The sequence below is a fragment of the Procambarus clarkii genome, chromosome 85, assembly GCF_040958095.1.
Source record: "Procambarus clarkii isolate CNS0578487 chromosome 85, FALCON_Pclarkii_2.0, whole genome shotgun sequence".
NCBI classification, from domain to species: domain Eukaryota; kingdom Metazoa; phylum Arthropoda; class Malacostraca; order Decapoda; family Cambaridae; genus Procambarus; species Procambarus clarkii.
In genome coordinates, this window is record NC_091234.1 from 15,767,787 (window position 1) to 15,839,875 (window position 72,089).

The window sequence follows — 72,089 nt, forward strand, 5'->3', positions numbered from 1 at the left end:
GGAAGAAATATAACAACAGTATTCAAGATGCAAAGTTCAATTGATCAAGTAAATATAGAAATGACTGACAAACTCTGAAAAACAACAGAATGTGTTGGCTTATTTTAGGAAAAAAGATAAACACGATGGAATCAATTAGATCTCAGAAGTTCTTCAGCGGGTCAAATATATTTAATCGATCATGTGAAGTTATCGAGGCGCAGTTAACACACAGTTTTCAGTGTAAATGTGAGATGAAAAGTGAGTACAAATTGAGTCAATGCATAGTTTCATATGTTGCAGCGATGGTCCCTTAGCGCAAGACCCAGACCACCTACTATAAGACCTAGGACACTTTCTAGACCAGGCCGCCCACCACTAGACCTAGGACACTTCCTAAACCAGGCCAGCCAGTACAAGACCTAGGACACTTCCTAGACCAGGCCACCTAGTACAAGACCTAGGACACTTCCTAGACCAGGCCACCTACCACAACACCCCAGGACACTCCCTAGACCCCACCACCTACCACAACACCCCAGGACACTCCCTAGACCACACCACCTACCACAACACCCCAGGACACTCCCCTAGACCACACCACCTACCACAACACCCCAGGACACTCCCTAGACCACACCACCTACCACAACACCCCAGGACACTCCCCTAGACCACACCACCTACCACAACACCCCAGGACACTCCCCTAGACCACACCACCTACCACAACACCCCAGGACACTCCCTAGACCCCACCACTCACCAACAAGAACCTCACACACCCCCAGGGACCGGCTGGTCAAACCTTTTACCAGGTTTTCAGAAAGCTGATCACGCAGAACGATGGAGGTCGTGACTTTTGCTTGTTGAATGTGACAGGTCTGGCCTCCTCCCACTCCAGCGACCTGAACATTTCGCTTGCCACAGTTTCCAGTCTTCTACACGTCTTCCAGGCAAGGATCCAGTTACTTACTGATGTGTAAACTATTGTCGGAAAATCCGACACCATTTAATAATCATACAGATAATAGCTGTGTTGTATAAACAAGTTACCCATAGAAAACGTAACTTGTAGTGGAATTACCGTCTAAAGAAAACGGGATATCATCACCACATACTATTATAATTCACCAGCTATTCTGCTGGGAATTATTCTTAAATACATTAGTCTTTGGACTTTACCATCATAAAAACATCTTATATAAATTAACTTAATTATCAATATTAAAGTAGAGTAAATGTGACCCTTCTATCACTTTCTGAAATCTGGACAAAGTAGGCCAGGCGAGAGTGGAGGAAGGAGGGAGCCATTGTTGTGTCACCTCCGAGACGTGTGGAGCAAATTCGGCTCCTATCATTCTGGACAATGTCGGCCAGTAACGTCAATAGTATGGAGTGTTAAACAGCCATTGTTTATATTGAGACCAGAGGCTCACACAGGAGCAAATTCGGCTCCTGTTAATTTTACTTGGACGTAGTGTTATGGAAACCAGAAGTGTACCATTGTCAACACGCTGTCTACAAATTCAAGTTAAGTGTCTATCCGAAACCCGTTTATCATTCATTTATGGCCATTAATGTCAGGATATAGGGTGACCCGGTTAGATCACGTGGAAGCCTCAAACTAAAGGTAATTAAGCCAGGTCTTTATTGTTCCATGTACTGTATAGTGTTTTCTCTGATATAGCTTGTCATATATAGGATTCTGGCTTCACAGCTAGCGCACTTTTGACAGGTCAAGACGAGGATGCAAGATTTTGTGCACCAGTTACTGGGTGATATGGAAGCTACCTCAAAGAGGATAATTTGGTGTCTACACCCTAGTTATACCTCGTGGACTAACCTGCTGTACTATAAGATAAGGAACCTCTTCAATGTATGTAGTTAATTCTGTAGTTTGATTGGCTGCATATATATATACTAATAAACCCCCCCTAATGTGTAGAGGATCGATTTGTGAGATTATGAGATTATTGCAGAAATACAGTCCACTTATCATTATACAAATTGCTATCGAAGTATATAAATTAACGTAAATATAAATTCATATAAATTAAATAAATATAAATCTCACAGGTCGGTTCCCACATTATTTGGTCATCTTCGAACCGGATGACGGATTATTTGATCCTTTGAACCCACATTTGGTCATCTTAGTACCGGATGAACCAGTTAACCAGTGGATTCATTAAATATACTAGTGCAGTGTTATTTAAACAAAGGCCAGCCAGTCAAAGACGGCAGCGTAGCCTCGAGGGAGCTCAGGAGCCTCCCTCAGTTCAGTTCAGCCTCATCAGCGGTTTCATACACACCCACAGACATTTGGTGGCGTGTTATTCTGTGAAATGACAGCGCTAATATAGAAGCCAGCCAAATTAGTGGCTGGGGTCTTCGTGAGATTGTTCACGGATTTCGTGGTGTTACATTTCGCGAGAGATTATCTACGAATTTTGTGGACTTTATTTCGCGAGGTCACTAATAATATTTAATACTTCTTGATAATATTAGAAGTTTCATAGAGGCTAATTAAGAGGCTATTATCAATAATTGTGTATATTATTTCTCCAAAATAGAGAATTATTTAATATATATTGCACTAGTGATCACAGTATAATATTTACTAATTGCCAACCCACAACAGGGTAGGATATTACCATTGACTAGTTGAACTATTATCGTTCATCCTAGTCCCATTATTACCATAGTCAGTTGTACTATATTAAACAACCTAACACCATTAATGAATGGTCCAGACCCTATTTTGGGTGTAATTTTTATCAACTCGAATTGAGTTGTATATATAATAATTTACTTATGATCATTACACCTTTGAGTGATTAATTAGTGTCTCTACCATCCTAGGGTGATATAGAAGAGCTAACCTAAAGGTACTTCCAGTGACACTGGTTTATCACTCAAATCATTAGTGTGGATGATTGTATATATATAATGTGTATTAATTTTAAGTGCTAACCTCTAGTAGAGGTAGGATTATTGCCTAGTGAGTGCAGCATTTACCCTAGGCTACCATTAGTGTTTGTTCAGTATTATGAGCAGCCCAAGTACAAGTCCCACAAGGCTTCACCAACGAGCCAGTATGGATAATGCAGGGAGAATGAAAAGAACCCTTGCAGGTCTTAAAGGCCACTTAACAAGACAGATCAAGAAATGTGAAGATTTGTCACAACAATCTCAAGTTGATTATTCTGACCTGGAAAGCTATTATCAAGCAGCTGCAGGTAAATTTGAGCAAATCAAATGCCAAATGGCTGTCCTTGTGGGGGCAGACTACTACCATCGATTCATCGGTAGCCCTACTAAATATCAGGGCATAACCATGTTAAACTCTGCAGGAGGTAAATTACTCTCAGGCCCAGTATCAAGCCTGAGGAGACCTATGCCTGCAGATAAACAATACCAGTAGAAACCTAAATTTGTCAGCTGATTATATTTCTCCAGTAGCATTATACTAAGGAGATTACAGCTGACTATAGTAACAGAGGTTGATGTTAGTATCATCATTTGAAGCTGAAGATGAGTTCATGAGGCCTCAGTGGCAAATCAGTGAACAGTAGCCTAAACCAGCTACAAGTCACTGCGACCAATGTCACTGAACCCACTGCAGTCTCAGAACCATACTTTACTTTAATGATGAGCTATTCAGTCTTCTGAATCAATTAACTAAATTAAACCCCAATAAATCTGATGACTGATATGATACATTTATTATTTAATCAAGATGTATTCCATGGGCCTCAGTGTTTATATATCAGTGTCCAGTTACCTGAAGAAACTTCAAGTTATATCTAATGTCACTGATCTCACTGCAGTCCCTGAATCATACTTGACTGTAGTACTTGATCACATTCAGTCTTGTGGGTTAAATAATATGTAATAAGGCTTGAATATTAGCCTTTCAAGAGTTGACAGGGAAATGAAATCGCATTAGACTTCTAACCCCTGCAACTCTAGTACGGGACATCCGTCCTGTACGAACAGACACACAAATGTGTGATTACTAACTACTAACATCAAATTAATGTAATAATTCGAAGGAGGAGTATCGGTGTTCGTCTGTTCTAAAGAGGACTTCGACCCGTGAGCAGCCCCCTGGGGAATTATGTCGGAAAATCCGACACCATTTAATAATCATACAGATAATAGCTGTGTTGTATAAACAAGTTACCCATAGAAAACGTAACTTGTAGTGGAATTACCGTCTAAAGAAAACGGGATATCATCACCACATACTATTATAATTCACCAGCTATTCTGCTGGGAATTATTCTTAAATACATTAGTCTTTGGACTTTACCATCATAAAAACATCTTATATAAATTAACTTAATTATCAATATTAAAGTAGAGTAAATGTGACCCTTCTATCACTTTCTGAAATCTGGACAAAGTAGGCCAGGCGAGAGTGGAGGAAGGAGGGAGCCATTGTTGTGTCACCTCCGAGACGTGTGGAGCAAATTCGGCTCCTATCATTCTGGACAATGTCGGCCAGTAACGTCAATAGTATGGAGTGTTAAACAGCCATTGTTTATATTGAGACCAGAGGCTCACACAGGAGCAAATTCGGCTCCTGTTAATTTTACTTGGACGTAGTGTTATGGAAACCAGAAGTGTACCATTGTCAACACGCTGTCTACAAATTCAAGTTAAGTGTCTATCCGAAACCCGTTTATCATTCATTTATGGCCATTAATGTCAGGATATAGGGTGACCCGGTTAGATCACGTGGAAGCCTCAAACTAAAGGTAATTAAGCCAGGTCTTTATTGTTCCATGTACTGTATAGTGTTTTCTCTGATATAGCTTGTCATATATAGGATTCTGGCTTCACAGCTAGCGCACTTTTGACAGGTCAAGACGAGGATGCAAGATTTTGTGCACCAGTTACTGGGTGATATGGAAGCTACCTCAAAGAGGATAATTTGGTGTCTACACCCTAGTTATACCTCGTGGACTAACCTGCTGTACTATAAGATAAGGAACCTCTTCAATGTATGTAGTTAATTCTGTAGTTTGATTGGCTGCATATATATATACTAATAAACCCCCCCTAATGTGTAGAGGATCGATTTGTGAGATTATGAGATTATTGCAGAAATACAGTCCACTTATCATTATACAAATTGCTATCGAAGTATATAAATTAACGTAAATATAAATTCATATAAATTAAATAAATATAAATCTCACAGGTCGGTTCCCACAACTATTTTTTCCTTTCATAGAAGCAGGTATATATGTATATATGTATTTAAGACTAGAGTTACATGGCCTTAATTACATAAATTTCAGCACATGTTGTTTTACATATTTTTGATTTGAGAGTAATGTGTGTGTTTGATTGAAGTACGAGAATCATAAATCATCCAATATAGGTGTGTAGCACTTTAACGGGATACGGCGATGAGGAATTGAGATATGAGGACAGGGTGAATAAACAGTGCCCATCTACTCGGACCATCGGGAATCGAGGTCTGGCTTTGCAAGACACAAGGCCGTCGCTTTCTGTCTCGACTGAGTAGATGAACACATATATACATCCACTGACAGTGAGAAACATCCAATACGGAGTTATGAATGTGTGTTGACCAGACCACACACTTGAAAGTGAAGGGACGATGACGTTTCGGTCCGTCCTGGACCATTCTCAAGTCGATTGTGTCCAACAAGGCCTGGACCATTCTTACAATCGACTTGAGAATGGTCCAGGACGAACCGAAATGTCGTCGTCCCTTCAATTTCTAGTGTGTGGTCTGGTCAACATATTTCAGCCACGTTATTGTGACTCATCGCCTGCATATCATCTCAAGATAACCTCAAGATTCAAAAGAGCTGCCAAGCTTCTACCCGCCAAACACACACCGAAACTACGACGTTGGTACAACGTTCGAACAAGTTTTAACACCTAACCAGTTATAACAACCAATATATCAAGTTGTAACAACGTTCTAATACGTCATAAACACGTTAAGCCAAGATGTAACAACTTTATTACAAGTTGTAACAAGCGGAAAATAGAGACAGTTTCGGTTTGCGTTTCCAGGGTATGTCCTTCTCTGATATCTTCAGAGCAGGTATACCTTAAACATACTATTAAACAAATTGAGTATATGCTCATTGACTTTCTAGCTGACGAACACGTCTAACTTTCAATTTGCATATAAAACATTGTAGTAATTTCGTAATGGCGGAAACTATTGAACACTACAACATAGCGTAACTCTGTTTTGTGTCTGTTCCATAATGTTACAAAAGTTTTGACAATTATAACACAAAACCATTTAATTACATAACAGAGAGAGATGTCCTCTCATCATAAGATATTTATATATATAGTCCTTATCAGATATGCAAATTAGCTGCGAAATTGAGTAATGTTTTTTCTGAAAATTTCTGTCTAATAAATGTCAAGCAAGGGGCTGTTATTAGCGGTATATTATTTTGATATCTTGATCAAGTGTTGAAACAGTCATTAGCCGCTAAAGCTGGCTGTTGCATAGACAGTACAAAGGTCAATGTTTTGCTGATTATCTAGTTCTGTTATCACTGATCTAACAAAGTCATATAGCTATATAATATCATATAACTGATATATGAACTGTTTGTTTGCAATTATTTTGATACGGGATTGACTCAGAATCTGTCGATATTGACTCCTATCTTGAGATTATCTTGAGGTTATCTTGAGGTTATCTTGAGGTTATCTTGAGATGATTTCGGGGCTTTAGTGTCCCCGCGGCCCGGTCCTCGACCAGGCCTCCACCCCCAGGAAGCAGCCCGTGACAGCTGACTAACACCCAGGTACCTATTTTACTGCTAGGTAACAGGGGCATAGGGTGAAAGAACCTCTACCCACTGTTTCTCGCCGGCGCCTGGGATCGAACCCTGGACCACAGGATCACAAGTCCAGCGTGCTGTCCGCTCGGCCGACCGGCTCCCGTTGGCTAAGAAAATAAAGAAAAGGAGTAAGGAATCCTTCAGAATGTAATATATCAAATATGTCAGACATATCCCCCTAATCTACGGCACCAACATGGAGTCTTTATCTAGTCAAACACAAAATAAAGTTGGAAAATTGTTCAGAGATATACAGTTCCTCGACTAGTGCCAGAACTTGGGTTTGAGTTACGAGGGGAAAAGATTTCAAGAATTAAACTTCACGCTCCTGGGAGACGGAAGAGTTACATGGAGACACTACTAGCATCAAATATATCACCAGAGAAATTTGTGGCATAGAACTGGCTGCTTGAATATGGGTGCTAATGGAATAAGGGTTATCTTGAGGTTATCTTGAGATGATTTCGGGGCTTTAGTGTCCCCGTGGGCCGGTCCTCGACCAGGCCTCCACCCCCAGGAAGCAGCCCGTGACAGCTGACTAACACCCAGGTACCTATTTTACTGCTAGGGTACACAGACAGAATCTGTAACAGTTTCCTAAGTGTCTTCTTCTTCCTATTCACAAACTATGGTCAAAGTGTTTCTCTAACTTTGCTTTGCTCCACTAGTCTATACACTCATTAACTACATTCCAGGTCCACTTTGAACCCTATCTGGTCCAAACTTTAAGCTCTATCCGGTCCGCACACTGAATCCAATCTGGTTGATTGATACCTGGTTGATGGGGTTCTGGGAGTTCTTCTACTCCCCAAGCCCGGCCCGAGGCCAGGCTCGACATATCCGGTCCATATTTTGGACGCTTCCCAATCCCCTACTAGACCTAATCGTTTCCACATATTATGACCATCCTAACCCCTATTATAGAACCCTTTAAGTACATTGCCCTGGGATGGACTATAAAAGCCACCTTAAACTCATACACAAAGTTCGACTCAAAATAATGTATGGAACTGGGCATTCCAGCTATCAGGGTGTGTGCAGGCGAGGAGTCACAATAACGTGGCTGAAGTATGTTGACCAGACCACACACTAGAAAGTTTCGGTCCGTCCTGGACCATTCTCAAGTCGATTGTGACTTGAGACTGATCCAGGACGGACCGAAACGTCGTCGTCCCTTCACTTTCTAGTGTGTGGTCTGGTCAACATTAGGACGTGTTCGTACCGTCCCTTTAATCAAGGACGTGCTGGTCCTTATTTCTCTAAATGACTACTGAACTTATCTGTTCCTCCTTGTCATTCGGGCATGACATTCTCAGGCTGACAATTTCAGTTGGCCTTAAGTCTAGAATCACGTTATCATCTTATGCCTGTGACACACCTTGAGTGACGTAGATGACATGGTAACTAGTCAAGGGTTGATCTAAGACGCTGATCAATCTCCACCAGGCGTGGTAGTGTGACCTCTCACACGAAAGCCATGGCCTCAGCTAATCCCTTTGAAGGAGCTGTTTGCTGAAATAAATATATAAAGCTTACGAGAGGAATGATAGAGATAAAAACCTTGGTAACCAGTATATTAGAGAACGGAAAGTTAGCAAGACGGGTCCAAGAGCTAACAGCCCAGTAACGAGCTAACAACAAGGCTAGTTACTCAAAGGTTCAGGAACCTGTACACCAGTTGATTGACAGTTGAGAGGCGGGACCAAAAAGCCAGAGCTCAACCCCCGCAAGCACAACTAAGTGAGTTCACACACACACACACACACACACACACACACACACACGCACACACACACACATACACACACACACACACACACACACATTCAGTAAATCAGAAGCGAGTGACTAGGCACTTTACTGCATCAATAACATTACTCTTTACCTTCTAAGAGCGCTCAGAATTTCCTCTCCTGAGTTTCGCTAAAATGCATATCATTTTCAGGCACGGTTGGGCCTTATTGTTAAGATGCAAATTAGTTTAATTTCTTGCCGTCAGTGGCTGAGGAGCTCAAGACTCGACCCCAGTCCTGAGATTCCTCGTTCATAATGAATGCTTTTTCATAACTCTCTCTCCGTGTAATTAATTTTTTTTCCTCAGCGGCGTATTTTAAAGAAACTAATTATTTTTAGCTTTTCATGTTACCTAACTCGGAATTTGATTAGTTGAATTGTATTAAAGTAATAAAGTTTATTTATCTTTGATAGCTATGTAAGCTAATGTCCTTGTATTGAGTCTTTAGAGAAGTTAAATAAACAAATCCACAAGGGCCGTGACGAGGATTCGAACCTACGTCCGAGAGCATCCCAGACGCTGCCTTAATTCTTAGAGCTGCCATAACTGTTAGACAAGTTACTTTGCAGTTAAGCTCTTCTCTGATAGCTCCAGCTGGGAACATAATAGATACAGAAGTGGCTAAAATTGGCAGCTTTCAGCATAGTCTGAGATCAGCAATAAGGAATCTAATCTGCGAAACAGCTTATTCCTTGTTGGCATCAGTACTCGAATGTATATATATATATTTTGGGGTTATACTGTTCCGAGGCGAGGCTCGGGTCAGTATCTGAAGGGAAGGGGAAATCTCCAAGCCATTACGACTATATAGCACTTGGATAGGGTCAGGATAAGGATTTGGGATGGGACGGAGGGAAGGAATAGTGCCCAACCACTTGGACGGTCGCGGATTGAACGCCGACCTGCATGAAGCGATCCGTCGCTCTACCGTCCATCCCAAGTGGTTGAGTACACACACACAAAAAACTTGGGTTCTTTATGGCTTGTGTGTGTGTGTCTTAATTGATTATTCAGAATGTTATACATTTGTTTAGACAGCAATGAAATGATTTCTATGAGTTATCATTTAATAATGATAACTATCAAAGTGTTATCAAACTTGATAAATATCTGTATTTGCATTGTAATGTGAAATAGAGTAATTTACCGTAAAGTATCTTTTCAGAAAGATACTTTACTATGATGCTACTAATGAATATGCATCTTATAATTATCTTATAGTGATATAGATACTATGAATCACAGTAACACAAAGTGTATTAAAATGAAGAGAAAGATAACGAGCGGAGTACCTCAAAGGGCGGTACTATGACCTATCCTGTTTCTAATATACATAAAGAATTTAACCGTAGAAGCGATTAACAACATTCGATAGCATATCCCGCCAAACACACACCGAAACTACGACGTTGGTACAACGTTCGAACAAGTTTTAACACTTCCTAACCAGTTATAACAACCAATATAGCAAGTTGTAACAACGTTCTAATACGTCATAAACACGTTAAGTCAAGATGTAACAACTTTATTACAAGTTGTAACAAGCGGAAAATAGAGACAGTTTCGGTTTGTGTTTCCAGTGATTGGCTATGATAAGCAACTGATTCTCTTTATCACAGATATGAAATCGTGCATATTGGTGTTAGCAGGGAGCCGGTCGGCCGAGCGGACAGCACGCTGGACTTGTGATCCTGTGGATCTGGGTTCGATCCCAGGCGCCGGCGAGAAACAATGGGCAGAGTTTCTTTCACTCTATGCCCCTGTTACCTAGCAGTAAAATAGGTACCTGGGTGTTAGTCAGCTGTCACGGGCTGCTTCCTGGGGGGTGGAGGCCTGGTCGAGGACCGGGCCGCGGGGACACTAAAAGCCCCGAAATCATCTCAAGATAACCTCAAGATAGTTTAAAACTAGAGATGAAGAGTGTATAATATTTCATAAAGATCTAATCAGGCAATATAATTTTTACGTGAAATGGCTACTTGTATCTACCCGGAAATGTGTAATGCGATGAAACTGAGATATCAACACAATGTGAACCACCTAACTCAAACAAATAATAAAAAAACTAAGACATATATCATCAAGTCTAACCCATGTGGAACACATTAACATAATTACATCAGCGGCATATGCAAGCTTGACAAACAACAGAACAGCCTTCAGCAATCACATTTATGAAACACTGAGAAAACTACACTTACACGAAACCAGACGTAGAATGCTCAGCCCAGACGTGAAGATTCTATATAAAAAAACTATCATAAAAATGAATTTAATTTCTTTATTTTAGTTTCTTTAATTTCTTTGATTTTAGTGTCTTTAATTTGCAACGAAGTTCATCCCAAAATGCCGTGAAAAGCTTGAGAGACGAGTCATATCAGAAACATATTAGCTTTGAATAACGATATAAAATCAACCATTCCTTATATCTATAAATAACATTAGTGAGTCTGGTAAATCCGGACCCAAGAGCTTAAGCTCGACAACGCAGACACAAACAGGCGAGCACAATCACTTCACTCACTCCCCTAGTTTCCAACATTTTAATAATTCTCTCCCCCAACACATGAAGCCAATTACTTAATGTATATGACATCAATTTTATCCTTTCGAAAAGTAATTGTGATTGGCCTCTTTGTTGTTGGAGTTGCGCCTAAAGCCCCGAGGCTGTGAAGGGGTCGCTGAGGACGGCCCAACCGGCTAAGCCCTGAGGCTGTGAAGGGATGATAGGGACGATAGGGGCGCTCTAGCTTCAGCCAGTCCCTCAAAGGGTGGTAACGACCCCCCAACTAGCCTTCGGGCAGACAGTATTGGATGGAAGGTGCTTCTCCTACCAGCTTTATCAGCTAGTTATCTCAAACAACTGATATCTCACCTAAAGGTGAACACCCTGCTAGTTTCCTGTCGTTGATATCAATGCACATCCCACTCTGCATATCAATGCACATCCCACTCTGTATATCAATGCACATTCCACTTTGCATATGAATGCACATCCCCCTCTGCATATCAATGCACATTCCCCCTCTGAATGTCAATGCACATCCCACTCTACATATCAATGCACATCCCACTCTACATATCAATGCACATCCCACTCTGCATATGAATGCACATCCCCCTCTGCATATCAATGCACATCCCACTCTGCATATCAATGCACAGTCCCCTCTGCATGTCAATGCACATCCCACTCTACATATCAATGCACATCCCACTCTGCATATCAATGCACATCCCACTCTGCATATCAATGCACATCCCACTCTGCATATCAATGCACATCCCACTCTGCATATCAATGCACATTCCACTCTGTATTTCAATGCACATTCCACTTTGCATATGAATGCACATCCCCCTTTGCATATGAATGCACATCCCCCTCTGCATATGAATGCACATCCCCCTCTGCATATGAATGCACATCCCCCTCTGCATATCAATGCACATCCCCCTCTGCATATCAATGCACATCCCCCTCTGCATATGAATGCACATCCCCCTCTGCATATGAATGCACATCCCCCTCTGCATATCAATGCACATCCCCCTCTGCATATCAATGCACATCCCCCTCTGCATATGAATGCACATCCCCCTCTACATATCAATGCACATCCCCCTCTGCATATCAATGCACATCCCACTCTGCATATCAATGCACATCCCCCTCTGCATACCAATACATCCCACTACATAGTCTATTGCACAATGTACTTCGCATCACACAGCATAGACTTCAGAAAATTTTATAATTGGAAAATAAAATATCTATCACCATATACTAAGGATAGGAAATAAATACATTAATTATAAAATAAGTAAAGCATATCACAGAAATAAAATACACGTGAAAAAATTAACTAAAGTATTTGATTTTCACAGAATATTTCCAATTTATGGTTAATTAATATATTATTGCAATTCAACTTCCTAAGGGCTGGAGTCGTACATTTCACATGTGTATGTAATTATATAATATGAAAAATTATTATAGGTTGAAAATATGTGGATTTTTACACATAAGTCGAATGTTAACTGTAAATCTCTCCTCAGATTTTTCAATGTATTTAGCTCGTACATAATTTTTTAATGTATACAAAGTACATATTAAATAACATATTAAATATGTAATGAGATCACTATTTTTTTAGGTATAAAATATGCTTATTGTATTTCATTGTTGTATTATGGATAAAATATGCTTATTGTATTTCCACACTTCACCCTGAAAACTTGCATGAAACTACCCATAATAATGTACCATCCAACCTTGAACTCAAACACTAATAGATGCAACTATAGTGTAGTAATTGGCTATGAGAAACTACCGAAAAAGTTGACTAGACGACACACTAGTAGGTGAAGGGACGACGACGTTTCGGTCCGTCCTGGACCATTCTCAAGTCGATTGTGAGAATTGTCCAGGACGGAGCGAAACGTCGTCGTCCCTTCACCTTCTAGTGTGTGGTCTGGTCAACATACTTCAGCCGCGTTATTGTGCCTACCTACCGGAAAAACTTGAAAGAAAATTGACCTGAAAGTAAATCAAATTAAAGAATTCTGTCCAGACAAAATACATTATCAAGATCATGGCCTCGGATCAAAACAAATAAAGTATGGATAACAGGAAAAGTCAGAGAACATAAAATGTGATAGGGTTAAGTTTCCCGTCGTGGTAACTCAGTGCCTAGAAAGCATAATAGAGGCAGCGAGGGGTCTGCTTCCCCAGACCTAACACGTTCTCACCCGGGGAGTTGGAAACGACCCATAAGTCTTCCCGATAATTTCCCCATCACCTCTGAGGGAACCCACGGTGTCACGGCCTTCCTGGCTCACCAGACTGGCGTCCTCCCGCCAAACACACACCGAAACTACGACGTTGGTACAACGTTCGAACCAATTTTAACACTTCCTAACCAGTTATAACAACCAATATAGCAAGTTGTAACAACGTTCTAATACGTCATAAACACGTTAAGCCAAGATGTAACAACTTTATTACAAGTTGTAACAAGCGGAAAATAGAGACAGTTTCGGTTTGTGTTTCCAAAGCTGTGCCTCTTCACTTTTGGGGGGGCTCCAGGTGGAAAATTATTTTGTTTGTATTTTATATGGAGGATGAGTTTATTGAGCAGTGTCAAAGAGCTTTGCTGCAAGGCATCTTGTTCAACATTCACTAGCTGGAAGCTCCTTAAAGAGGGTCTATGTCTAAGAGTTCAGTGGCAAGACTGAACTCTCAGTGTTTGAGAGTTCTTGGAGAGTTTACTTGGAGAACCCAAGTAAAAAACTTGGGTTCTTTATGGCTTGTGTGTGTGTGTCTTAATTGATTATTCAGATTGCTATATATTTCTTTAGACAGCAATGAAATGATTTCTATGAGTTATCATTTAATATACTGATTCTGATCAGGACAAGGTATAATACCATGTCTCTTATCGTGACTTGTAATTAATGTACTATACTTTTCATTCAAACTTTACCAATCATAAATGTGCTGTCAGTAATGAATAAAGTTATTGATTGATTGATTATAGGTCATACGAGGGAAGGGGGGGCGGGGACTTAGTAAGGTTTGAGAAGGATTATACGAGGATTATCACATCATAAGTCTTCACAAGAAAATATTATAATAAAGGGAGGAAATATGAGATATGGAGAGGTAAGGTGTGTGAGAAGATAAAGAAACAGAGAACCAGAGAAAACACCCCAATAGAACATCTCTGCCGACCTACAAAGATGTTTCAAGTAGCAGAAGGAACTTCGAAAGATCACAAACAACTCCTCCACCACTGTGAGATTTCTCTCTCACAAGTAAGACGAAGGCCAATGAGACCCCATTTCCCCTCTGTGGCGACAGCTTCAGCAGTCAGACGACGCAGAGACCCCCATCTCCCTCTCAACCTCTGGCGTCAGCACTGGCAAGAGGACAATATGTTCCAAAGGTGCCACGCTCGTCAGATTTACTGAGGCACAGAGGAAAAATAGTTTTCCTCAACGAGGCTTGGTGTCCTTGAAGTCATCACCTCTCTTGGGTCCGGGTATAAGTGATAAGAGCTATGAGGAGCTCTCGTCGCATCAATGAATACCCCATTGGAGGGGTTTGGGTGTCGAAATATTCATTTGGGTTTTCACCGAGATGTCTAGTGTTTGGGTGTCGTGGGTGAGAAGTTAGTGGTATTATGATGTCTAGATTCAGCGAGGGGTGTTGATTAATCGGACTCAAGTGGTTAATACTGCAACCGGGGTTCACTGATTTGACCTAGGGTCACCTCCTGAGGCTTAGGGTCCCAATCACATGGGTTTAGGGTCCCTATAACCTGGGTTTAAGGTCCCAATCACATGGGTTTAGGGTCCCTATCACCTGGGTTTAGGGTCCCTATAACCTGGGTTTAGGGGTCCCTATAACCTGGGTTTAGGGTCCCTAATCACATGGGTTTAGGGTCCCTATCACCTGGGTTTAGGGTCCCTATAACCTGGGTTTAGGGGTCCCTATAACCTGGGTTTAGGGTCCCTATCACCTGGGTTTAGGGTTCCCTATCACCTGGGTTTAAGGTCCCTATCACCTGGGTTTAAGGTCCCTATCATCTGGGTTTTGGGTTCCCCATCTCCTGCGGCAAACTTCACACTTGAAGTTTCAGTTTATATTTTGAGGGAAGTTGGTCGTGAGAGCTGTGGAGGTTCACCTTGAGAGGAGGAGGAGGGACGGGGCTACCCAGACCAAGGTATACATTAGCCTGGTGTCTGCTGAGGGCCAAACTTTAGCCTTTCGGCGTAAGTTGCGTCCCGAAAGCACCGCAGTTAATCGCACAGGTGAGGTTATTGCGACAGTCAGGTGCCACGGAGGCTCCTCTGAATGCCCTGTGCCAGTGTCCTGATAGTTCAATCCATATCTCACAGCTGCCTAACCGCCTGACGAACTCACTTCAACGGGTTCGTGAAATATCAGTAATTACCTCTCCAGGACTCAGTCATTATCGCGTCTCGGTGGGTCTGTATAATTAGCAGTTAGGGTGATTTAGGTGCAGTTTCTACACGCACCCTCCTAGGGATTATTTGTCTTTCCCCCTCACAGGAACAGCGAAGGCAGAGTAATTATGGAGGGGAACCTCCTACTCGCCGATTCCTGTGGCTGGATTTAGTCTCTTTGGACGTGTACATGGAAGAGAATAATTGAGCTGAGGTCGGGTCTCAGGTGGTGATGGAGATCCCTGGAAAAAAACTTTCTTTATATCGAATTCGTTTTGAAGGTGCTGATCTAATTTAGAAAATACGTAGTGGAGCAAATGTGAAATTGGTGTGTATCGTAGCTAATGGGGTACCCAGTAGTGCCCGGGTCTATCCTTTACACACACATCTCCATATCTTTCTCTCTTCACACACTACCATTCCATCTCTCCCTGTGTCCCCCAATGTTATAATAGTCTTCACTATACACTGTTTTCGTCGCTGTTAACGTCTTAATACCATCTACGATCCACCCCAATACCCCTAAACATACCTCACTCGCATACCCTCCTCATGTCGACCCACACATACTCCACATATCCCATCCACATACCCTCATATTTTACCACATGCATTTCCTAATCTCCTTCCACCAAACATATGCCCTTACCCCGGGAGCCGGTCGGCCGAGCGGACAGCACGCTGGACTTGTGATCCTGTGGTCCTGGGTTCGATCCCGGGCGCCGGCGAGAAACAATGGGCAGAGTTTCTTTCACCCTATGCCCCTGTTACCTAGCAGTAAATAGGTACCTGGGTGTTAGTCAGCTGTCACGGGCTGCTTCCTGGGGGTGGAGGCCTGGTCGAGGACCGGGCCGCGGGGACACTAAAAAAGCCCCGAAAGCATCTCAAGATAACCTCAAGATAACCCCATCTCCTCCCTCCTGGCACACACACACTCTTCCTCCTCTCATCTCTCTCATCTGCTCACGTACGACCTTCCTGTCTCTGTAACCAAAAAGGTGAATCCAGAATGGAAATCTGTCTTCTGAACATACGTCTTGTAAGTAAATATCTTTAATTCACAATTATATAAACTTATGCTGAAATCTGCATATTCAGGGATGGCCATTTCACATCCAGAGACTCACTATTCCCACTCCAGATAAAATCACCATTAATGCTGCAAATTTTAGTGAAGCTATCCACTAGCGTCTGGCTCTTCAAGCTCATAGTTGTCTGTTTGACATATATAGATCAGAACTATACTGTGGTGGCCTTATAAACCCTTCAGAGAATTAATAGGTATTAGACTCAATCCCAAACTGTTAGAATTGGGATTATAATTAAAGCATTATTCGTAGCATCGAACATACATCGTGATACATATTGCTATCTTGAGAGGTTATCTTGAGATGATTTCGGGGCTTATCGTCCCCGCGGCCCGGTCCTCGACCAGGCCTCCTTTTTGTTACACATCCCTAGGAAGCAGCCCGTAGCAGCTGTCTAACTCCCAGGTACCTATTTACTGCTAGGTGAACTGCTGGAATACACAGCTGGAATACACAGTTGCACAACAGTCTAAATCAAATTTATATTTCGGCATAAATTCAAAAACATTTTGGTTCCAAACTGAAACGTTATATATATTCAGTAGGCATCCATCAGTCTCAGGAGACTATGGAGTTGTGCTCTGGTTATCGGTCTGGAGTGGCCTCTCCAGGGCGCAAAGCCAGGGTAGGTTGATACGGAGGAGAAGCTGTTACCCAGGCAGCAGATTCCCCCTCTCCACGGCGCTAAAAGTCTCCATTGGAAAGGCATTATATATATATATATACATTGGTAAAACAATGGTTTTTTTAACATTAGAATTTTACCACACTCAGCATTCTACATAAGCAGATTCTGGGGCAATCCCGGATCAAAATCACTCCAAATACACAGCTCAAAATCACTCCAAATGCACAGCTCAAAATCACTCCAAATACACAGCTCATGCAACAAAGATCTGACTTCAATGACTTCAAAATGACTGTCAGTAAGCTGACTTCTTTTGACAGTAAGTGCTTCATAATTCCAGATATCCAGCAGGGGGGAAAGGGGGCGTCTCCCCCTGCTTTCTCTGCTGACTAGTTGTTTTATTCTATTCAGCAGACCTGCTATACCCTTATATAAATCCCTAATTCTTTAGTTGCATTTCCTAACCACTAAGTTGATATTTCTGGTAACGATTGAATAGCCAGTGATAAGTGAGTGACCTGAAGATAAAGTAATGGAGTTTGCAGGCGATGAGTCACAATAACGTGGCTAAAGTATGTTGACCAGACCACACACTAGAAGGTGAAGGGACGACGACGTTTCGGTCCGTCCTGGACCATTCACAATGGACTTGAGAATGGTCCAGGACGGACCGAAACGTCGTCGTCCCTTCACCTTCTAGTGTGTGGTCTGGTCAATTTAATGGAGTTTACTGGATGGGTAGGTGAGTCCCTTGAAACAAAATACCATTGGTTTGTGAATTATTTCTTTCATTTGTTGGTGAGAGTATTACGTCGATTAAGGCAGCGTCTGGGATGCTCTCGGACGTAGGTTCGAATCCTCGTCACGGCCCTTGTGGATTTGTCAGATTGGAGACTGAAATAAGTGTGAGAAGGTACTCTCACGACTCATTTTCAGCCTTTAATCCGTTCACAATTAAGATTACGAAGGTATTTTTGTAAATCCCATATATCACATCAAAACAAAATTAGACTTTGACTCTAAAAAAAGCTTCACTTTAGACCAAATATGAAGCTGACAAAATTATCTCATAATGAAATTTGTTCAGACTTTTAGGTCTCTGATAACATCAGAAACATTTCAAGTGGGCTCTTTGAGGCTATAATATGCCCTAAATGCTTTTCCAGAATACTTTTCTGATATCTTTATGACAATCTATGACAATCACATCACATTTGGCAAGCCTGAACGATAGATCGTATTCTACATTAAATCATATTTTTATCAAGAATTTTAAAGAATTTTTGGTCGGTATCAGTACAATAAGATAATTAACGTAATTGAAAACATTCTCCCTAGTACTACCTATCTATCACACACCACAATTGGCTCCAAACTCAATCAACAATGGCTCATGATAGACACCAAGTAACAGATTACTAAAAAAAAGAAACGCCTTACTTAATCCCATTTCTCAGTGTGTAATTTAACAAAAATATATTTTTCCATTTTACAGCTATGTTTAGAGAAACTAAAAGGAATACAACAAATAATTATTTTTCATAAAATTTGTCTTTGTTTCGTTAGATATTTATGCTAATTTCCCCCCCCCCCCCGGTAAGTTGTAGGGGGACAGAGAGAGAGAGAGAGAGAGAGAGAGAGAGAGAGAGAGAGAGAGAGAGAGAGAGAGAGAGAGAGAGACACATCCACAGAATATTAACGAATATTCGGTAGGTCCCGTGTCAGCCAATCAGAACGCATAATCCGGAAATGTGTCTCCGTTTCTGAGCTGAATTGACACGACATAGTCTCCTCAAATCAGACTTGCACACGGTCAGAAAAAAATACATACAGGAGGCTGCAACAACCCTCTTGTTGCATGAGAGGTAATTCATGTATATACCCAACCAAACTCATGTATATATCCAACCAAACTCATGCATATACATATCTAACCTTCGCCTGAAATACATCAGCGGACCCGCGTCAATTATGTGTTCACTAAATCTACATATCTTTTTCCCAAAGCAGAAAATATACTGAGGACTTTTCTGATCTAAACTTAACCAATTTGTATTCATTGTTTCGTGTTCTATTTTGTGTTGATGTATATAAATAGCTCGATATTTATAGCATCTCTGTTATATATATGCTTTCTTACCCTTTTTGTGTACTTTTATTCGTGTTTTCCCTGATTTTTCGCCTTTTTAAAGTATATAAATTCTGATGTATATAAATTCTGATGTATATAAATTCTGGTGAATATATATAATCTGGGGAATTTAAAATATCTAGCTAATATGAAACATAAACAAACTATGTTCTTTGTTAACAAAGGACATAGTTTTGACCAAATTAAATTTAAAATATATCTGAAAATTTGATCGAACATTTTTAAAGATGATTGGAACTTTCATCCAAGGATCGTCATTGAGACAAACTCCTTGTAAGGATCTACAGACAGTTAAGAGAGGCAGATTACATAAATAATTCAAGAGAACGTTGAACCTGTATAAATAAATAATAAAAATAAATAAATTTGTATTCAGGTAAGGTATATACATACAAGATACAAAGTTGATGGATTTATAGATAGAGCTAGTACATACAATGCCTAAAGCCACTATTACGCAAAGCGTTTCGGGCAGGCAATACTTCCTTTATTTCGAGTATACATTTATTTCTCCTTCCTTTCGCCAAAGGAAATATACATTTATTTCGGGTATACATTAATGAATTTAATTTGGTATATACAGGACCTGTCTCCTGTGGGTCAATAAGACTTCTGTAATTGCAATTTTTTGATATTCTAATATTAACATTTGAGTGATTTTGAATTGGAAAACAGTGGATTTGTTAGTAATAGGAATAATCCAACTTTCTGTTAACGAAAACCAACTTGTATTTACTAAAGAAGTGGACTGAAAACCTACCATTTATCCTGGTATAATATACTCAAGAAGATAAAGCAATATAAAAAATTTAGGTGACTATTAGTAGGTTTAAGGGCAAAGGTTCTTATACAACCCACAACAATTAGCTAATCACACAATTAATATGAAATAAAAAAACGAATTATATAAGCCTACATTATCAAGATTAATAATAATAGATCCAACGGACAGAGAGAGAGAGAGAGAGAGAGAGAGAGAGAGAGAGAGAGAGAGAGAGAGAGAGAGAGAGAGAGAGAGAGAGAGAGAGAGAGAGAGAGACACTCACAGAGAGAGACAGAGAGAGAGAGACAGAGAGACAGAGAGAGAGACACTCAGAGAGACGGAGAGACAGGGAGACAGAGAGAGACAGAGAGACAGAGAGACAGAGAGACAGAGAGAGACAGAGAGAGAGAGAGAGAGAGACAGAGAGACAGAGAGAGACAGAGACAGAGAGAGAGAGAGAGCCAGAAAGACAGGGAAACCCCTCAATGAGCAAATCGATATTGAGCCAGACTCCTCCCTCAAAACTCGCTCAGAGAAATTAGTATCATTTGTCTTGGCTATTTCTGGAGCTTGACTCACGTGATTCCCTGCCCCGAGGCCCATTACAGGATTGTGGCTGGTGTCACTAACTCACCCGAGGGAACCGTAAAGTTTGGCAAATACACGTGATTATAGGAGGCAGAGAGGAGTGGGGAGAGAGAGAGAGAGAGAGAGAGAGAGAGAGAGAGAGAGAGAGAGAGAGAGAGAGAGAGAGAGAGAGAGAGAGAGAGAGAGAGAGAGAGAGAAAGGGAAGGACAGAAGGATGAATGGAGGGATAAAGTAATGATGCAAATAGGGATAGAATTTAGATATAGAGAGGGATTGAAGATATTGATAAGAGGGAAAGAGATAGTAAGAAAAAAGTAGGAAAGGGGAAGAATGATGTGAGAGACAGGAGTAGGCAGATAAGGAAAGGAAAAACGGCTAGAAAGCGAGCAGGAAGACGATACAGAGACAGACAGAGGAAGGGATGGAAACCTAAAATAAACGCCAATAGGAAAGGTGATGGGAAGGTGAGAGGGGTCGCCTTAGGGGCCACTAGGATGGGAAATGGGGGCAGGAATGGGAGAGAGATAAGAGAGAGAATGAGAAGAGGGGATGATATATGGCTCACCAGAGGGGAAATGAGGGAAGAGAAAGAGCTCACCAGATAAGAGAAATCACCAGCAGGACAGACTGACAAGAGAGTGAGGAAATGAGAGTTGGAAAAGAGAGAGAGAGAGAGAGAGAGAGAGAGAGAGAGAGAGAGAGAGAGAGAGAGAGAGAGAGAGAGAGAGAGAGAGAGAGAGAGAGAGAGAGAGAGAGAGAGTGGGGGAGAGAGAGAGAGAGTGGGGGAGAGAGAGAGACAGACAGACAGACAGAGAGAGAGAAAAGAGAGAGACATAGAGAGAGAGAAAAAAAAGAGAGAGAGAGAGAGACAGACAGAGAGAGAAGAGAGAGAGAGAGAGAGAGAGAGAGAGAGAGAGAGAGACACAGAGACGTAGGGTTGGATAGGAGAGAATCAGGGAGGAGGGGAGAAAGGCTAAGGATTTAGAGTACGGAATATAAAGGTAGAAACAAAGAAAGAGGAAGAGGCAAGACAGATAAAAGGAAAAAAGGCCAACAAATGAACCCAGACGCCAAGAAGACCAGACTGAACGAGTAGAGGACTAACAGCAGTAGATAATCCCTTATCACTGCCCCACAACTACCAACAAATGACCTATTATCCTCCTCTTATCCCAGTCCCCAAAACTCCACGAGGACGTCATTTGCTTCCACAAACTACGTCATATTTACCTCCAAAATACGACGGCTGGGAACGCCTAATTAACGGTTTAAGCATTTGGGCCGCGGGACGTTCGACCCACGACAGCCATATTGCAACGTAACGTTCATCATTGAACGATGAACGGATCCAGAGAACGCTTCGTTAGTAGTGAGAACGGTCGTCTCGTTACTTTGGAGTTCATGTCGTAACGATAACAGGTAAAAGCATTAGGAGGAAGAACGAGAGAGAGAGAGAGAGAGAGAGAGAGAGAGAGAGAGAGAGAGAGAGAGAGAGAGAGAGAGAGAGAGAGAGAGAGACAGATCTCTGTCTCTCTGACCAAGAGAGAGAGATAGACATATGCAGAGAGAAAATCTTTGAATGCTAGAGAAAAAAAGATCAGGTTAGGTCACTACTGAAGCATATATTGCAAAGACTTGTTTCTGTAAAGAAGAGAGAAGAGAAAAGCATAAGAGGAAGCCTGACTGCACAAGCATTTGAGCCAACCTGAGCACCCAAAAAGGGGAGAAGGACTGAGCATAAAACCATGAGAGGATTGAGCACGCAAACACAAGAGACTGAGCATAAATGCATGAGAAAAACACCAAGTACTCAAACATGAGAAGACTGAGCACCCAAACATAAGAGGACTGAGCCCATAGCATGAGAAGACTGAGCACCCAAACATAAGAGGACTGAGCCCTTAGCATGAGAAAACTGAGCACCCAAACATAAGAGGACTGAGCCCTTAGCATGAGAAGACTGAGCACCCAAACATAAGAGGACTGAGCCCATAGCATGAGAAGACTGAGCACCCAAACATAAGAGGACTGACCCCTTAGCATGAGAAGACTGAGCACCCAAACATAGGAGGACTGAGACCTTAGCATGAGAAAACTGAGCACCCAAGCATAAGAGGACTGACCCCTTAGCATGAGAAGACTGAGCACCCAAGCATAAGAGGACTGAGCCCTTAGCATGATAAGACTGAGCACCCAAGCATAAGAGGACTGACCCCTTAGCATGAGAAGACTGAGCACCCAAACATAAGAGGACTGACCCCTTAGCATGAGAAGACTGAGCACCCAAACATAAGAGGACTGACCCCTTAGCATGAGAAGACTGAGCACCCAAACATAAGAGGACTGACCCCTTAGCATGAGAAGACTGAGCACCCAAACATAAGAGGACTGACCCCTTAGCATGAGAAGACTGAGCACCCAAGCATAAGAGGACTGACCCCTTAGCATAAGAGAATTGAGCACCCAAGCAAGAGAAAACTGAGCATACAAATATAACCCCTAAAAAAAATATCTTGATTAATTGCTATTAAACAAGTAATCCTCTTCCCAAAGTAATTAATAACCTGTGATAATCTCCTTCAGCAAATTCTCAATAATTTTTTGGGTTGGTATTTCCAATTGATATTCCATCAAGAAATGCAAATAATTCCCAAGAACTTCACATTTGTATCAACAACTCCTTATCTGCTCTTAACACAAGTATTGAATTCCAGCCATTGTTCTCATATTGAATCGTAAACAAAAATCAATAATTATTTTTAAACCTCAAATACAATCGCGTTTCATGCTACGGAAACCGAGTATCGTACTGAAATGTTTTTATACCATTTACACGTATTGTATAATACCCATTGTACAGTCTTGTAAATGTTGGTAACAATCGACTTGAGAATGGTCCAGGACGGACCGAAACGTCGTCGTCCCTTCAACTTTCTAGTGTGTGGTCTGGTCAACATACTTCAGCCACGTTATTGTGACTCATCGCCTGCAAATATTGGTATATGTAAATGTAGCAACAATTAAGGCCCTCAAGTAATAAGAATCAGGTATTCTAATCCAAGAATACGGTTGAGTTGAGCATGCAAGGACCATACATATTAATTTAAAACTGAGAAGAAACTGAGACAATATGCAACTGAGTTTTCATGTTGCATATTGTCCTGGGGACCATTCAGGCTTGTTCGCATATTAATTTAAGTTTGACTAATATATTTTATGTATTAACGGCAGCTAAGCTATGTAATATCGTTTAAGGTTTCAGAACTATATACTGTAGTCAAATAATACATGATTTCATTGGCCAACATAATTAATATATGCCCTAATTAAAATCTTATTTTAATTAGGGGCATATATTAGGGCGGATAATTATCCATAGTTGCTGTAAAATATTTCGGGTACATGGTCACTTTACAAGCGTTTGCTGTACCAGGATGTTCCTTTAAGTACTGTTTTGTAAGTTAAGTAATGTCATACATATTACTTTATGCTTCTTTTTATCCGAAATTATCAAGGTATTTGACGTAAGTGTAATAATTTGTACAGAATATATATTCTTGAAGATTTGTTTCTTTTTCTTTCTTACACACACACACACACACACACACACACACACACACACACACACACACACACACACACACACACACACACACACACACACACACACACACACACACACACACACACACACACACACACACACACACAAACACACACACACACACACACACACACACACACACAAATATATAAATTGTACCTAATAAGTAAAGTTGCATAACAAGCCGAGTTTTCCTGATATTACCTTTAAATTGCTTTATTATGGAATGATAAACCTTTCCATTAAATAATGAAATATTTTATTCTTGTTTAACTTGAGTTAAAATTAACATTTTAATTTAATTAAACCTAACCTAACCTAACCTAACCAATCCTAACCTAATCTATCCTAACTTGACCTATCATAACCTACCCTAACCCAACCTAATATTAATTAAAATAAACCAATTTGGATAGAAATATTTGAAAATAATGAAAATCATTCTACCTGTTAGGCAAATCGGGCTTACATACTAGGCAAAGTAATACATTTTAACTATTTGGTACAATATATTATATATGTTTTATTTACCTGTTTCCTTGCAAGGTGTGGTGGAGGATACCTAATTGACCTGTGTTCTTTCTTGTGCCAGTACCACCAGTGTTAAATAGTCTCTCTTTATCTGTAAATTCCCCTAGAGAATTTTGTATGTAGTTATCATGTCTCCCTTAACTCCTCTGTTTTCCAGCGACGTGAGGTGCTTGACCCGTTCACGTTGACCCGTTCTCGCACTTTCTTACAGTCGAGTGATTTGGGTATAGGAATAAGCACAATGTAAGGGGCATGAGACTGAATACATTCAAAGCAGGTTTGGCCACAATGACAACTCATTCACTTTGAAGTGTAAATATTTACATGACCGGATGCCGAGTTTCTCTCCAACATTTACACCTGCAGATGGCTTTCAGGTGCAGGAAACAATTACAACTTTCAGTATGCAAGGTGTGCAATTGGTATGCAAGGAGAAGGAGAGCATATGTATACATGTGGAAGAGTGAGGGACAGGAATACATAGCCAGAGAAAACGGTGGCTCGCTGGTGTTCCAGAACTAAGAGGCATGAGTTATGCGGTAAGGCAGCGTGAATTGCACCTCACGTCGCTGGAAGACAGAGGAGTTAAGGGAGACATGATAACTACATACAAAATTCTCTGGGGAATTTACTGATAAAGAGACCCTATTTAACACTGGTGGTACTGGCACAAGAAAGACCACAGGTGGAAATTGAGTACCCAAATGAGCCACAGAGACATTAGGATGATTTTGCTCCGTGCCAGAGTAGTTATTAATAGAAGGAATGCATTAGTACAGTGAAGTGGTGGAGGCTGACTCCATACACATTTTCAAATGTAGATCAGACCCCAATAAGCTCAGAACACCAGTTTATTGACAGTTGGGAGGCGGGACCAAAGAGCCAAAGCTCAACCCCCGCAAGCACAACTAGGCGAGTACATGGATGCTGCGTCTACTCCCAGTCAGGAGGACAAGAAGGCTGCTGGATGCTGCATCTCTCACAGATGTCTGGACACTGGAGATGCTCCCACTGTACCAAGGTGGGGCCATTTTCTCGCTACTCTTTTGTTCAGGACGTGTTAGCAGTGGGCAGGTGGGTCAGAGGGGTGGGTAGTGGGTTAGTATGTGAAGGGTGATGAGTTTTGAGATTGAGTAAGCAAGAATTGAGGATGAGTAAGCAAGAGTTGGTATGCAAAGTTGGGATGATTCAGTGGCCCTCTGAAGCCACTTTCATCTGCCCTGTACCCATTAGCTCCTATTCATCCAACCCGTTCTCGCACTTTCTTCTAGTCAATATTGACTTATTAAATACGTGCATATGTGACATACTAAACATACTAGTTTACCTTGAAAAGCTTCATAGAAAACACCGACCTTACCTAACCTTCTTAGTATGTTAAGATATGCATCTTATTGCTTCGTAATTACAATTATTACTTAACCTATTATAGGTATAGGTGTAATTACGAAGCAATAAGATGCTTATCTTAACATACTAAGAAGGTTAGGTAAGGTCGATGTTTTCTATGAAGCTTTCCAAGGTAAACTAGTATGTTTAGTATGTCACATATGCACGTATTTAATAAGTCAATATTGACTATACGAAAGTGCGAGAACGGGTTGATTCATCGACACTTACAACTTACACATATCTACTTACCATCTGCCCTTCACTTAAGACCTACTCGGCGCCACTTAGCCCCCTGTCCTTAACCACTGAACAAGTGTCCACCTCCACTAGCGTCTCCACCGGGGGATTCGAACCCATCACAAGTCGTAACACAAGCACCAATCCCGCCTATTAGCCAATCGGACGCAGATTCCTCGCTCGGAGACGCGCACAATCTCGCGGAACAATTCAAGGAGCAGTAAACACGGAAGCCTCGCAGATTTACGGCCAAGGCCGATCAACGGAGCATGTTGCAAAACCTGTTTATGGCGCGAATGCTTGCAAGCCAATTTTGTATGTTGATGTTTGGGATGTTGCAAACATGCTTGTATTTCATGTTTTCTTTGGGGTATAACTTGTGTGTGTGTGTGTGTGTGTGTGTGTGTGTGTGTGTGTGTGTGTGTGTGTGTGTGTGTGTGTGTGTACTCACCTATTTGTACTCACCTATTTGTGCTTGCAGGATCGAGCATTGGTCGTGTGTGTGTGTGTGTGTGTGTGTGTGTGTGGTGTGTGTGTGTGTGTGTGTGTGTGTGTGTGTGTGTGTGTGTGTGTGTGTGTGTGTGTGTGTGTGTGTGTGTGTGTAGATCACGAAAAATAAACACGTGATTAAAAATGTGACAGTGTCAGACCACGGAGGAAAATTGAAACAGGAAATTCCTTAAGTACTTTCACATATGAATACTCCTTCTGAAGAGGTATTAATATACGAAAGTACTTAAGGAAATTCCTGTTTCAATTTTCCTCCGTGGTCTGACACTGTTATATATATATATATATATATATATATATATATATATATATATATATATATATATATATATATATATATATATATATATATATTATTTATGCCTGAAGGAAAGGGGTGATAGCTCTTCGACCCCGCCTTTCTAACCAGCAGTTATCCAAAGCAATATGACTTTTGGCCTATTTCCATGTCTAATCATTTGTTTAAATAGTTAATGGTGCTTCAAACTGCTTCATCAGTTTATAATAATGTCCTACCACTCTTACGCTAAAGGAAAACTGTCTGAATCGACTTGAGAATGGTCCAGGACGGACCGAAACGTCGTCGTCCCTTCACCTTCTAGTGTGTGGTCTGGTCAACATACTTCAGCCACGTTATTGCTGACTCATCGCCTGAAAACTGTCTAACATCTCTATGATTCACCAGAGACTCAAGCCGCCTTCTATGCCCTCTTGTGTCATTGGTATTCAAGGCGAACATGTACACTCTTTTTCCACGGTCAAGCCCCTTATAAATTTTACACGTCTGGATCATGTTTCCCCCTCTCTCTCTTCTCTTTTCTAGCGCCATTGGGTTTACATATTTCAATCCCTTCATACCTCCTTCCCTCGCAATTCTGCAACGAGCCTCGTTGCAAACCTCTTAACATTTCCGAGTTTACTTTTGTATTTAGAAAGATTTGTGAACTCCACAGTGGGCTGCATACTCTAAAACTAGTCTCACGTAGCTTGAACAGCGATCTGAGTGCCTGCTTAATTAAGTTCCTGTATGATTTTCTAATTTTTGCTAGTGTAGAGTATGCTGCTGACGTTATCCTTTTTAAATGAGCCTCCGGAGTTAAGTTTGGTGGTATATTCACTACCAGATATTTATCTCTGGTCGTTATAGATAGGTGGTCCTTCTTCATTGAGTAATGGCCTTTTTGTCTCACATTTCCTTTAGTGAATGGGATGAGCCCTGCGCTCTGAGAGTCTCCAGCAGATGAATTAGAGCTCCGGGCTCTGTAAGGCTCCAGAGGGAAGAAATAGCATTACTGAGGCACTTAACAGAGCACTTGGCTCTGTTGCTCAGCCTCAGAACAGCACTTGGAGGCTCACCAACGTGTCAATTGCCATATAAAATGCATCTCGATCCCAGTAACCAAGATAGAGCAGCTCTCGAAGCAGCACAAACATGTTCAAGAGTCACTGAAATTCACTTTGGATTAATGAAACTCACGTTAAAATTAACATGAAAATGGAACATAAATCCATTAATAATGGTATTGTTAGTGTAGAAAATCCATTAAGCACTGGATAGCAAGTATAAGGCTATAAGATAACAAGATAGGAGTGTGATATCACAATCCATATTTTTGGAATATATGAATGCAAAGGCAAATATTATCCTCTCAAAGTCCCTAACTTTTGGAAATTAAACAAATTTTCAGTCATAGGTCAAGAAAATTTCCCTCAGACTTTTCTTGGGCTGAAGCAAATGAGGAAACGGGAAATATGTGGATATCCTATAGGGGAGCCGGTCGGCCGAGCGGACAGCACGCTGGACTTGTGATCCTGTGGTCCTGGGTTCGATCCCAGGCGCCGGCGAGAAACAATGGGCAGAGTTTCTTTCACCCTATGCCCCTGTTACCTAGCAGTAAAATAGGTACCTGGGTGTTAGTCAGCTGTCACGGGCTGCTTCCTGGGGGTGGAGGCCTGGTCGAGGACCGGGCCGCGGGGACACTAAAAAAAAGCCCCGAAATCATGTCAAGATAACCTCAAGATCCTATAGAAAAAGACTTGAAACAAACTGAAAACCATCTCGGCATTCACTAACTTTGCGAGTTTTTCAGACAATTTCGAATGTTCTGTCTTTTGATATTGTCGTGTTCCAGGATATTAACTGAGTATCCAGGCACCAGAATATTGTTGGACGACTGCTATCCTGGATACTAATTGATTGAGATTGCAAGATATTGATAAAAACAGAGATGTCACGACATTGATGAAGGTCTGTGGTTCCAGGATGAAGGTCTGTGGTTCCAGGATGAAGGTCTGTGGTTCCAGGATGAAGGTCTGTGGTTCCAGGATGGAGGTCTGTGGTTCCAGGATGGAGGTCTGTGGTTCCAGGATGAAGGTCTGTGGTTCCAGGATGAAGGTCTGTGGTTCCAGTATGAAGGTCTGTGGTTCCAGGATGGAGGTCTGTGGTTCCAGGATGGAGGTCTGTGGTTCCAGGATGGAGGTCTGTGGTTCCAGGATGGAGGTCTGTGGTTCCAGGATGGAGGTCTGTGGTTCCAGGATGAAGGTCTGTGGTTCCAGTATGAAGGTCTGTGGTTCCAGGATGAAGGTCTGTGGTTCCAGGATGGAGGTCTGTGGTTCCAGGATGAAGGTCTGTGGTTCCAGGATGAAGGTCTGTGGTTCCAGGATGGAGGTCTGTGGTTCCAGGATGGAGGTCTGTGGTTCCAGGATGAAGGTCTGTGGTTCCAGGATGAAGGTCTGTGGTTCCAGTATGAAGGTCTGTGGTTCCAGGATGGAGGTCTGTGGTTCCAGGATGGAGGTCTGTGGTTCCAGGATGGAGGTCTGTGGTTCCAGGATGGAGGTCTGTGGTTCCAGGATGGAGGTCTGTGGTTCCAGGATGAAGGTCTGTGGTTCCAGTATGAAGGTCTGTGGTTCCAGGATGAAGGTCTGTGGTTCCAGGATGGAGGTCTGTGGTTCCAGGATGAAGGTCTGTGGTTCCAGTATGAAGGTCTGTGGTTCCAGTATGGAGGTCTGTGGTTCCAGGATGGAGGTCTGTGGTTCCAGGATGGAGGTCTGTGGTTCCAGGATGGAGGTCTGTGGTTCCAGGATGGAGGTCTGTGGTTCCAGGATGGAGGTCTGTGGTTCCAGTATGAAGGTCTGTGGTTCCAGTATGAAGGTCTGTGGTTCCAGGATGGAGGTCTGTGGTTCCAGGATGGAGGTCTGTGGTTCCAGGATGGAGGTCTATGGTTCCAGGATGGAGGTCTGTGGTTCCAGGATGGAGGTCTGTGGTTCCAGGATGGAGGTCTGTGGTTCCAGTATGAAGGTCTGTGGTTCCAGGATGGAGGTCTGTGGTTCCAGGATGGAGGTCTGTGGTTCCAGTATGAAGGTCTGAGGTTCCAGTATGAAGGTCTGTGGTTCCAGGATGGAGGTCTGTGGTTCCAGTATGAAGGTCTGTGGTTCCAGTATATAGGTCTGTGGTTCCAGTATGGAGGTCTGTGGTTCCAGTATGGAGGTCTGTGGTTCCAGGATAGTGAAAGAGGACAGAGGTTCCATGATAGTGATGAAGGAATAAGGCTCTAACCTGAGACTGTGAGTCTTAGGTTAACACAATCATAAAGTACAATCGAACATCAGCTTCACTATACATACCGTGCGAGGGAGTATTATGAGGGACGGATGCCCAGGTGCTGGAACAGGTCCTGGAACAGGTGCATGCGTGAGCCTATCTGTAGCTCCAGGAGTGAGTAGACTCACCCTAGACGGAACAGTAGCAGCACGAATAACAAACATGAATTTGAGAATTCGAACATGTACGATTCTAGTATAAACTCGTGGATTGGAGATTTACGCAAGTAGTGTATTAACCATGATAGGTTAATGGCTGTATCATGCTAAGTAGGCGGGTTACGGCCGGCAGGAGTCATAGAGATGTGTCAAAGGTTTAAATTACAAGTAAATTTATATATTGACCAGTCCACACACTAGAAGGTGAAGGGACGACGACGTTTCGGTCCGTCCTGGACCATTCTCAAGTCGATTGTGATTTATAAACTCTCTTTTCACAGCATAAGCTAAATCGTTACAATAGTTTGTATTTCAGACTGTAGGAGAGTACAGTGTTACGTCCTGTAACACTGGTGAACGAGAGGTCACGGAACGACTCAAAACACGAACGAGAAGTCACGAAACGACCCGTGCATACGAACTGCATCTCACACACCTGTTGATTGACGGTTGAGAGGCGGGACCAAAGAGCCAGAGCTCAACCCCCGCAAGCACAACTAGGTGAGTACAACTAGGTGAGTACACTGAAAAAGTTCCCAAGCAGTCAATAAGATCCTTGTCCCTTCAAAACTTCACATTAAACAACCACTTTTTCACTAAGTTCACAGTAACTAAACTTTACCCAACTCTTTTGGGAGCCGGTCGGCCGAGCGGACAGCACGCTGGATTTGTGATCCTGTGGTCCTGGGTTCGATCCCAGGCGCCGGCGAGAAACAATGGGTAGAGTTTCTTTCACCCTATGCTCCTGTTACCTAGCAGTAAAATAGGTACCTGAGTGTTAGTCAGCTGTCACGGGCTGCTTCCTGGGGGTGGAGGCCTGGTCGAGGACCGGGCCGCGGGGACACTAAAGCCCCGAAATCCTCTCAAGATAACCTCAAGATAACAGAATATAGTCTATTCACTTTGTTACGTTCCATTAAAGATTAATTCCTGACACGTCCAAACCTCAAGGCTTCGGGATCAAATTTTATCTATCCACCAAACCATCGCCAGGAATGCCTTTGAAATGGAGAGGCAGGACGGAAGGGCAGGATAGTAATCGGTTGTAAAGAGCCGACGCCCTAACATCTATCCTCTTTTATCCTATTCCCAATCACCTAACTGAACAAAGGGATTGAAATATAAATTTGTTCTCCGTTTCTATAACACGTCATTAAATATAGGACATGTAAGGGAGGCTGGTTTATATGTTAATGCATTAATACTTAATATATTAATATATTATATAATACATTAATATATTCATGTAATGTTAATATATTTTATGTATTTTTTAGGACACCCATTCTTCTGTTTTGTTAGTTTTGTAATAATATGGAGGTGTGTACCCATATGTAGCGATGGAGCCTAGTAAGCCATATTTTCTACTTATTTTATAGGATTCGACAAAAATGAAGAATAAAATAAATATTCCTAGATATTCCTAGATATTCCTAGATATTCCTAGATATTCCTAGATATTCCTAGATATTCCTAGATATTCCTAGATATTCCTAGATATTCCTAAATGTTCAAAACTAAATATTTCTAGGTCTAGTAGAGCAAATATATATATTATATTAGGCCTCGTATAGCGTTCATTAGGCCTAGAGTAATTAGGTTAAATTTTATTAGCAATATAAAGATATAAAAAAATAGGTTTGTTCAAATTCATTGCAACAAAAGTGTAATTGTTCAACAAATCACTGAACTACATGTTCAACAGATCTCTAACCTTGTCTATGGAGGACAGAAGAAAATGTAAATATGCTGATTAGCATTGTAAATGTCTGGCCACGTCTGTGGTATAAAATAATAATACAAAATATTAATAATAATAATAATAATAAAACGATTTGTTTGTACTATTGACTTCATCGTTGCAATAAATACTCTCATTCTAGCAGAGTGGGCTGATGTTGCAAAATATTGTCTCGTCGATTATGTTTTAATGATTCGGTGATTAACTAACGTTTGCCAAGGTGATTAACTAACGTTTGCCAAGGTGATTAACTAACGTTTGCCAAGGTGATTAACTAACGTTTGCCAAGGTGATTAACTAACGTTTGCCAAGGTGATTAACTAACGTTTGCCAAGGTGATTAACTAACGTTTGCCAAGGTGATTAACTAACGTTTGCCAAGGTGATTAACTAACGTTTGCCAAGGTGATTAACTAACGTTTGCCAAGGTGATTAACTAACGTTTGCCAAGGTGATTAACTAACGTTTGCCAAGTTGTGTTTCCTAAGTGTGGAAAAACGTTCAGAATCAAACAGTTAAGTTGTTAGGATAGTGATCTATCAGACTGTTATGTTAGGCCATTAAACATATTTAATATGTGTGTGGTTTATGTGGCCAGCTGCGCCTGCCACACATATATTTGATAATGTCAGGTTATCTTGAGGTTATCTTGAGATGATTTCGGGGCTTTAGTGTCCCCGCGGCCCGGTCCTCGACCAGGCCTCCACCCCCAGGAAGCAGCCCGTGACAGCTAACTAACTCCCAGGTACCTATTTACTGCTAGGTAACAGGGGCATTCAGGGGTGAAAGAAACTTTGCCCATTTGTTTCTGCCTCGTGCGGGAATCGAACCCGCGCCACAGAATTACGAATCCTGCGCGCTATCCACCAGGCTACGAGGCCCCATGTCATACAAATTTCAAACCTGTTTCCATACCTGTCATTAATTAAAACAATTAGAATAACTTATTCTGAGCGAACGACAAGTTTGTTCATTTATAACTAAGCAAAACTGGCAAGCCACTAATCTTATCTTAGCTAATCTTATCCTAACCTTTACTAAGCCTATACTGACTTACCACAGGGGCCTCGTAGCCTGATGGATAGCGCGCAGGACTCGTAATTCTGTGGCGCGGGTTCGATTCCCGCACGTGGCAGAGAACAAATGGGCAAAGTTTCTTTCACCCTAAGTGCCCCTGTTACCTAGCAGTAAATAGGTACCTGGGAGTTAGTCAGCTGTCACAGGGCTGCTTCCTGGGGTGTGTATGTGTGTGTGGGGTGGGAAAAAAAAAAAAGTAGTTAGTAAACAGTTGATTGACAGTTGAGAGGCGGGCCGAAAGAGCAAAGCTCAACCCCCGCAAAAACACAACTAGTAAACACAGTCAAGCAAATCCTAATCTAATCAAGCCAAATCTATCCTAAGTCTAGCCTACTGTATCCTGATTTAATGAATTAACTGCAATGCAAAGACGACTTCAAAATTAAAATATTAATTTTGACCGACAGCTAATGATTAGTTCGTGAGTTTAAAATGAAAGTGATTTGCTGGCATGCTATTTTTAATTAAAAATCAACATATGGACTATACAAACAAAGATAATCTATTGTTTTTTTTTTACCCGAGAGTAATTGGTCATATCTATTATTTTAGATATATATTCAGCAGAAAGATAATATTGATTTCGAAAGGCCACGTATCAAAACATAACAATTAGTTTGTGAATTCTATATATATATATATATATATATATATATATATATATATATATATATATATATATATATATATATATATATATATATATATATATATATATATATGTCGTACCTAGTAGCCAGAACGCACTTCTCAGCCTACTATGCAAGCCCCGATTTGCCTAATAAGCCAAGGTTTCATGAATTAATTGTTTTTCGACTACCTAACCAACCTAACCTAACTTGTTACAACTTGTAATAAAGTTGTTACATCTTGGCTTAACGTGTTTATGACGTATTAGAACGTTGTTACAACTTGCTATATTGGTTGTTATAACTGGTTAGGTGTTAAAACTTGTTCGAACGTTGTACCAACGTCGTAGTTTCGGTGTGTGTTTGGCGGGTTTATGGACACTGTCGGCACTTCTCAAAGTGCTGTAATCTATCAAGTCGAAGAAATAAAATATTCGTTCAAATATCGAAAAGGATTTTAATCAATCTATATTAATAACCCATTGTGTGTTCTCCTTTCCCTTAAGCCCTTATCTCTTTGTGACTCTAATTTGGATCCGTCTTTTTATCTTTTCCAATATTTACTTTTGGCGTTTACTTCATCATTTCTTCTCTCTTTGCTTCGTTTTCCTTTCATCCAAAAGTTGCCTTTATCTGTGTTTTCATGTTTTATTTTTGGCAGTGGAATCTCACCTGCATAGTATCCCAGGTTGCAATTCTCTTGACCATGTCGTGACGTGGTTGACTAGAGCGTTCAAGGCGATGAGTCACAATAACGTGGCTGAAGTATGTTGACCAGACCACACACTAGAAGGTGAAGGGACGACGACGTTTGGATCCGTCCTGGACCGTTCTCAATCGACTTGAGAATGGTCCAGGACGGACCGAAACGTCGTCGTCGTCCCTTCACCTTCTAGTGTGTGATCTGGTCTATAGAGCGTTCATCTGGGAACACCCCAGCGAATAGGTTCGAACCCTAATCACTGCTCCTGTGGATCTACCAAAGTTATTGTTAATCTCTGCAATCAATATTCAACATATATTTTTCCCTCCATTAGTTTCCTCTGAGTGCATTTGTGTTTAGCAATGTTGCTTCCCTAAATTTTCCAAAGGTTCTTGCCCTAAATTTTCCAAAGGTTCTTGCCCTAAATTTTCCAAAGGTTCTTGCCCTAAATTTTCCAAAGGTTCTTGCCCTAAATTTTCCAAAGGTTCTTGCCCTAAATTTTCGAAGGGAGATTTCTTAAATTTTCGAAGGGAGATTTCTTAAATTTTCGAAGGGAGATTTCTTAAATTTTCGAAGGGAGATTTCTTAAATTTTCGAAGGGAGATTTCTTAAATTTTCGAAGGGAGATTTCTTAAATTTTCGAAGGGAGATTTCTTAAATTTTCACCGGAAGTTTTTACATTAATTTTCAGTAGGGAGACGAGCCTTGGAGGAGCTTGCACTGCGCAACACATTGCAAGTTGAAGTTACATAAGGCTTTATTACCTCTGTATGTGTGTGTGTACTCACCTAATTGCAGTCGCCTAGTTGTGCTTGTGGAGATTGAGAACTGGCTCCTTGGTCTCGCCTCTCAACCGCCAATCAACTGATAGTGTGTGTGTGTGTGTGTGTGTGTGTGTGTGTGTGTGTGTGTGTGTGTGTGAGTGTGTGTGTGTGTGTGTGTGTGTGTGTGTGTGTGTGTGAGTGTGTGTGTGTGTGTGTGTGTGTGTGTGCACTCATCTATTTGTGCTTGCTAGGGTAGAGTTCTGGCTCTTTGGTCCCGCCTCTCAACTGTCAATCAACAGGTGTACAGGTTCCTGTGTGTTTACTAGTTGTGTTTTTACGGGGGTTGAGCTTTGCTCTTTCGGCCCGCCTCTCAACTGTCAATCAACTGTTTACTAACTACTTTTTTTTTCCACACCACGCACACACACACACACCCCAGGAAGCAGCCCGTGACAGCTGACTAACTCCCAGGTACCTATTTACTGCTAGGTAACAGGGGCATTCAGGGTGAAAGAAACTTTGTCCATTTGTTTCTGCCTCGTGCGGGAATCGAACCCGCGCCACAGAATTACGAATCCTGCGCGCTATCCACCAGGCTACGAGGCCCCATTGTGTATGGGCCCCATGTGTGTATGTGTGTGTGTGTGTGTGTGTGTGTGTGTGTGTGTGTGTGTCCGCCAGCAAGTTTTACATACTCCCATATAAACTATGTTTATGTGGACAAATCCATAAACAAACACGTTTCACAAGAACACATAAAACAGGGTGACTTTCCCAACACAATATCTGCCCATGAAGTCCACCACAAGACATAATGTACCAACTTGGAGAGACACATCGCATATAATGCAAACTTTTCCAACTTTAATACAATCTTCCTCCCAAAACAACTCGGTACCCAGCTCCTGTTTATCACAGAAACGTGTTTCTCAGAGACTAGGCTCAGTCGACCTACTTAAGTCGTCTTGAGAATGGTCCAAGACGGACCGAAACGTCGTCGTCGTCCCTTCACCTTCTAGTGTGTGGCCTGGTCAATCTACTTGTGTCTTATATAATGAGTCATTGTGTTTATAATGAAGTAAGGGCGAAGAGGTAGAGCGGCCTATTGACATAGCTTGGGTGCAGGGGGGGAGTTGTGCAAAATCCTGGTTTGTGTCTCTGAGAGGCTGCAGGATCCAATAAGTTCAGTAGAACTTCGGTTTCAACTCTTTTGACCATGTCGTAGCTCAGTTTATTAAGGCAGCGTCTGGGATGCTCTCGGACGTAGGTTCTAATCCTCGTCACGGCCCTTGTGGATTTGTGTCTAATATTTTTACCACTAACTAGCACTTCTTGCAATTCAATCTGCGTTCCACTTGTGTATTCGTTATCATATCGTTCGTCAATCGAGCTCACAAATGATTGCGAGAAATCTAGGCAGTGATATCGGACCTCGTAACCCCAAGGGATTATCTTTTGATCCTAATTAAGGAGTTCAGAAATCGCATTCATGGCAACTGAATTAGAGATTTAAGCCGATAATGAGACAGAATGAGAAATCCCAAATGAGTTACATGCCAGTCGGGGGGGGGGGGGGGGAGCCGGTCGGCCGAGCGGACAGCACACTGGACTTGCGATCCTGTGGTCCTGGCTTCGATCCCAGGCGCCGGCGAGAAACAATGGGCAGAGTTTCTTTCACCCTATGCCCCTGCTACCTAGCAGTAAAATAGGTACCTGGGTGTTAGTCAGCTGTCACGCGCTGCTTCCTGGGGGTGAAGGCCTGGTCGAGGAACCGGGCCGCGGGGACACTAAAAGCCCCAAAATCATCTCAAGATAACCTCAAGATACATTCTACACATAAGAGTTTCCTATAATCCTCTATAATTACTCTTGGAAACTATTTGGGAGCATATTTATAAATATAAACAAGGCGTTTATATTCACTGCAACTAGATCCCAAATGGAAATATATAAACTTGTAAATTTTAATTTAGAAACTGTAAACAAGATTGAACCTTGTCAAAAATTCCTAAAATCTAATTAAGTCTTCTCCAATAAACATTTGAGCTTAACTAGGTGTCCGTTTCCATGCACGACCAAGAGACGTTGTTCGGTCACTATATTCACCGCCTCGTTGGGTAGTTTATTTGTTCCAACTACAGTGATTAGTGCCGAACGCTTTGTTCGGTGTTCGAAAGGGAACAAAACGAACGAATCTTCCTGATTAACGTGACTGTAATTAGTGCCGAACGCTTTGTTCGGTGTTCGAAAGGGAACAAAACGAACGAATCTCCCTGATTAACGTGTCCGTTTCCATGCACGACAAAGAGACGTTGTTCGGTCACTATATTCACCGCCTCGTTGGGTAGTTTATTTGTTCCAACTACAGTGATTAGAGCCGAACGCTTTGTTCGGTGTTCGAAAGGGAACAAAACGAACGAATCTTCCTGATTAACGTGACTGTGATTCATTCGTTAGACAGCGTGAAGCTGACTGCTTGGTTCATCAGACTATCAGTCACGAGGAATGGTAAGAGACCGAGCCGTGAGGACATTGATCCTCGGAACTACCTTACAGTAACCCAATCACAACAGAGAGTTAAATATTACACACAGAAATCACAATTGCGTGATGCATTAGTTCGAATCCTCGTCACGGCCCTTTTCGATTTGTTCAGAGTCATATATATTTATTATATGTACTGTAAAGCGAAATCTATAGTCATTAATTCATGATTTACCTGTACTATAAAATCACTATACAATCACAATCATTTTCCCCTAAGATAGTGATATTAATCCACTCATTTTTGCATAAAAAAATCACATTGTATATGCAGGCGATGAGTCACAATAACGTGGCTAATGTTGACCAGACCACACACTAGAAGGTGAAGGGACGACGACGTTTCGGTCCGTCCTGGACCATTCTCAAGTCGATTGTACACACACACACAATCGACTTGAGAATGGTCCAGGACGGACTGAAACGTCGTCGTCCCTTCACCTTCTAGTGTGTGGTCTAGTCAACTCACATTGTATAATAGCCACAAGTTACATAGACATATTACACAGAATCCACTGATAAAACTTCACTCTTTCTCTCAAGTCTTTCTTGCCTAAAAAAATGCAACAGCGATCATATGTAAATTATATCACAAAAAAGAGGGAGCCGGTCGGCCGAGCGGACAGCACGCTGGACTTGTGATCCTGTGGTCCTGGGTTCGATCCCAGGCGCCGGCGAGAAGCATTGGGCAGAGATTCTTTCACCCTATGCCCCTGTTACCTAGCAGTAAAATAGGTACCTGGGTGTTAGTCAGCTGTCACGGGCTGCTTCCTAGGGGTGGAGGCCTGGTCGAGGACCGGGCCGCGGGGACACTAAAAAGCCCCGAAATCATCTCAAGATAACCTCAAGATAACACATTTAAATGCTTTATAAAGACGATAAATCATCGAAAGCCCCGAAATCATCTCAAGATAACCTCAAGATAACACATTTAAATGCTTTATAACGACGATAAACTTTGGTTCTACCTAAACTTCCATGCATACGACCAATCAGCTTAGGAATCAAGGCTCGTACACATGTCACAGATAATTAACTACCAGAGCGACTTCTAACTATCACCCTGTTAAGAGTCGAACTCTAATTGCATGTTGTTATCCCGGGAAACAAGCAATAGACAGCCCCTTAAGAGGCTACTGCTAATACTTCAACATACAGTACATTTAGATCATTCGTGTTAACATCAATACAATACATATTGTATTTTTTATACATAAATACAATACACCCAGGTTCGTCTTGTTTACATCAATGCAATTTATCTAGTTTTTTTTTTTACATCAATGCAATCTATCCTGACTGTTTATAATTCAATAGAACAAATCTAGGACTTCTTCTACATCAACGCAACATATTCATTCCACCTCATCTACATCAATACAATACTTGAAAGCCAAATACATTCAGCTTCTATTGCATTTAAAATATTTATGTGCTCTCTCTCTCTCTCTCTGTATATATATATATATATATATATATATATATATATATATATATATATATATATATATATATATATATATATATATATGTCGTACCTAGTAGCCAGAACTCACTTCTCAGCCTACTATTCAAGGCCCGATTTGCCTAATAAGCCTAGTTTTTATGAATTAATGTTTTTTCGACTACCTAACCTAACCTAACCTAACGTTTTCGGCTACCTAACCTAACCTAACCTATAAAGATAGGTTAGGTTAGGTTAGGTAGGGTTGGTTAGGTTCGGTCATATATCTACGTTAATTTTAACTCCAATAAAAAAAAAATTGACCTCATACATAATGAAATGGGTAGCTTTATCATTACATAAGAAAAAAAATAGAGAAAATATATTAATTCAGTAAAACTTGGCTTATTAGGCAAATCGGGCCATGCATAGTAGGCTGAGAAGTGCGTTCTGGCTACTAGGTACGACATATATATATATATATATATATATATATATATATATATATATATATATATATATATATATATATATATATATATATATATATATAAATTATTATCAGTCTTACAGCATGAGTTGTTTTACAATTTTAAATCATAAAAATTTAATTTTTATTTTCCTTAAAAAGGTCAATAAAAATTTAGGAGATTTGTATAATGTTTCAGTGTTGTGGCTGTGCATTCCAGTCCCTTCAAAAGGCAATATAACAAAGTTTATATTGGGCTAAAGTGTAAACTTTCTACCTTAATTTGAGTGTATTTACATGCACGATGTAAACCGTATCATAGAGTAAATCCTTTATTACATTCTCTCAGTTTACAAGATCTCAAAGTAAAAAGTTTTAAATCACTTAAACACTCAAACGACTGCACGAGAAAAGATTAAAATACATATTAATGCGATCACTTACGACATCTCTAACTCGTATCATGATTGTTGCGGCTTTGTCTGAATTTTATCAAACAGCTTAAGAGCTTGGAAACGCTGCGAGGTCATTCACGACCTTTTCACGCGCTACGTAACTCACACGCTACTGAGAAATGTAAACTCATCAGCAGTGATTGAGAAACAATGTCCTGGTCTCTGTATGAGACACTTAAAAACTCTCAATGATTTCAGGACCCAGGACACGAAAGTTCTGCAGGCGAAGAGTCACAATAACGTGGCTAAAGTATGTTGACCAGACCACACACTAGGAGGTGAAGGGACGACGACGTTTCGGTCCGTCCTGGACCATTCTCAAGTCGATTGTGACTTGAGAATGGTCCAGGACGGACCGAAACGTCGTCGTCCCTTCACCTTCTAGTGTGTGTGGTCTGGTCCACACGAAAGTTGTCTGAAAAGTGATGGGGGTCTTAGCTCAAGTAATGATAGTGTTTCGGATCACGTAACGTCCACGCAACAAGTATATAATGTGTAGTAAGTGAATTCAAGAGTATAATTCCTCTTTAGCAAGAACTTTCCTCTTCTAAATCCTCTGCTGTCACTCCACCTCTCTCTTTCTCTCTCCCTCTTGACCAAAACCCAAAAATATGAGATAATTTCAGTAAAAAGAGAGAGAAGGAAGCTCAAAATCATTTCCTGTTCTCTACAACAATTCACGATATCAGTAAAAAATTTCTTCAACGACACAGATAAGAAAAAATAAATAACTCCAGCATGAATACACAAGTATTTATTTTGTGAGTTTGGTATAATAATTCTCGGAAGTTAATATCACGACTTTAATCTTATTGACTATTAACACTGAGAAATTTATATTACAAACTAATTATACAAACTATTCACCTCCAGGGAAAATACCTCCAATGTTCATATACCTGGGTTCGATCCCAGGCGCCGGCGAGAAACAATGGGTAGAGTTTCTTTCACCCTATGCCCCTGTTACCTAGCAGTAAAATAGGTACCTGAATGTTAGTCAGCTGTCACGGGCTGCTTCCTGGGAGTGGAGGCCTGGTCGAGGACCGGGCCGCGGGGACACTAAAGCCCCGAAATCATCTCAAGATAACATCAAGAGGAGGGAAGAGTTGTAGAACTTTAGTATTAATTACGACTTTAACTGTTATCAGTAAATTCTTCAAGCCAGAGAGTAGATTAAGTGCCATATTTGCGTTGTCAAATACGACTAAAATATTCTGAATATTTCAGCAAAAATTTTCAGAAAAATGTATATTAATATTTGCATTGATATCAGCACACACCAGAAGCTGATATCAGCACAAACTATCATATCAATTTAAGCTGGTTTCCGGATGAGTGTCTTTTCGTTCCTAGACGAAACGAGTAATGTATTTGTACGCTTATTCATGTGTGAAAGATACGAAATTTATGCTAAAATCTTGTATTTATATTCTAAATATATTTTTCTACGCTCGAAGCAGTTGAATGTGATTCAGTTTTTGAGGATTTTATAAAATTTCTTAATATTAGTTCATTCATCCACTCATCTACTCACCTACCAATACATCCACTCGCTAATTTATCTACTCAACAACCGACTCATTCATCAACTCATTTATTTGCATGGTCAATCCTGAACCTCAGTTTCACTCATACAAATGTAAATAAAATGAACATCCCTTGATGTTCATTAGAGAATCGACTTGAGAATGGTCCAGGACGGACCGAAACGTCGTCGTCCCTTCAATTTCTAGTGTGTGGTCTGGTCAACATACTTCAGCCACGTTATTGTGACTCATCGCCTGCATCCCTTCATCCACTTTGGAGAAAATCGTGACCTTGTTCATTAGATATACTCAGGACACACAGGTGTATTCTGACACACAGGTGTACCTAAGATACACAGGTGTACTCTGAACACACAGGTGTACCTAAGATACACAGGTGTACTCTGAACACACAGGTATACCCATTACATAAGTGTCCCCAAGTATACCACGAGAAGCAATTGTTCAGCTTTCTGGTCACAAAACAATGTTCATATCAGAACAAAATATTACCCTCGTTCAAGATCTTCTTCCCACTCCATCTCTCTCTCTCCCTCCTCTCTCTCTCTCCCTCACGTTCTCCCTAGGTTGCTTCTCTCACCCCCTCACTTTCTCTCTCTCTCCCCTCACAGCCTCTCAGTTGATTCATTGACTCTTGAAGCAATATTTGTACCTTTAACACCTTTTGAATGATTACAACAATAGGATTTTGTCCATTTATATTTACACATGTGCATAACTGAACATTTCTAATGGGTTTCCAATGGCTTGAACTCTCTATTCATTTCGATTCAAGGAACTGTTCTTATAGTTACTTTGTAGTGAAACAGTGTGGGGTTGGATTTTGAATGTTTGGGTGTGGGTGTGGGTGTTGGGACTTCTGTGGGTGTGGGTGTTTGGCCTGGTGTGGGTGTGTGTTGTCTCGTGTGTGTGTTTGTGTTGTCCTCGTGTGTGTGTGTGTGTTGCCCTCGTGTGGGTGTGTGTGTTGCCCTCGTCTGGGTGTGTGTGAGTGGGTGTGTGTGTGTGTGTTGTCCTCGTGTGTGTGTGTGTGTTGCCCTCGTGTGGGTGTGTGTTGCCCTCGTCTGGGTGTGTGTGAGTGTGAGTTGTTCTCGTCTGGGTGTGTGTGTGTGTTGTCCTCGTCTGGGTGTGTGTGTGTGTGTTGCCCTCGTCTGGGTGTGTGTGTGTGGGTGTGTGTGTGTGTTGTCCTCGTCAGGGTGTGTGTGTGTGTTGTCCTCGTCTGGGTGTGTGTGTGTGTTGTTCTCGTCTGGGTGTGAGTGTGTGTGTTGTTCTCGTCTGCGTGTGTGTGTGTGTGTGTGTGTGTGTGTGTGTGTGTGTTAGCCCTAGTGTGTGTGTGTGTGTGTGTGTGCGTGTTAGCCCTCGTGTGTGTGTGTGTGTGTGTGTTGTCCTCGTCTGGGTGTGTGTGTGTGTCTCGTCCTCGTGTGGGCCTTGGGCGATACCGTGTCAAGTTCTTTAAAGTCATATCGCAGGTGTTGATCTAGACACATAGGGCCAGTGTCAGCAGTGGCATGTGTCAAGTGAAGTGTGCGTGTCTTCTAGCTGTCACGGCGTGTCACGCACCTTCGTGTATCCGGCGTCGCTCGCTGTAATACCACTTTACTTAATATTTCAGAACATTTTACTTTCGGAGGTGTTTGGGCTTAACTCCAGTGGCTATAAGGACAAGGCGTTGATCTTTTCCAGGCTGATTGACACACACACAGCTACAATACATGGCAGACCTCAAATCTTTGATTTAAACTCTTTTAAAATGGAGTTTCTAATGCCATTAAGACAGTCTTAGAGTTGGTGTAATGTTTTGATGGTTGTTAACTGTTATTCTACACAGCAATAGATTCCAGTTATGTCTCCATAACAAGGATGAAATCCTCAACCACTTAAGAACAACGTGGCTGAAGTATGTTGACCAGACCACACACTAGAAGGTGAAGGGACGTTTCGACGTTTCGGTCAGTCCTGGACCATTCTCAAGTCGATTGTGAGAATGGTCCAGGACGGACCGAAACGTCGTAACGTCCCTTCACATTCTAGTGTGTGGTTTGGTCATTAAATATCTCTAGTTTGAACCTATAGTGGCCGGGTCTGACCTGATCTAACGGGTTCAGAATCCTGTTTATATTCTCAAATCATTCCGGGTAGAGTTGATCCACAGACACAATGGCCAAACTGTGTTCTCGCGTGTCCTGAGAGCCAATGACACGGTTGAGAGAATTCTCTCAGCACGCAACCGTAGCAAGTAACACCATGTAGATTGAATTAATAATGCAGTTGCAATAATCCGTTGAAAACTCCTTGCACGAGTCTATCGAAGAATAGACTTGGAACCTGTGAGGATTGAACTGTATGGTGCGTCTATGGCACGTTCTGGTTATCATATCTATCATCTATAATGCTATCCAAGTGGTTGGGCATAATTCCTTTTTTCCCTCATCTCAAATCCTTATCCTGACCCCTTCCAAGTGCTTTATAGACGTAATGACTTGACGATTTCTACCTGATAATTCAATTCTCATCTATAATGGTAGTGGGGGAGATATGTATAATATCCAATCATAATGTTGACCAGACCATACACACTAGAAGGTGAAGGGACGACGACGTCCTGGACCATTTTCAAGTCGATTTTATAGCCTGCATCAACTCCCTCATTACAAGCGACTTGAGAATGGTCCAGGACGGACCGAAACGTCGTCGTCCTTTCACCTTCTAGTGTGTGGTCTGGTCAACATACTTCAGCCACGTTATTGTGTCGCATCACCTCCAATCATAATCAATGGTGGATTAGGCTAATAATCACCTGCGGATTATCACTGTAGTCACATGATCCAATAGACTAAAAACAGTTTCGTAGTCACAAATCTCTTGACAAGATACAGTTTTGAGACGGAAGTCCCAGATCTCCTGAGAAGATACAGTTTTGAGACGGAAGTCCCAGATCTCCTGAGAAGATACAGTTTTGAGACGGAAGTCCCAGATCTCCTGAGAAGATTCAGTTTTGAGACGGAAGTCCCAGATCTCCTGAGAAGATACAGTTTTGAGACGGAATATCCATTACCGGGCTATTACTTTCAGCGTCTCTATCATTAATTGGTACAGCATTGCAGTATGCTCAAGTGCTGCATGTTCTATGCTGTATTTGTCCTTTGACGCAATGCGAATTTGTTGCAACTAATGAAGAAAGCAACAATGCAACGCTAGTCCCATCTTTCTTCATCAGATTAATTTTATTTCACCGGCTGACATGTCGGAGTACAGAGTCGCGAAGACATAAGAGGGTGTTTTCCCACATCAATCACATGACAACATGACCACATGACTACATGACTACATGACAACATACATAATTGAATAGAAGCTGTTGCTCACCTCACGCTGACAGAGCAAGAAGCAGTAAGCAGTCGAGGAGTCACAATAACGTGGCTGAAATATGTTGACCAGACCACACACTAGAAGGTGAAGGGACGACGACGTTTCGGTCCGTCCTGGACCATTCTCAAGTCGATCGTCGTCGTCCCTTCACTTTCTAGTGTGTGGTCTGGTCAACAAGAAGTAAGAAGCTTTCTTGGGAATGGAAAATGCTCTAAGCACTTTCGCCTCACAGGAGTCGTCGTAATACACAAGGAAAAGATTCCCAGACATGAAGTAGTCAATAACATCACCAAGAGAAGTTTGGCTACAGCTGGGTGTCCAGCAGAAAGAGAACCCCGGTTGTGCAGACCTAGCCAAAAACGCCCAGATGGAGTCACCCTGCAGCCATGGAGGGAAGGTAAACAGGTCGTATGGGACTACACGTGTGCATCTACAATGGCTGATACCTATCTACCTCAAAGGGAATTCGAGGCTCCGATGGTATAGAATGTTATCTCCAAGTTTATTGTGGTTTGCTGTTTATATGACTAGCACATGGATCGCCTGGTACGTAGTGATCCGCCAGGAGAGGATGAAAGTCCCAAAGGGAGTATCCAACTGGGATTTGGGACCCAATCTTATTGTGGACATTCGTAGTTCAGTCGACACAGCTCCTGGTCTTCCAGTACTCGTGAGATCAAGGCTACGAAGATGCAAGTGAATAAAATTATATTTCTTTTATTGTGACTTGCAGTTAACTATATGATGCATTAAATGCATAACGTTCCGTTCCTGCCTGGAACATCTTCCTGTGAGATACGGACCTATGGTCCGAGGGGCCTCGTAGCCTGGTGGATAGCGCGCAGGAGTCGTAATTCTGTGGCGCGGGTTCGATTCCCGCACGAGGCAGAAACAAATGGGCAAAGTTTCTTTCACCCTGAATGCCCCTGTTACCTAGCAGTAAATAGGTACCTGGGAGTTAGTCAGCTGTCCCGGGCTGCTTCCTGGGGGTGGAGGCCTGGTCGATGAACCGGGCCGCGGGGACACTAAAAGCCCCGAAATCATCTCAAGATAACCTCAAGATCTCAAGATATGGTTAAAGGTCAAACTGATAGAGAGAAGCTACAGGTTAAGTGGATAAAGCCACGGGACACAGGTGCTGGTCAATGCCTTCCATTGGGGTGCGGTTGCGGCCTCAGTGTTGTTAATGAGGGAAAAAGTTGTAGATTTGAATGTTTATATTATGTAGTCTTTCTCTGATGAGGATGAGTTAGAATTTATAATCTCCTGTTGTCAGTTGAAAAATCAAGTATATCTGTGTATTCCATTAAGTATTTAGTGAGTGCCACATCAGACCAGACCACACACTAGAAGTTGAAGGGACGACGACGTTCCGGTCCGTCCTGGACCATTCTCAAGTCGATTGTGAGAATGGTCCAGGACGGACCGAAACGTCGTAACGTCCCTTCACATTCTAGTGTGTGGTCTGGTCAACATACTTCAGCCCCGTTATTGTGACTCATCGCCTGCATCAGACCGACATTCTAATAGCTATAGATTTTGTTAGAAAGATTATTTTTCATACGAGAATGACAAGGCTTTAATACACTTCCGCTCTGGCGTCAAAATCAATTTTTTTGTTTCGAAATGTCCCGAAATTTTGAGAATTCATTATGTCTTTTTACACTGATTTAAATATTTAAAAAATAATGGATGCATCAATTATACATCTGGTGCCATATATATTACCATCAAATTGATAATTAATTAAATTTGACAGTCAATTAAAAATAGTTCACCAAATAGGGCCACTTAAGTGTTAATAACATTCAACTCGTATGCCTATATGCTATATGTATATGCCTATATGTGAGAGACACACATATGTTACTTTCACTCAACTAATCTATTTTCACTCAGCCCTATGAGCTATTAACACTCCATATATCCGATTTGTTTTAATAATACAATGAGTTTATATATTGGAATGTCAGTAAGGTGTATTTTCTATTCTCTCGTAAAATATTAAATCATAATAATTCTTCGTTTTGACAGCTGTATATTATAATTAATTATTGATGTATGGGAAGCGGAATTAATTATGTAATTGATTGCTCATCCGTAATAATTGTTCCTCTCCTCGGTACGGAGAAATCCAATAAAATATTGCAATTTTTTTGTCCAATATATTTGTTATCTCTCAATATGCGGAGATTTGCATCGTTAAGGGCGAGTATGCGCAGTAATTGCGGGTATACTGACTATGTTATCATGTGATGATATGTTTATGTATGTGGGGGGGGGGGGGTCACCAAGTTAATATAAGTTCAACAATTAGGGGTCAAAGTCACCAAGTTGATATCATATAAGTTCAACCATAGGTTCAAAGTCACCAAGTTCAAGTTCTAGTCATCTAGGAAGAATAAGGAAACGTTTAAACAGTTTCAATTTGTTGAAAATACGATTTAATGGACTATTGATGACACTTTTAATTTACAATTGCTAAATCCTAATTAACTGGTGATTAGGGATTTAATCTTAAATAATTAATTATCTTTAAGCAGTCGACATCTTTTTTTCCTTATATCATCCGAAGCACAATGCTTAAGAATCATTTCTGTCGGAGCCGGTCGGCGGACGGACAGCATGCTGGACTTGTGATCCTGTGGTCCTGGGTTCGATCCCAGGCGCCGGCGAGAAACAATGGGCAGAGTTTCTTTCACCCAATGCCCCTCTTACCTAGCAGTAAAATAGGTACCTGGGTGTTAGTCAGCTGTCACGGGCTGCTTCCTTGGGGTGGAGGCCTGGTCGAGGACCGGGCCGCGGGGACACTAAAAAAGCCCCGAAATCCTCTCAAGATAACCTCAAGATAATTATAGATTTTAAAAAATATAATTTAAATGGATATTAAACAATTTTCACAATATTGACCTGTGTGAGGTATCTGGTGGTGATGACCCTAGAGTATTAATCTTGACTTGTATCAGGTGTTATCTTGAGGTTATCTTGAGATGATTTCGGGGCTTTAGTATCCCCGCGGCCCGGTCCTCGACCAGGCCTCCACCCCCAGGAAGCAGCCCGTGACAGCTGACTAACTCCCAGGTACCTATTTACTGCTAGGTAACAGGGGCATTCTGGGTGAAAGAAACTTTGCCCATTTGTTTCTGCCTCATGCGGGAATCGAACCCGCGCCACAGAATTACGAGCACTGCGCGCTATCCACCAGGCTACGAGGCCCCTCGTAGTATGGTGTATAGTGATCCTAGAGAAGGAATAGTGACCAGGAGGAATTGATGTTTGCTTTTCTGTATATTAGTAAAAACATTAATGCTCGTTTGTGTTGACCAACAGCTGTATTGGCCACATGTGTTGTGACCATTTTGTTGCCCAACCCATTCCACGAGGTCACTACTTACTCGATGAATATAAAGATTGTCTTTCATCCCACTGACTCATTTATATCTTATGTTTCCATGAGATGTTCTGATTGTCTTTAGCTGGACCCATGTATCTGCTTTGTCTACGCCAGTCAGTATATCATGTATGTCAAGATCATGTCTCTTTTGATTCATATATGCTACGGTCTTTGGGAACAATTTCGTTATGAACCGTTAGACTTTATAAATGAGTGTGCACCTTGTATATGATTATATCTATCCATTTGTTTCAGCCTTGTAGTGAAATAGTCGGTTGCTTTGAGATTACGATCCCAGAGCGCTGTTCACTCAGCCGCCAGGCCCCGATGAGAGAGAGTGTGTGTGTGTGTGTGTGTGTGTGTACTCACCTATTTGTGCTTGCGGGGGTTGAGCTTTGGCTCTTTGGTCCCGCCTCTCAACTGTCAATCAACAGGTGTACAGGTTCCTGAGCCTACTGGGCTCTATCATAGCTACATTTGAAACTGTGTATGGAGTCAGCCTCCACCACATAACTGCCTAATGCATTCCATTTGTCAACCACTCTGGTACTAAAAAAGTTCTTTCTAATATCTCTGTGGCTCATTTGGGCACTCAGTTTCCACCTGTGTCCCCTAGTGCGTGTGTCCCTTGTGTTAAATAGCCTGTCTTTATCTACCCATGTCGATTCCCTTGAGAATCTTGAATGTGGTGATCATAGTCCCCCCTAACTGTGTGTGTGTGTGTGTGTGTGTGTGTGTGTGTGTGTGTGTGTGTGTGTGTGTGTGTGTGTGTGTGTGTGTGCGTGTGTGTGTGTGTGTGTGTAAGCTGAAGAGGAGATCCTTGACTTACTCTAACATGGAGTAACAACTCCTGAAACATCAAAAGAGAGGAATATCGTAAAGAAATTAATTAAACAAGGGAGCTAAATGAATGTAAATTAGAAGAACTGGGGCCAGATTCACGAAGCAGTTACGCAAGCACTTACGAAGCGTGTACATCTTTCCTCAATCTTTGACGGCTTTGGTTACATTTATTAAACAGTTTACAAGCATGAAAACTTGCCAATCAACTGTTGTTATTGTTATAAACAGCCTCCTGGTGCTTCGGAGCTCATTAACTGTTTAATAATTGTAAACAAAGTCGCCAAAGATTGAGAAAAGATGGACAGGTTCGTGAGTGCTTGCGTAAGTGCTTTCGTGAATCTGGCTCCAGAGCTTGATATCATTATTTTCTGAGAGCTTTTGAGCTCTAGAGAAACCAGAAATGATTCATCAAAGTCATTAAAGATGGAATTAATTCTGCGATAGAAGACATGAAGCTGGATCGAAGACATGAAGCTGGATCGGAGTGAAGCTGAATGGATAGAACTTACATATTTATTATGTAGTTTTGTTTATGTGTTTTTCTTCGTTTCAATTTATATTTGCTAATTATGGCTGATAAAGTTTCCATACATATATACTAGAGAGGGGTTACCCGGCGGTGCCTCGGGGGTAGTTTGTCTCTCTCCCTAAACTATTCATTTCACCCGTGTTCATTTTCTCCTCTCTCATCTCTCTCCATTTGTCCCTTCTCTCTCCCATTTCCTAAACCCTCCACTATCCCGAACTAGCCTCGAACAAGCAACCTATTTTCCCTTCTCTTCCACTGACCCCTTGTCTCCTGTCCCTTGGTCCAACACGTCATTCTACCCCCTGGTTAAGGGAGCCTAACCCTATTCCTCCCTATCCCTCTGCTTCCCCAAATCTCACTCCTCGATCCCCTATCCCCAAGATCCTCCTTGCTTCCGTCCTTACGAAGCCCTGAAATAATTCTCTCTCTGATTGCTTGTTCTCCTCTTTCACTCAAAATATGGGGGCGAGGACCTGCCTCTATATTAAACTCTACGGTAATCACTCTCCACATTTTGTTATTAGCTTCACAATTTTAAGGATTCGAGGGAAATAGCCCAAGGGTGTTTATAATTGTTAATATATCTTAAAGCATTTAAGATCACACGACTTGGTAATGGTTTAAGACGGAGCCGAAATGTCGCCGTTTCTTCATCTCCTGATTAATGGTTTCTAAACATAAAGCCCTTGCGAAACGCTTTTAGGCGTCAGACCATAAATAAAAAAATGAGAAAATGAGCTTTGGAGAGTTAATATTTCAATTACCCTCGACAGTGAAGAAAAACGTAAGAAATATTGAGAAGACTCGTGTTAGAATCATTAATCTTACCCTGTTGGTCATATTCAACAATATATATATATATATATATATATATGAGTGCATCAACCCTGAGTGCATCATCCTCAGCTTCTGAGAGTGCTCAGATTTTCCTATAGTACCTCCGTTCCCGCGTGTAATCCTAAAAGGGTTCTCCTCTTCATGTCCAAAAGCTTTTCAAAGTATTCGCATATCTTGGAGATTTCCATATTAATAGCCAGGGTCACTTTCCCTTAGAATACGCCAAACCGTGGATGTTGTGAGAGTCGAGCCAAGCAGGGCGTGGGCTCTTAGAGAGTTATGTTAGCTATACTAATAGGGTTTGAGTTCAAGAGTTCCATTAGAGAGTTCAAGAGTTCCATTAGTTGGAATTAGAGTTTTTTTTTGGGGGGAGGGGGGGGGGGTCAAGAAGGTTGTTAAACGGAAGCCTGGTGTACAATTCCACAAGGGCCGTGACGAGGATTCGAATCTACGTCCGAGAGCATCCCAGACGCCGCCTTAATCGACTGAGCTACGACATGGTCAAAATAGTTGAAACCAGAAGTTCTACTGAACTTGATGCATCACGTTATTGTGATTTGTGTGTGTAAAGCCTGGTGTAGTTTGGGTTCAAGAGCGTTTTAAGATATATTCCATTCACTTAGGTTCTAGGAGACTCGAACCTTGGACCCTATGTGTGTGAGATCGAAGCTCTATCAACCGAGCAATTGTCTTAATACTCAATAGCTTCATTTGATCTGCAGGCGATGAGTCACAATAACGTGGCTAAATTATGTTGACCAGACCACACACTAGAAGGTGAAGGGACGACGGCGTTTCGGTCCGTCCTGGACCATTCTCAAGTCGATTCGAGAATGGTCCAGGACGGACCGAAACGTCGTCGTCCCTTCACCTTCTAGCGTGTGGTCTGGTCAACTTCATTTGACCTGTTTTTGTAATACTTAATTTTTCTTGAGATATAATCCTGGTAGGGCTGGGGTCCAAGAGCTTAACTTAGTCTTTCTCGAGAAATAATATATTATTATCACTCAGATATATGCGGCAAAAAGCAAGGAGCTTGCTTAGGACATGAATATAAGTCACTACATTTTACGAAGAAACGACAAAGGATTCGTTAAACAGGACCAGAGTTTACGAACGGGGGAAAACGATGATAGATTGATAGATTGTACAAGGTATACGAACGGAGAAGTAGCAACAGCGGATAGATTTAGTGTATCTCAAATTTAGTGTATTTTAATTTATATTTCTTTCAGGGGCGCGAATAGGGATGAAATGCCGCGGGGACGTCGTTCTGATCTTCAATATTATCAGGAAGATCTTCAACATAACCGTAGCTCAATCGATTAAGGCAGCGTCTGGGATGCTCTCGGACGCAGGTTCGAATCCTCGTCACGGCCCTTGTGGATTTGTTCATAATCGGGAAGAGTTCTTGCCAGTTCTCCTTAGTACGTGGTTAGAATTTTATGATTTTTCTTTCAGCTTAGAAAAATTTGTGAAAGTTTACGTTTCTAAACCTAAAAATTTCTGTTGAATGTGTGATTTTATTAAAACAAAAGTTTAAATATCCGGCTAGCTGATATAGTGTTTCCTGGGTTTTCTTCAATGTTACTTGGGCAAGTTTTATCATAGTTTTTGTTTATTAACAAAAACTATGATAAAACTTTTGGTTTTATCATAGTTTGGGAAAAAAATTTGGGAAATTTTTAGGTTTAGAAACGTAAACTTTCACAGTTTACATACAAAGACATGTTGTGTAGCCCCCTTTAAGAGCTTAAAATTTGTTGTCATTAGTGTGATATTATTGTACTTTCCTTAGAAACTGAAAACCTTGCATTAAAATATAAATTTCTCAAACTCTCAGTGAATATACATTTACTGAGAGTCGCGCCTCGAGGTAAGGTCTGTATATACACTGAAGCAAATTTCAGTTATATAAGGATTATATAACTGTTATCTTCAGTTATCTAAGTCCAGAACATATGTGTAGTTCCTGACAGGTCTGTAAATATTTGTGCTATCTTAACCATCCAAACTATAGTTGTATGTCCATATCTTGAGGTTATCTTGAGATGATATCGGGTAGCTTAGCGTCCTCGCGGCCTGGTCCTCGACCAGGCCTTCCTTTTTGTTACACACACCCCAGGAAGCATGCTCATAGCAGCTGTCTAACTCCCAGGTACCTATTTACTTCCCATCTCCTAAAGAAAAAAAATATACATGTTGTAAAACTGACTTTATGATAAGTCCCCGTTGGCATTTTAGATAAATATTTTAATTGCTAAACTTTCATCTTCTCTGAGCCTTTGCACAGCCTCAAAGGTATCTTATATCCAGCGTTCTGGCCAAGGAGCAGACTCAAGATCACTCGTGGAAATAAAAATTACCTGATAATACCAGCCAGATGCTGCCTTAATTCCGGTTTGGGAAGACTTGGGTATTTTTGTCGAAACCGAAATTCATGTCTTTGCTGTGGTCCTTCCGCGGCTTCTCTGATCTCTTACAGGTTTTTTTTATTTAGTGGTTCCTTTTATCTCCTGACAGAGGATCTTGGAAGCCTCTAGGAGTGTTCTTCATTGAGGGGCAGAAGAGCTTAATGCTCTCTGCCACCGGGTACTCTCTTGACAAGATCTTAAAATCTTCTCGACTTCCTCTTGGGAGGATCTGGTTTCTCTTTGCATAATGACCAGACCACACACTAGAATGTGAAGGGACGACGACGTTTCGGTCCGTCGTGGACCATTCTCAAGTCGATTGTGATGAGGAAGATTGATGAAGATTAAGCCACCCAAAAGGTGGCACGGGCATGAATAGCCCGTAAGTGGTGGCTCTTTTGAGCCATTACTAGTATCAAGAGATGATACTGGAGATCTGTGGAGGTGTGACTGCACCCTACGTGACGGGAGATGTCTCCCGTGTGATGAGGAAGGAGAGACAAACAATAAATAGGCACAAGAGATAAGGAACAAGGTAAGGTATAGTAGAGGGGCTAGTAGTAAGGAACTGCAGAGGGCCTATTGGCCCATACGAGGCAGTTCCTATTATAACCACCGAAAGAGAAGGAGAAAATAATGAGAAGAAGGAAAGCGAAGGAACGTAGAAGATAATGAATATTCTCTTTTGCATATTACAGGATTCTTTCCTCCTGTAGTCTTTTTTGCCTGTAACAGTCTCGCTCGATGGCTTGCAGAACTCAGCCTCTGGGGTTATGAAAGGAGTACATAACTCATTTTTTTAAATCTAAGTAATTTGTTTAGAGCATCGTACCTGCTTCACAAATTAATATTTTACATTATCATGTCGTTTTCTTAAATCAGTATTATATATTTTGTTCAAACAGCATATTTTTTTTCTAGGAAAATGTAGTGGCTTTACAAGACTGTAATTACCATTTTATGTATCCTCACATTCCCAATATCCCTTCTTGTATATGCATAAATAAATAAATAAATAAATGTACAACTAAATAGAGTAGTTTTGGCATCTCTTTCACACAGAGAAAATAATGACCATTAATAATATTATTGCCATATACAACGATTAATAAAAGCCTCTGAGTAGGACATTTCTCTCTTCTCTTCAGAGTAGACATGAGCATCTTCCTTTCGTCTCACTGTCTTTCTCACTCTAGTTCTGGATGACGTTAAATATCCCCCTCTAATCTGTAATTCTTCGCCATAGTCTCTCCCGCGGTCAGAGAAAATTGTAGAAAAGTTCAGAGTCAAAAATATTTTGGAAAAATCATAGATAACATCCAAAATATTGGTACGATTCCCCAGTCTATCATAAGTCCACGTAATCTTCTGGGAGTCAGACTCACCCTCAATCAACATGAAAGACTTCCAGCAATCCATCATCCTGATACATTCTTCCTATGTAAGCATTTGCATCGTGATTGATCTGTTATTATATATATATATATATATATATATATATATATATATATATATATATATATATATATATATATATATATATATATATATAACTGAAAACTCACACCCCAGAAGTGACTCGAACCCATACTCCCAGAAGCAACGCAACTGGTATGTACAAGACGCCTTAATCCACTTGACCATCACGACCGGACAAAATGATAGCTTAGGCTATCACCTCATTTTGTCCGGTCGTGATGGTCAAGTGGATTAAGGCGTCTTGTACATACCAGTTGCGTTGCTTCTGGGAGTATGGGTTCGAGTCACTTCTGGGGTGTGAGTTTTCAGTTATATATATATATATATATATATATATATATATATATATATATATATATATATATATATATATATATATATATATATATATATATATTTTTTTTTCTTATATATATACAAGATGACAACTGGTTATATTATGTCATATCCGTTGACACTGCTATACAGGTGATCTGGTGTAATTATTGCATGGAAACCTGTGATGTTATGCGTTTGAAAATGATCTCTTGATATCATATCACTAGGTTCTTTAAAGTAATGGAATGAGAGCGCTAGACCTTAATCGTCAAGGAGCTTTGATCCTATTCCTATATGAAATCTTCTAAGGAGGACTGACCCCCTGTTTCAAGGAAAGCCAATCTCATTTTTTTTGGCTGGAGTTACTTGAGAATTACGTCCTGAGCAGACACGGTTGTCGATAAAAAGTTTCTTGCTGAAAGCTGAGATTAAGTCGAATTGTCTGTCATATGACAGGCCTAAATGCTACGAGAGGGGTCAAGAATGACACACTGTCGACTATAAAACTATTCAAACATTTGATGGACCATTCAAACACTTTATGGACTATTCCAGCACTTTCTGGACTATCCCAAAACTTTCTGGACTATTCAAACACTTTGTTCTTGAAGCAGCCATTATATGAAGCAAGAAATGAGAGGTTAAAATTAAGAAAGTAACCCACATAACTTCTCAAAACATAACTTGACACCACATAACTTGACACCACATAACTTGACACCACATAAGTTGTCACCACATAACTTTCCTGATAGCATTTCATTGCTATCGTTTATACATAGTCATGCATTTGTTATCCAGCTTGCTGGGTAAGCTGGAGAATAAATGCAAAATGCTGCAGGAAAAAAATAACTTGAAAAATGGAAAAAATGCATGGAAAACAAAAGCCTTAACGTGATAGACCAAAACCTATTTCATTTTTTAAATCAGTGTCCCAAATTTAGGTAAAAACCATTGTCAGAAAAACTTTAAAACAAAAAAAATTGCTGCCCATGCAGTGTTATCTAACAAATAAGTTATCAAGTTATCAAGTTATCAGACACGGGAAATTCTATATAGCCATCATATAGAGATTTAACAAGTCTATATATCACTATTATATGCACGTTCATCAAATCTGTATATCAATAGGTTTTGATTCCATTATCTATATATGTAGATCTAATCTCTATTATTTTTAGGGTCAATCCATTGACCTTCCGACGCTGAAGTTATCCTAAATTCATGCTATCTTATACTGAGGTAATCCTACGCTTAAGCTATCTCACGTTTAGGATATCCTGCGGTTAGGATATACTACTGATAAGGTATGCTACGTTTAGATTATCTTACGTTCAGGATATCCTAAATATATGTTATCCTGCATTGTGGATATCCTACATTTTTGATATTCTAAGTTATATAATATGTATAGCATATTATATAATATGTTTAGGATATATTATATAATATGTTTAGGATATCCAACGTTTATTGTATCGTACATTTAGGATATCAACGTTAAGGATATCCAACGTTCAGGATATTCAACGTTTAGGATATCCAACGTTCAGGATATCCAATGTTCAGGATATCCAACGTTCAGGATATTCTTCATTTAGGATGTCTTACATCTTGGATATCCTACGTGACGGTTACCTTACGTTGACATTTACCGATGAACTTCCGATATCGTTGACGGAAATGTTGCAATTGAAGTTGACTAGGAAATTGCATTTGCACCTCCAACAGCCTGGTGGGTCTAGGCTACGATGTCGTAGCAATATGAATGTGTGTGTGTGTGTTTGAGTGTGGGTGTGTGTTTGAGTGTGTGTCTGAGTGTGGGTGTGTGTCTGAGTGTGGGTGTGTGTTTGAGTGTGTGTGTACTCACCTAGTTGTACTCACCTAGTTGTGCTTGCGGGGGTTGAGCTCTGGCTCTTTGGTCCCGCCTCTCAACCGTCAATCAACAGGTGTACAGATTCCTGAAGCCTATTGGGCTCTATCATATCTACACTTGAACACACACACACTACACACTACACGTGTGTGTGTGTGTCTGAGTGTGTGTGTGTGTGTGTGTGTGTGTGTGTGTGTGTGTGTGTGTGTGTGTGTGTGTGTGTGTGTGTGTGTGTGTGTGTGTCCGTCTTACCCTTCTTCGTAGCGAAATAGAAACCTTTACACGAAAATTTTAATTGCAAACTTTTTTTCTATACACTCTCCCCATTTTTAGTCCGACTTTACATGCATAAAACATGTAGGTTTACCCAGCTCTGCTGCCAGACCTCCCCCCCCCCCATTCTCCCCATTCAGCACCCCCATTAATCTCCCCTAAACCCTCCCCCCATGCAGCAAAAGCAATTCACGACCCACACAACACTCCTCCCCCCATCTCTACCACCCACGCCATGAACCAGAAAATATTATAACCCACGAGATTCTTAGGGTAATAGGCAAGGCAGAAATAGAAAGCCTATTTAAATAGAAAGTTAGACAAGACGAGGGTGCTGGAGATATACAGATGAGTAGAGGGAATATATAGAAATAATCGTACTGAGTACTGGTAGTCAACACGTGGGAGGAATTCAAAGAAGTTGATGTAGAAGCCACCTCTTTCAATTACTTTAAGACCTGTTGGGACAAGGAATTCAACCGTCAAAGCAGTTAACATAACGGAGCATGTATTACAAGGCAATTAGACGGGGCATCAAGAGATAAACCTCACATTATCTTCACTGATAGGTAACTGTTAATAGAAAATTATTGCAAGGCTCTCCCAATCCTATCACCAGCCCACTACAACCTCCTCCTCTCCCACAACCAGCAAACTCAACCCTACAACCACTACAACCTCCCTACTACCACCACTAGCAACAACAACCACCACCCCATTACCACTGAATGTCGGCGTTCAATCCCCGACCGTCCACAAGTGGTTGGGCACCATTCCTTTCCCCCGTCCCATCCCAAATCCTTATCCTGACCCCTTCCAAGTGCTATATAGTTGTAATGGCTTGGCGCTTTTCCCCCTGATAGTTCCCTTCCCCTTCCACCTGCCCCCCCTCCTACCTACCCCCTCCATCTCTAGTCTCCATTTGTTTCTCAATTTTCCACCATCGTCTCGTTAAATCTTGACCAAGAAGCCTGTAGTGTACTACAGGTGGTTTTTGCAAGCTAGCAATATTGCATTAGGTTGTATTTAATTTGACAAGAACAACATGAGTATCGAAGCGCATGCCCACTATCTCCCACACACACACACACACACACACACACACACATACGGTAGATAAAGACAGGCTATTTAATACAAGGGGCACACGCACTAGGGGACACAGGTGGAAACTGAGTTCCCAAATGAGCCACAGAGATATTAGAAAGAACTTTATTAGTGTCAGAGTGGTTGACAAATGGAATGCATTAGGAAGTGATGAGGTGGAGGCTGACTCCATACACAGTTTCAAGTGTAGATATGATAGAGCCCAATAGGCTCAGGAATCTGTACACCTGTTGATTGACGGTTGAGAGGCGGGACCAAAGAGCCAGAGCTCAACCCCCGAAAACACAACTAGGTTAGTACAACTAGGTGAGTACACACACACACACACACTCAATCAAGATGCCTTGATTCAATTCCCGGACGGGACAGAAACAATTGGGCAACATTTGCTTGCAACTGGTGCCTTTGTTCACTTGACAATACCTGTACCTGAAGTTAGATAGCTGATGTACGCTGCATTCATCCCTTGGATGTGTGAAATAGACAAAATTATATTTTTCTCGATATAGGAAACTGGTCAGGCGTTACTGCATTAGAAACCTGATAATAAATAAGGCGGGGTCCAAGAGCTAACACCTCGACCCTGCAAGCACAAATGGGTAGATAAATGGATCAAAACTCACATAGTCAAAACACCCAACTTTTGCTTCCAAATGCCAGCATTGATTTAAAGGAATTATAATCCTGTTTGAGAGAGAGAGAGAGAGAGAGAGAGAGAGAGAGAGAGAGAGAGAGAGAGAGAGAGAGAGAGAGAGAGAGAGATGCTAGCTCTCTAACTCCGCCCTTCCTATCGCCCGTGGGCTCTCTAAGTCTAAGTCTAAAGCTCTCTAAATCATGAGTTTCTATTTACTGTGGAGTTAAGAGCTATCAGATGATATAACACTTTGACCAAACACTATTCTCTCCCTCCGAGTGGATCAAACACCAGATTAAACACGAAATCCTAGGTTGTGATACTACAGTTTAGCCAAATGTAATACCGAAACCTTTTGAATGTGTGTAATGCGACCAATTCTCCTGTTTAAAAAGTACGTTCTGTAACTATGTGTACCATAGTACATATATTGACATATTGTAAGCACATATATGTACTTAATTAGGCCTCACATGGTGTGTATCTGAGGCCAAATGATTTGGTTAGATTTTATTAGCAATATAAATACAAAATCTTTTTGGTTTTTACAAATTGAATTGCACCAAATTCTACTTTTCCATTACGTCAATATATGTACGGTGGAGGATAGCCAAGTGTACTCACCTAGTTGTGCTTGCGGGGGTTGAGCTCTAGCTCTTTGGTCCCGCCTCTCAACCGTCAATCAACAGGTGTACAGGTTCCTGAGCCTATTGGGCTCTGTCATATCTACATTTGAAACTGTGTATTGAGTCATGCTTCCACCGCATCACTGCCTAATGCATTCCATCAGTTAACTACTCTGACACTGAAAAAGTTCCTTCTAACGTCTCTGTGGCTCATGTGGGTACTCAGTTTCCACCTGTGTCCCCTTGTTCGCGTCCCACCAGTGTTGAATAGTTTATCCTTGTTTACCCGGTCGATTCCTCTGAGGATTTTGTAGGTTGTGATCATGTCTCCCCTTACTCTTCTGTCTTCCAGTGTCGTGAGGTGCATTTCCAGCAGCCTTTCCTCGTAACTCATGCCTCTTAGTTCTGGGACTAGTCTAGTGGCATACCTTTGGACTTTTTCCAGCTTCGTCTTGTGCTTGACAAGATGTGTGTGTGTGTGTGTGTGTGTGTGTGTGTGTGTGTGTGTGTGTGTGTGTGTGTGTGTGTGTGTGTGTGTGTGCGTTCGTTCTCACGTAAGCGTTTGTTTTCTGAGAAAAGTCTTCCAAGTATTGACAAACCCATTACCGTGCTTCATATATATATATATATATATATATATATATATATATATATGTCGTACCTAGTAGCCAGAACTCACTTTTTGGCCTACTATTCAAGGCCCGATTTGCCTAATAAGCCAAGTTTTCATGAATTAATATATTTTTTCTAATTGTTTTCTTATGAAATGATAAAGCTACCCATTTCATTATGTATGAGGTCAATTTTTTTTTATTGGAGTTAAAATTAACGTAGATATATGACCGAACCTAACCAACCCTACCTAACCTTCCCTAACCTATCTTTATAGGTTAGGTTAGGTTAGGTAGCCGGAAAAGTTAGGTTAGGTTAGGTTAGGTAGGTTAGGTAGTCGAAAAAGCATTAATTCATGAAAACTTGGCTTATTAGGCAAATCAGGCCTTGCATAGTAGGCTGAGAAGTGCGTTCTGGCTATTAGGTACGACATATATATATATATATATATATATATATATATATATATATATATATATATATATAAATGCATCGTTATGCACATTCATTGCTCTGGAAGCGAGACTGGATCTGCATTGTTATTCCTTTCCAATGTAACCTGTGACAAAGGAACTCACACCTCTGTGCCTTTATTTTTTTGGACCTCGTGTGTGTGTGTGTGTGTGTGTGTGTGTGTGTGTGTGTGTGTGTGTGTGTGAAAAGTACTCTGAATATGGTTCACATTGTTTATCTTATATTCCTGTGTCTGTGTGTCCTTGTTTGTCAAATACTTTCTCCTCTTCTCTATCTGGAGAGATGGAGCTTTGTGACACACCACCGCCTTGGGTTCGAAGATGGCAAGTCGTGTCTAATAGGGGTTAATAAAATTCAATGGCCAGACTTCATTCCACACAGAAATCACAATAGCCTGATGTATCAAATGAACGAAATGTCGACTGAGCTACCATGTCGTAGCTCAGGGGAATTGACAGGGTAGACAAAGATTAATGATACATCATGGTAGACTATAAACAAGGGGACACAGGTGGAAACTTAGTACCCAAAAATGAGTTTCAGATAAATCAGAATTTGGTGTTTGTGCTCTCTCTCTCTCTGACTCACTCACTCTCACTCTCTCTCTCTCTCTCTCTCTCACACACACACACACACTCACATTCTCTCTCACTTTCTCTCTCCCTTTCTAACAGTGGAAAGCAAAATCTTCTCAAGATTTGACGGGCCTGAGTTTTCATTTTGAGTTTTCACCATTTTACATATCAGCTTCTCAGGCAAGATTGAAGGATTGATGGAGTGATGGAACATTGAGGGTGGAAGGAACAGGCGAAGTGACACGAAATAGAAGGGAAGAAAGGCTTTCCAACACAATGTTGAGGTCTTCCCACCATCACAGTGTTGGAGATGAAAGGTTCTAGAGATGAAAGATGCTTGAACACAGTGTTATAGATGAAAGACTATTACTTACTATACACAGGTAATAACTTAAAACTATATTTTAACTATAGGAACGACCCCCGATTGTTACATTTGAGCAAGGAACACAGTGTTATAGATGAAAGACTATTACTTACTATATACAGGTAATAACTTAAAACTATATTTTAACTATAGGAACGACCCCCGATTGTTACATTTGAGCAAGGAACACAGTGTTATAGATGAAAGACTATTACTTACTATATACAGGTAATAACTTAAAACTATATTTTAACTATAGGAACGACCCCCGATTGTTACCTTTGAGCTACACACTGATGATCCCATTAAAAAGCTTTTGACCTCAGCTAAAACATTTGGTGTTAAGCTCTTGGCTGGCACCTGCCACAGCCCTCGACCAATGGTTGTAAAACTTGACAACAAATCCTTTATCTTTTCCCTTCAATTTCTCCCCCCAGCAAGAAGGAAAAGATCACCATGTTTTGTCTTTTATTAAAATGTTTCTCTCTCTCTTGTTTTCCACTCCAGTGCAATTGAGGATTTTGTACTCTGTGGTTTGTTTATTTGTGTATGAAAGTGTGTTTGGGTTTTAAGATTGCAAACATGTATATTAGATGACCAGACCACACACTAGAAGGTGAAGGGACGACGATGTTTCGGTCCGTCCTGGACCAACGAGGGAGCCGGTCGGCCGAGCGGACAGCACGCGGGACTTGTGATCCTGTGGTCCTGGGTTCGATCCCAGGCGCCGGCGAGAAACAATGGGCAGAGTTTCTTTCACCCTATGCCCCTGTTACCTAGCAGTAAATTAGGTACCTTGGTGTTAGTCAGCTGTCACGGGCTGCTTCCTGGGGGTGGAGGCCTGGTCGAGGACCGGGCCGCGGGGACACTAAAATCCCCGAAATCATCGCAAGATAACCTCGCAAGATAACCATTCTCAAGTCAATCGACTTGAGAATGGTCCACGACGGACCGAAACGTCGTCGTCGTCCCTTCACCTGCTAGTGTGTGGTCTGGTCAACATATACTTGTTATAGTGACGTTATAGTGACTCATCGCCTGCACATGTATATTAGATGGAGAAACCAGCGGTGCCCGGGTCTTTCTGTCCTTTTCTACATCCTTTTCCCTTTTCTACATGTCCTTCTCTACCTCTCTTTCTCTCTCTCTCTCTTTCAGAACATTCAATCCCAGAAAACACACGTTTTAAAAATTGTTTCTTTGATGCAATATTGGAACAAAGTTAAAAACGCTGTGGTTACTTTGTGTGTGCAAGTTGCAATGCAATGTACAGTGGAAAACCTTTTTGAAAACTCTTAGGAAAACAAAAGCACAATTTCAGAAATCATAGGAACCGCTGGTATTCGAAGCAGAAGCCAAGCCCTTCTTCAAGAGTGGGAAGGGGGTGACCCCTGGTCCCTATTCGACACTTCCATACAATATGTAAATCTGTGTATCTATGTATTTACGTATGTAGGTTAGCTTAGCATTTTAAAAGCACCGAATCACCTTCTGTGGTTGAGTGTTCAATAAACCCTTGAACTATATGTTTACCACATCTCTAACCCTGTCCATGGAGGACAGAAGAAAATGTATATATGCTGATTAGGATTGTAAATGTCTGGCCACGTCTGTGGTAGAAAATAATAATAAAAAAAAACTGCCATACAATCACAATCTCTAATCACCATGCTGAGTTCCGAGAGGGAAGTCCCAATCACCCACTCTCTATCATTGAGCAAACTAAATACATATTGCATTAAATGAACAAATCCACAAGGGCCGTGACGAGGATTCGAACCTGCGTCCGGGAGCATCCCAGACGCTGCCTTAATCGACTGAGCTACGACATGGTCAAAAGAGTTGAAACCGAAGTTCTACTGAAATTACTGCATCCTGCAGCCTCTCCGAGACACAAACCAGTAATGTAAAATGAAGTGTGTAATAAAGTAGGGGCGAAGAGGGAGAACGGCCTCTTGATATATATATATATATATATATATATATATATATATATATATATATATATATATATATATATATATATATATATATATATTATTAAATATGACCGAAAAAGTAAGATTAATAATTCTAACACGAATATTTCTATAATTCTAACATTTATATATATATATATATATATATATATATATATATATATATATATATATATATATATATATATATTATATATATATTCCACATATTCAAACTTTCCAAAATAGAAGAGATGCAGCTCCTCTGTGTGTATTTTACTGTACTCAGTGAGGTGTAAGAGGTATCATGTTCCCTACATACAAAATTCTCAGTCAGTCAGTCAGTCTCACACTGCTCGCCTCCAGAGACCTAAAGTATCAGACATGTGGAACCCACGACTGAACAACAGATAAATGGCAACTTTACAATGAATAGAGTAATTCCGAGGCTGAAACAGGCAACAGGTGCCATTGGAAGCGGAAAAATTTCAACAATATCAACATGTTTTTAATGCATGCTTAATTACCCAAAAATTGCATTCAATGTTAAATATTTTAACTTTACTCCAATAGAGGCTGCAAAAAAAGTTTAATACTTTATGAAGACAAAATATTGGGATAATATAAAGATATTAATATAAAGATATTATTATATTATATTAAAAGATATTAGAGATTATTGAAGATATTATTTAATTTATTATTAGGAATATATTATTCTTAATATTATGAAGAGATCTATTGGGTTCCAGCTCCTGAGCCCTGCCTCTAAGGATGACTCTTCCAGCTCAGTATAGCAATTGCATTCGAAAGTTGCTAGAGAGACATGCATCCTGATTTACCATTCGATTTAGGTTCGAACCCTCGTCACGGCCCTTGTGAATTTGTTCATTTGATGCATCACGCTATTGTGATTTCCATAATAATATTATTTTATTTAGGAAAAGTACATACATTGATGCAGAGTTACAAACATTGATTGATTTATATATAGAGCTAGATAGAACTAGAGATAGAATAATACCTAAAGCCACTACTAGACATAGCATTTTGGGCAAACCCTATTTGTGTGTTACAAAAACTAACACACAAATTCATTTCACGTTTTTTCAAAATTTCAAAAACGTGTCACTGTGTTACAAAATTAGACCTCCTCTATAAATCCAATATCATACTTTTTATTCTTTGGTGAGGAGATAACCTTGGAAACACAAACCGAAACTGTCTCTATTTTCCGCTTGTTACAACTTGTAATAAAGTTGTTACATCTTGGCTTAACGTGTTTATGACGTATTAGAACGTTGTTACAACTTGCTATATTGGTTGTTATAACTGGTTAGGAGGTGTTAAAACTTGTTGGAACGTTGTACCAACGTCGTAGTTTCGGTGTGTGTTTGGCGGGAAGATGCCACAGACATGCATGTCTCCTCTGGACTAGCCAACCAGCAACCCCAAGATGATGACCGTATGTCTGATTTATAACCTCTATAAATATTCCAGACATGTCGAGAACGGGGCGAAAAATCGTCGAATGATGGAAAAATATGAGCTTCTCCATTTATTCACGAACAATGGATGCAGCGAAGGTGATGAATTACTGTAGGAAAAGCTTTTAAACCAAGATGGTACAGAAGGTTTGGTCATATAGAAGAAAACTCCCCGTGCGATTAGGATCCTGTCAAGCAGGTGAAGCATATACAACGAACTAAATTGAATTTCTCAGATAAAAAAGAGGGGGCTAACTCGTGCATTGAAACAGGTTGTCACTGAAGAGAGGAAATAGAGAAAGACTGAGGGAGACGTATCATGGTGAATGTTTATATTTGGTGGTGTGTGGTTTCATGTGAGAGTTAGTTTGTTTACATGTGAGAGACGAAGAGGATTGGAAGGAGTGGGGGACCATATCGATGTGTATTTTGTGCTGAGGAAGGAAGGAAGGAATTATCAAGGGAAAGCGCCAAGCCAATACGACTATATAGCACTAGGAAGGGGTCAGGATAAGGATTTAGGATGGGACGGAGGGAAGGAATGGTGCCCCAACCACTTGGACGGTCGGGGATTGAACGCCGACCTGCATGAAGCGACACCGTCGCTCTACCGTCCAGCCCAATGCCTATTTTGTGCTGAGGGATTAAGGTAACTTCTTAGGGATTTATTTTGAGTTTACAGAAAACACGAAGGTAAATAAATCAATGTTTACATATGACCTGAAACTAACAAGCAAGGAAGCCAAGAAAGTTACAGTATCAAGTACAATACAGTATACTTCAGCAGGAGTTAACATTTGTATGAAGCACATGTGTGCTCTCAACCACTTGGGCTGGACGGTAGAGCGACGGTCTCGCTTCATGCAGGTCGGCGTTCAATCCCCGACCGTCCAGAAGTGATTGGACACCATTCCTTCCTCCCGTCCCATCCCAAATCCTTATCCTGACCCCTTACAAGTGCTATATAGCCATAATTGCTTGGCGCTTTCTCTTGAGAATTCCCTTCTTTTCTATCTTAAATATACATCGCTTTCCTTATAGCCTGTTTGCCTATTTTAGTTAGTTTCTAGTTTAGACCAGTTAAGCCAGAATGAGTCAGGAATAGAGATAATTTTTCTCGGGCTCATCTCTGCCCTGTTCAGAACCAAAATAAAATATCAAAATACCTGTTCAGAACCACTGTTGCTTTCCACTGTTAGAAAGGGAGAGAGAAAGTGAGAGAGAATGTGAGAGAGTGTGTGTGTGTGTGTGTGTGAGAGAGAGTGAGAGTGAGTGAGTGAGTGAGAGAGAGAGAGAGAGAGAGAGAGAGAGAGAGAGAGGAGAGACAGATATAGAGAGAGAGAGAGAAGAGAGAGACAGAGAGAGAGAGAGAGAGAGAGAGAGAGAGAGAGAGAGAGAGAGAGAGAGAGAGAGAGAGAGAGAGAGAGAGAGAGACAGATATATATATAGAGAGAGAGACAGATATAGAGAGAAAGAGAGAGAGAGAGAGAGAGAGAGAGAGAGAGAGAGAGAGAGAGAGAGAGAGAGAGAGAGAGAGAGAGAGAGAGAGAGAGAGAGAGAGAGACAGAGACACAGAGAGAGAGAGAGACAGAGAGAGAGAGACATATTGCCAGGGAGAATGGTACAGTAGAGAACCCACTAATGAACCCATTGTGTTTGACACTATCCAGGACGTTGCTTAATAGCATTCACTTACTCTCCTGATGAGTCAGCCAAAACTCTGACTCAAAAACAGATAATTGAAACTTTATTATCCATGAAATTATGATTTAGGTTATAAATGATGGAAGAGAGAAGGAAAACTGGCGAGTAATGATGGAACTAGTGGGAGGGAGATTCATAGCGAGAAGGAGGCGACGAATTACCCTTATCTTGAGGTTATCTTGAGATGATTTCGGGGCTTTAGTGTCCCCGCGGCCCGGTCCTCGACCAGGCCTCCACCCCCAGGAAGCAGCCCGTGACAGCTGACTAACACCCAGGTACCTATTTTACTGCTAGGTAACAGGGATTTTACTGCTTAAGGTACATATCAGAGACATTTTTTTAAGTTCATAATCTACCATAGATATCTCTCGTCATATACGATGATGACCAACATATATATATATATATATATTTCATCTGTCCTCCATAGACAGGATTAAACAACTTGCAGTGTAGCGAATTACTGAGCATTCAAATATAGGTGATTTGCAGTGCTTATCAAATTCTAACTACCTTAAAAAAATTGTTCACTGTCTTAGCCAGCAGAGACAGGTTTTCAGACCAATTTTCGTGCATATTGTGCAGGGTTTGTTTGAGCACTAAATCTTAGTTAATTAAAGTGCTTTACAACGCAGATCATTTCAAAATTCAAACCATAAATTTTCGTGTGAATTACGTAGTTAGGGCTGCAATAAATACATAGTGTGTCATTGAACATTTGAATATATATGGTGATCTCAGGGACTACTGGTGAACAGCATTCATATAATATATTCATATACATATATCCGATATATTCATATACATATATCCGTGTGTGTTACATAGACAAGGTTTGAGATCAGGCAGTGACTAGTGAGAGAGGAGGTATGCCAGTGTATGTATGTATGTATACTCACCTAGTTGTGCTTGCGGGGGTTGAGCTCTGGCTCTTTGGTCCCGCCTCTCAACTGTCAATCAACAGGTGTACAGGTTCCTGAGCCTATTGGGCTCTATCATATCTACACTTGAAACTGTGTATGGAGTCAGCCTCCACCACGTCACTGCCTAATGCATTCCATTTGTCAACCACTCTGACACTAAAAAAGTTCTTTCTAATATCTCTGTGGCTCATTTGGGCACTCCAAATGGTTTCCACCTGTGTCCCCTAGTGCGTGTGCCCCTTGTGAATGTGTGTGTGTGTGTGTGTGTGTGTGTGTGTGTGTGTGTGTGTGTGTGTGTGTGTGTGTGTGTGTGTGTGTGTGTGCGTGCGTGCGTGGACGCTCTCCCTCACACGCGACATCTGGACCTAACAGGCCTCTTCATTTTATCTGATAATTCCCAATGCTGCATTATTTAAGTCCCGATCATCATTCCTAACCTTCAAACCTGCATATTTTACTAACTCATTCCAGGCATCATCACAATGAACGTCTCTTTCATTTTCCTAATTCGAAGAATGGAGTGCATCACATTCTAAGAGAGAAGAGATATTTTCGCCAAAGAAGAAATCGATTCACTTCCCAAGAAAGGATAAGAGTCTTGCGAAGTTGGAACAATTAAATTACTGCTCTTACCCTCGTCTGAAATGAGGCAGCCAAGACCATGATACCTCTACGATACCTCTACGATATCTCTACAATATCTCTACCATACCTCTACAATATCTCTACGATACCTCTACGATACCTCTACGATACCTCTACGATATCTCTACGATACCTCTACGATATCTCTACGATACCTCTACGATATCTCTACGATACCTCTACGATATCTCTACGATACCTCTACGATATCTCTACAATATCTCTACCATACCTCTACAATATCTCTACGATACCTCTACGATACCTCTACGATACCTCTACGATACCTCTACGATACCTCTACGATATCTCTACGATACCTCTACGATATCTCTACAATATCTCTACCATACCTCTACAATATCTCTACGATACCTCTACGATACCTCTACGATACCTCTACGATACCTCTACGATACCCCTCTCATTTTTTTTAGCAGTGAGGCAGCCAGCACATGTAGAAGGGAACGATACCTTTCGGACATTGTAAATGCGTCATTGGGCACAATGTCTGCGTTATCTTTCTCATATTGTCAGAGGTATGGTCTACGATACTCATCTCGGATCGTCAGAAACAAGATTGCTGATACTAGAGAAGATTTACGATATCCTCTCTCCTATGTCAGAGGAAAGGTAGCCAATGTAACGGCAGGTCTACGAGTTACAGCAAAACAAATAGTTATAGAATTATATCACAATGACTATAATGAGAGTAGACACACTTAGAGCTACTAGAAGCATTTCGAGAGTTTCAACCGGCATCTACAGAGCTACAAAGAGCCACAATATACAGACGAGGAGTCACGTTACAACCTGTCCTCTTAAAAAGAACGTCGCTTTTGGCTGTTTGTCCGTATGGCCGAATATGGATGTAATTTGAAAATGAAAAAAATGAATATCAATTTGGGATTTTTTTTCAACAACAGTAAGTTAAGGGTCCTCTGATAGGTTAGGTGGGCAGGAAATTCTCATTAAGTTTCAAAACGTTATGAAAAACGTTAATGGAAAATTACCTCTTCTAACCTTGCCGAGTAAGCCGGACGACTCAAACAGAAAACGGAACAGAACGTCACTTTTGTGAGTCGATTTCATTTTAAATTACGTCCAAATTTGGTCCATAGTGCGCATACCATGCCAAAAGTGACGTTATTTTTTAAGAGGACGGGTTTCACAATAACGTGGCTGAAATATGTTGACCAAACCACATACTAGAAAGTGAAGGGACGACGACATTTCGGTCCGTCCTGGACCATTCTCAAGTCGATTGTGAAAGTCGACTGGACCAAAACTCAAGCCACAATCGACTTGAGAATGGTCCAGGACGGACCGAAACGTCGTCCGTCCCTTCACTTTCTAGTATGTGGTGTGATCAACAGCCACACTATACATCCGTAGAGCTATAAAAAGACACACATAAAGCTACAACAGACTCTTGTAAAGCTAAAACTTATCTAACGCTAGAACAACAGACATAGACACACAGTTGAGAAAAGAACAGCTCAGAGGGACTTTTGTTATTGATACATAAAGTGATTAAAGTCACTAAAAATTACCTTCTGAAGATGTATTTAATATACGAAAGTACTTAAGGAAATTCCTGTTTCATTTTCCTCCGTGGTCTGACATTGTCACATTCTTAATCACGTGTTTATTTTCGTGATATACACACAAAGTGATTAAAGTACAAAATTTTACCCCCAAAACTTAGGGACACTAATGCTGGAACTTACTAACGATGGTAATAGGAATGAATGCTATTTCTAGCACTATACTGCTAATCATCTCCCATTATTATACGGTTAGCTACGTCATTATCTCGGTAATAGCTTCTTATTTATCTCTGCTATCTTGAGATTATCTTGAGATGATTTCGGGGCTTTAGTGTCCCCGCGGCCCGGTCCTCGACCAGGCCTCCACCCCCAGGAAGCAGCCCGTGACAGCTGACTAACTCCCAGGTACCTATTTACTGCTAGGTAACAGGGCATTCAGGGTGAAAGAAACTTTGCCCATTTGTTTCTGCCTCGTGCGGGAATCGAACCCGCGCCACAGAATTACGAGTCCTGCGCGCTATCCACCAGGCTACAAGGCCCCTGCTAGGTATAATTTCTAAGTTTATTAATTCCTAGTTTGAGTTTTCGTGCAGAGGATTTATACAAAGGATCGCTGGGTAAATAAATAAATCCACAAGGGCTGTGATGAGGGTTCGAACCTACGTCCAGGATGATCCCAAGCGAAGGGAACTATGAGGAGAAAGCATCAAGCCATTATGACTATATAGTACTGGGAAGGGGTCAGGATAAGGATTTGGGATGGGACTAAGCCACAACATGGTCAAAAGAATTGCAACCGGGATTGCTGGGGTATTAAACCACAGGAGCAATAACACCAGACACGTTAGGTAATCACCAGTATAAAGAACTAATCCAGATTAACTACATACCGGGAGCCGGTCGGCCGAGCGGACAGCACGCTGGGCTTGTGATCCTGTGGTCCTGGGTTCGATCCCAGGCGTCGGAGAGAAACAATGGGCAGAGTTTGTTTCACCCTATGCCCCTGTTACCTAGCAGTAAAATAGGTACCTGGATGTTAGTCAGCTGTCACGGGCTGCTTCCTGGGGGTGGAGGCCTAGTCGAGGACCGGGCCGCGGGGACACTAAAGCCCCGAAATCATCTCAAGATAACCTCAAGATACCACTTGGAAGAGAAATAAGGATAAGGAGTACAAGTTCAGGGTGAAGAAACTGTGCCCAACAGCATGAATTATTGGGATTCGACCGCGTAAGATTCAAGGTTTTTCCCTGTACCGACCAGTCCAAGTGGACATGTAGCCCCTTTCATAATCATATTACACATATTTTCCTCCCGGGAATCAATGGAAACAGGAAAAATATAATTCACCAGACCGCCGCATGCCCAAGAGGGCGCCAAGGTCCTGGAGAACATCTTTGAGATCTCGTCCAACTCAGACAAGTCCACTACGGGCTCACCATAGCCCGTGCTACTTGGAACTTTTTGTTCTAGATAGCGAATCTTAAACTATAACAACATCGTCCAAGTCAGATTTTCATAGACAGAGACTACAGAATTAATTTTTTTTACCTACCAGCCAATGCAAAAAAAAGACAATTCCAACTAATTCTCTCATCTTCTCCTATTAAAACTCCTGAAATAAAAATTCCAGAGCATTCTGGAATTATTAACATTACTTACGAATTATCCTACTGAGTTTTAAAATATCCCTCCTCCATTACTTTAACAACAACAGCCTGATTGCTCAACAGTGCTGAGAAAATGCTGCGGAGTTCTGCTCTGCAAACTGAAAATGCTGCATTCTCGACCTGAGAATGGTCCAGGACGGACCGAAACGTCGTCGTCCCTTCACCTTCTAGTGTGTGGTCTGGTCAACATACGTCAGCCACGTT

The 72,089-nt window shown here is 41.2% G+C and overlaps 1 protein-coding gene across 1 annotated transcript; it reads left to right on the forward strand.

Moving 5' to 3' along the window:
• Positions 1 to 25,289: 25,289 nt before the first annotated feature.
• Positions 25,290 to 30,651, forward strand: LOC123747599 (golgin subfamily A member 6-like protein 25). The gene is made up of 2 exons (XM_045729821.1): positions 25,290 to 25,379; positions 29,323 to 30,651. Exons 1-2 carry the CDS (start codon positions 25,290 to 25,292, stop codon positions 30,649 to 30,651), a joined length of 1,419 nt encoding a protein of 472 aa, XP_045585777.1.
• Positions 30,652 to 72,089: the final 41,438 nt, after the last annotated feature.

What these genes read in the sequence shown, in the direction of transcription:
- LOC123747599 (XM_045729821.1), top strand. Translation starts at nt 25,290, where the DNA reads ATGCCGAGTTTCTCTCCAACATTTACACCTGCAGATGGCTTTCAGGTG. An exon ending in GTATGCAAGGTGTGCAATTG is followed by an intron (nt 25,380 to 29,322) that starts GTATGCAAGGAG and finishes TGATAAAAACAG; the next exon opens with AGATGTCACGACATTGATGA.